Genomic DNA, 60,948 nt, shown 5'->3' on the forward strand with positions numbered 1-60,948 from the left:
TTGACTAATAAATAAATATTAAATCATTGGTTAAATGTACATTTAAAAAGGCAAAATAATTCATGTAACATGTTGTAGATGTCGACACAGTCATGTGTTTTCTTTAACGAAACTATCAGAAACAGTAAATGACATTCTGACGAACTGAATAAGAAAGTTTAATTCTAGTGTTTATATTCTTATAACATTATTATCAATATTTTTGCAGTTATAGTTTCTCTCGTGAATTTTTTGTTGCATTTCGTCAGCCCAATATCTCGAGTCATGAATCATTAAATGTTTCATATTTCGATGCATCAAACCGATAACAAAATCAGAAGTATCGTTTTCGCTTTTTTCACAGCTGATTCTACGTTTGATAATGATTGTTCGATTCAGTGAATCAATATTTGTACAAATGAATTGCAGTTTTATTTGTGTCGTTAATTAAGATTTATTTCACTTACATTTCATAGTTCTATTAAAAAATCAAACTGAAATGGAGTCGGTGAATCAGAATCAAATGCAAAATACTTCCAATAATACTGATGGCACTGAAAATAAGGGAAGGTGATTATATTTTGTGATATGTTTTTTAGTTATATTACCCAATTTTTATAATTTTACAGCATATTGTAAGTATTTGAATTTATGTACTTAATTAATTAAAGTGATGTACTTAATAAATATTAATGAATTTTTATTTTTTGTCTTCATTCATCTGAAATAACGAAACATTATTTTTTTATAGTTGTTTGTTACTTCGATATGCTAGTCAAAATTCATTGGATGAAAGCTCACAAAAACACATACCCCGTGAAGGTGGAAAAGATAAACCACCATATAGAAATCATCATCACACAAACCGAGCGTTTGATGTTATTAATGAAATGCGCAAGTAAGAAATACCTGGTTTTATTTATTTTATTATACATGTCTTATATTAATTAATACTGCATATGTTTTACATTATTTACTATTGTATGTACTGTATTATTTAATATATTATAAGCATTCAAAAAAGAGAGAATAATATCACAGTCTCTTTTTGGATTATTTTTATCGTAAATTTATTAAAATTATCATGTAAGTGATACTAAAACTACAATGTGATGTATACATTTATGATTATTTGCTAGGAAAAACTTATTATGCGACGTAATTTTGGTAGCAGACGGCGGCTTAGAAGTACCTGCTCATAAAATGGTTCTGGCTGCTTGCAGTCCTTATTTTTATGCCATGTTCACAAGTTTTGAGGAACGAGATCAAGAAAGAATAACATTGCAAGGTGTAGATTATTCTGCGCTTGAATTACTGGTGGATTATGTATATTCTGCAGAAGTTCATGTAACTGAAGATAATGTACAAGTATTATTACCAGCTGCAAATCTTCTGCAATTAACCGATGTCCGTGATGCATGTTGTGATTTCTTACAAGCTCAGTTGCATCCATCAAATTGTTTAGGAATACGTGCATTTGCTGATCTGCATGGCTGTTTGGAATTGTTATCACATGCAGATAGTTATATTGAACAACATTTTTCGTAAGCACTAAATTACACTTCCATATAGCTAAAATATCTTTATATTTTAATTGCAAATATTTTGTTCTGTATACAGGGAAGTGGTAGATGGTGATGAATTTTTAACATTAGCACCACAACAAGTAGCTAAATTAATTTGCAGTGACTGTTTAATGGTTCCTTCAGAAGAAAAAGTATTTGAATGTGTAATATCATGGGTACATCATGATTTAGAAAAAAGACAAGCTGATTTAGCACAATTAATGGAACATGTACGTTTACCTTTGTTATCCCAAGAATATTTAGTACAACGTGTAGAGGAAGAACCACTTCTTAAGGCAAATTTACAATGTAAGTAACAAAATGTATACCACAAATAAAAATATAAATAAGATATATTTTATTATTATAATTTAACGTAAAAGGATTAAAAATCATCTAAATTTTTCATTTTATATAGGTAAAGATTTTTTGATCGAAGCTTTGAAATATCATCTACTTAAAGGAGAGCAAAAGTCATTGTTCAAAACACCTCGTACAAAACCTAGACAACCTAGAGGTTTACCAAAAGTATTATTAGTTGTGGGAGGACAAGCTCCAAAAGCAATTAGAAGTGTAGAATGTTATGATTTTAAAGAAGAAAAGTGGTATCAAGTTTCTGAATTACCTACACGTCGTTGTAGAGCTGGTAATTAATATCTATGTCTCAGAAGAAATTGTACAATGTACAATGATTCTCTAAACTGAGCTATTATATAATGTTTGATATATAGGTTTGTCCGTCCTTGGTGGCCGTGTGTATGCTGTTGGAGGATTTAATGGATCTCTTAGAGTACGAACAGTAGATATTTATGATGCAGCTACAGATCAGTGGTCACCTTGTCCAGAAATGGAAGCAAGAAGATCAACACTTGGTGTTGCAGTTCTTGGAAATTGCATATATGCTGTAAATAGTTCATATATTATATGTTTATATAAATATATGTATACATGTTACTTGATGTTTTAATTCTGTTTCAATTTTTTGTTTGTGTTAAAATAATAGGTTGGTGGATTTGATGGATCAACTGGCCTTAATTCTGCTGAAGTATACGATCCAAGAACACATGAATGGAGATTAATTGCACCAATGTCAACACGTAGAAGTAGTGTTGGTGTGGGTGTTGTTAAAGGACTATTGTATGCTGTAAGTTTAATAATGAAGCTAAGTTAATGAAGTAATGATTGAAAATTACTTTTAAATATTTAAAGTCGAAAATTATTGCTACAGGTTGGTGGTTATGATGGAGTATCCAGACAATGTCTATCTAGTGTCGAATGTTATAATCCAGAAAAAGATCAGTGGAAGCCTGTGCCTGATATGTCTGCACGTCGTAGCGGTGCTGGTGTTGGTGTTTTAGATGGAATTTTATATGCTGTAGGAGGACATGATGGACCACTAGTCAGGAAAAGTGTAGAAGCTTTCAACCCTGATACTAATCAATGGACCCCAGTTAGTGATATGGCTCTTTGTCGCAGAAATGCTGGTAAATTTTATTTTTACTTAATTTAATAATAATTGATATATTTTTACAAAGTACAAAATTCTAAAAGTTTTTATTTTTACTTTTCATTAATACTTTTCATTTTTTTTTTTTTTTTCCTAAGTAAAAATAACAGAACTAAAGAGTACATACTTCATACTTTTTTATCAAATTTTGTTCAAGGTGTAGGAAAATAAGGATAAAAACTATTAGGGCCAGTACATGCTAATTTATGACGTACGCTTCAGAATTAATTTATTAAATTAGACATTTCTGTATATTTTACGTCGCGTTTAGAATTTACAACCGAGTTTTTCATAAATTTCAGTCAGAGTATAACGAATTTTTTCTACATAATAGCAATTGTGATAAAGTCATACGCAGCAAAAATATCGCATAGATGACAAGATGGTTGCCAGAAGATGAAGAACTCTTTCACTATTCCTGCAATCCCATATGAAATTCTAGAAATTTTTATATTTTCTGATTGGTTATCTTATCACTACAACTTAATCCTCTATAGAGTCTTTTAGAAGAGAAAATTTATGTTTTCTATAAGAAAACTCGAAAAAGTCAATTTTCAATCAGGGGTCACAGTCACAGTCAATTAGTCAGTATAGTTAATCAGTGAGTCAAACGGAATCAATCCGTTCTTAACTTCAATTTAATTAGTCAGACAAAATCAACTGTTACAAGTTAGAAATAAAAATTAGGCTTCTCAATAATAAACCAATTGACTAAAATCAGACTCGATTATTTCTCACATCAGTGGATGGTCCTTCGCTTAGGCAAGTTAGTTGCAATAATCGAACTCACAAACAACTGAATAAACATAGTTCTTTTATTTTTGTAAAAAAAAATATAAAAATTTTAACTCATAGGCATTTTTATAGTAAATTAAATTTCTTTTTATAAAATTATAATGTAGTGTAAAAAATATTTTTATTTTGTAGGTGTAGTTGCACTAAATGGTCTTTTATATGTGGTGGGTGGTGATGATGGATCATCTAGTCTGGCATCTGTAGAGGTATATTCTCCAAGAACGGATACTTGGACAACTCTTCCAACTTGTATGGGAATTGGTCGTAGTTATGCGGGAGTAGCAATAATCGATAAACCAATGCCATCTACGACATCGATGTGAGGATTACAATCCGCTGGGCATATATTAGAGCAAAATACAGATCCGGGTGCCGAAACGTCGGATCAATCACGGGAAGCCGGGCCCAGCGGTATGCAAGTTCAGAATTCAGACCAGAATGTACTTCAGCAATATCGTGGTACTGGGCATAACTGTCAAGGTTTACGTTGTGTATGTCAACGATATGAAAATGGTGAAGTGGCAGCTGCAATCATGAATCAGAATAGGAATAATCAAGAAAGAGATGATAGCTATCAGAACATAGGTCGTGGTTCACGGGGCTTCCAAAACCGACCTGGTGGCTCGGTTCAATTGCATTCAAATCTCAATCCAAATTATCAAAATCCAGTGGATTTAGTTCATAATTATAATCGCAATCGACAACTACAGGAACCAGAAGAAAATATATACGAAAGATTAGATAATGATGACGATGATGATGAAAATGCTGAAAACAATAATGAAGTTATTCATAATGAGCCCACGGCTCAAAATAATCAAAATAATGCAGATGATCACACATATGAGAGAATAGATGATCGATATTCTTGTGGTAGTAGAACGTATCCTCGTTGTTATAAATATCATATTTTAAATCATTATATCCCAAGTTTTTTTAATGATATGGAATCTAGAAATCAATATGATCAGCCAAGACAATTTTATCTAGATTCTTCTCGATTATCTAATCAATTTTGTCAGAATAGGTTAGGTAGGCTAGGTCGTAATTGTTTTTCGACTGAAAATATTGCTTACGCGTCAACTGGACGTGCCATTTATTCACTTGGTTATAACTGTATGTGTTCATTTTGTAGACATATAGATACAAAATATTTATGCCATCATTGCCATAATTTGCATAATAGATTACGTTATCAAGATGGATTTGCAAATAATTCTAGACATTACATATATCAATTACCAAGGAATTGTAGATGCCCTTTTTGTCGTGGTGAATATTCTTATGTGAAACTGCCTGTTACATCTTGTCGACCTACTGAATCCTTAAGAATGGAATGTCATTGCAGAAATCCTAGTAACTGTTCTTGCAGAGGAAAAGTTCTACCTAATTCTAACTCTGCTGCACAATTTAGTAAATATCTTGATTGGATTAGTAGAGGTAGTCCATCAGTTAATAATCCATTGTATGCTACAGTTCATATAGGTAGACCTTGTGTTTCGGCTCTTGGAAGTACAACTGGAGGAAATTCATCTAATAGTATAGATCCTGGCGCTTCGACGTCAAATATGTCAACATCTAATGCATTATCAAATAATGAACCTAGTACATCATCAAACATTAGATCCATGTTCTCTTCGCATAATCCTTCTACTTCACATCCTTCTGTTTGTTCTGTTAATCGTTCAACAGAACGTCAACATACATGTGATGATTCCTGCATTAGAAATCAAAGTGGTAGCGTTACTGGCATTTGTCAGTTTCTTGGTAGATGTGAAAGAGCAGAATGTAATCATGGTAGATTGTCTGTGCATTGGTGGTTTGTGAATAGATGGTTGCCAGCTTGGAATCCTCATTATTTTGATAGAAATGTGGATAGTGTTCCTCCAATGGAAGAAGAGTCTCGAGAACAGCAAGAAAGTGATAGTGATGATACTTAATTTCAAAATTTCTACTTTGTGTTATTAAGAAACAAAAATTTAGATTTTGTTCAAATTTTGATATATATATATATATAAATTTGTCATGACTTAATCATAAACATTATTATTCTTAAATTATGATTACCAATAATATTGAAACGTAATATCTTCATTATATGTCTCTGTTTATGAAGAAAAGAATGATAAAATTATATTTTGTGATTAAAAAATACGCCTTTCTCAATCAATATTAAAATGATATTGATAATAGATCATGTAATTTTTCATTAAAAATTAGATTAAAAATTATTAGATTATCATTTCATATTGAAACATCTTTCGAAAGATTTAAATATTTAAAAACAATTTATGCATATACTGACAATAAAATCGCTTTATATGTGCATTAATAATTTAACATGTTCATACTTTAATATGTATAAATATCAGTCATATGTTGAGAAATATAAAATAGATTAAGTAATAATTAAAATTTTATCAATACAATTTTATATGAACTTAAAAACTATTTCAGTTTAATAATTTTTTATTCATTTAGAACAATTTTAAACAATGAACGATAGTTAAAACAAATTTTATTATGTCAATCTTAATAAATAATTTTAGATGTTGTGCATTCTATATATATAAAATATATACATAGAACATATATATAGAATTATAAGAATATAAAAATTGTATAAAAATTGTAATTTTTATAATTCAATTTCGTATATATATCTTTTTTGGGCATCATTGTTGAACCAAAGAGAGAATGCTTTTGTCATATTTTTCAATTTTAGTAATTAAGATCTTTCGAAACAAAGCGCAAATGCATTCTTTCAAAAAGTAGAGAAATAAAAAAAATTAAGATTATTCATTATTTTTAGGAAGCGTTTTATATTCGATATTGTAGTAAAATATGTTAAAGATGATAAGCTTTAGTTTAAATTCATAGTTATTGTAAATAAAAATTTGTAGCAATTATCATTACAAAAAATAACCTTAAAAATTCATGAAAATGATTTTTTATATATGCGATTTGTCTTAAAAAGATGAAACATATTAGCTTAGATTCTTTAAATGGACCTATTATTAGACAGTATTAAGTTGTCCTTGTAAAGTTTTATTTTTCCAAATAAATTTTCTATTTCTTTGACTTTATTTCATCTTTTATTATTATTATTGTTCATGAATAATTAGTTGTTCAATTGAATATTGATTGATTTGAATAGTTATAATTTAAAAATCCAGTTGAAAACACACCTAAATATAATATTGAAATATTTAAATAAATATAATAGGTTTATCAAAGTAAAATATAAAATTTGTAAGGACAACTTCACACATATCTTTATAATTAAATATGTTATATTATAGAAACTAATCCTTAGATAGAATTTGTAACATTTTTGCGCCTAACATATTAATTTTGAAGGAAACATGTTGGATTAGTTTCTTGAATTATAATGTAAGAAAATGTATCAGATAGATTCGCCAAATGTATATTTATTTTTTCTATTTAGTGATTAATATCTATATTAAGACAAACGTTCAATTAAATAAAATGTGTTATTATACAAAATTCTCTATGTAAACATTATTTTGATTACCTATTTAATTAATTGAAATTGAATACCTAAATTCGTTGAAAATTATATTAAATACAAAAGTTTTTCATGAAAACTTTTAATCATTTTAGTTGATTTTAAATATTAAATTAATTTGTTTTGATTTGTATTATAAAATTGAAAACTTAATTGTATTCATTAATTTGAATCATCAAAATTGTTGCAAATATTCACAATTATTGTATAAAAGAAATCTGTATTTAAGAAATCAATACTTGTGTGAGATATATTTATTATGAGAAAGATTTGAATGATATTTAATTGACATAATAAAATTATAAGTTAGAGGACGTACATAAGAAAATTTAATACTTGCATAAAATAATTACTTAATACATTTTATACTGTATTATTTGCTGAATATAATTTATGTATTTTATGTATTATGAAATAATAAGGATAAAACAAATAATAAATAAAGTGTAAATATCAATAAATAAATAAAATAATAAAATAATAATATTTATTTGCATACAGAAGAATAAATTATAATTTTGTTAGTTCTGCATTTCATACATTAAATATAATATTAAAATGCGCTGATTGCAAATAACATAATTCAAAATTGTGGTATAATTAATCTATATCATAACGCTTTTGTAAGAGTAAATGTCTTTACAATCGATATACATTTATAACCACTTTAAAAAAAGTTGATCACTCCCCCATAAGTGAAGGCCAACTGCTATCACTTTGGTTTTAGCCCTAATATCAATGTATTGTTACGTATCGCTAAATCTCACTGTTGTAGATATTTTTGTCTAATTTGTCACATGCTGAAAATAAATTAATCACGTGAAATAAGAATTAAAGTAAATAGAAAATTATAAATTATTATAAATTATACAAATTATTTCAAATAGCTATAATAAATTTTAAATTATTTAATTATATAAGAATATTATATAAATGCTATGTATGTGTGCTCTGTTCAAGAGTAAACATACATAATTAAACATTTATAACTAAGTAAAGATTTCTTTAGAGCGTCGAACTCTAAATGTCATTTGGGGTGTGGTCATTGTGACATTTCTATCTTGGAGTTGTCGTGAATTCGCACGTAAAGTCTTCTAAACAAAATTTATGCGACCAGTTCATGGAAATTATTTCAGGAACATCAATTCATAAATAGATAGTCTCCTCTTGAGAAGAGAACCGCCAATGAGTACAACAGAATGATGTGCAAAAACTACGAATATTTCATGTTATCACAGGATTAATATTGTAAATATTCGAATGACGATAACTGCTATTGTATTTCTGACGTTGTGGAGTATAGCGCATAGTTAGAAAAATTTATCTTGGCACCACGAGTATTCAAGTACATATCACGGGTGTGGTTCTCATGGTCAGATACATTCAAATATGACGATATTTTGTTTGGATAATGATTGAACCTTTTCTATATTGAGTATCTGAAATTTTATTTCCATTTTATTTGTTATTATAATACTAACGATTTAAAATTTTCCAAACAATTTTCAAATTATTGTTATTTGTTTCACATTTTGTTATTTGTTTCTTTATTTTATTTATTTTGTTTATATTTTGTATATATTTGTTTATTTTCAAAAATCTATTTGAAAATTATTTGATATAAAATTATAGATTGAATAGAAGCTGCTATAAAAAAAATAAAAAAATTTGAATTAAAATTAAAAATTTCTTAAATAATAAAGTTTATAAATTTTAAAAATTTTCGTTATCAAAAATTATTTTATATCATGTAAAAATTTATAATTTCAATTCTTCCAAATTATATCTAATAAGTAGTTTTCGAAATTAATGTAGTATTGCTTTTTACGAAATAATATTTATGATTTATAAGAACATAAAATAAATTGTCAATAGTTTATAACATCGTTATAATATTTTATAATAATAGTTTTTAACATATTGATTTTTATTTAGTTTTATTCGTAAAATATTGTACTTAACTGCACTTTCATAGTTAGTAACAATGTCAATCATTTATCAAACATTTATTTTAAATGTTTTGATTCAAGCTGTTTTTAACGACGTTATTTAGTATCCACAAATGCACATTGAAGAATGGTTATATATACGTAGCCCGTGTGAAATTAAAACGAGGAGAAAGGCTACGTTCACCTTTCCTTTGATATAAATATTTGTAATCCGGTCAGCAATCAAATTTTATGTTCTGGTTTATATGCATATGATATACATTCTTTGAACATATAGCGATTACTATATGTAAAATTTAATATTTATTTAATGATAGTACTTTATACCTTGCCTGATCGTAAGATCTAAATGCAACATACAGGAAAGTGTAGTACAACCATCATAATCAAATGTATTTCTGAAACGTGGACATATGATATTTGTAGTAAAAAAGAAGCACAAGTTTCTTACGTCAGAATTGTTAATCCATTATGATCGATGATCGGAACGATAGTCGAAGTATGTGGGCGTTGGTCCTATTCTTGTCACCTTCGAATTCCAATCAGTTGAAATGAACCAAAAAAGGTGAATAATTTATTATGAATAAATAAAAAAAAAATAGAAGAATTGCCAATGAAACAATCATACTTGTTTTCTAATAAAACAAGAGTCATTAATCATTTAAACGATATAATATTCTATTATATTTCTTTCTTTTATGTACTAAGAATCGATTATTACTCTATGACAAAGTCAGAAAAACTCCCATGAATTCATTAAAATTAGCTAGTAAACGATGATACAAGATTCCATAGATGTAGAGTAATAATTTATTACTACTGTTACGCGGCATGACCGTATATGAATCACGGAATTGTCGTGCAAGTATAATGTGTAACCGAGAAATTACGAAATCTAGTCTTTGTGCTATATGCACGCGCACTCCCCTTCTTTTTTATTCTCTTTTAATGAGGTTCAAGTTCCGGTTGCATTTATAATGTTTTACGGACTATTTAATTGTAATAAGATAGGACATGTAGTTGGGAAATCATATGATATCGACAAATCGATACTTATCAGATCGAATATTTTTTTTTTTATGGATTTTCTTTAAGTATATATATCTTTATCATTTTTCAGTTTTATTCCTAATTAATTTGATATTTATATATTTTAAATATTATGTATATACTCTATTGTATTGTTTTTAAATATTTATGTTTAAATTTATACTTTAAGTATATACTTCATAATTAATATATGCTTTAGATATATACTTCATAATTCTAAGCATTAATTTTTGCTCTTTCTCTCCCCCCCCCCCCCTTTCTCTCAGTGTTATGTGTGAAATATTGTAACAAAATTTGTAACGTTAATGAAATTACAACTAAGATATTAATTAAACTACAGATATCAAAATTTTAAAGAAATCTTTGAAAAATATATAATTACTTCGACTATTCCCATAAATAACTTTATTATTACTGTTGTATCTTTGTTAAATATAAATAACATTTTATATCCTTACATATGTACGAATATTTTTGCAAATTTAATCGCATATTTAAATCAAAACATTTATCTACAACTATTACAGTACAATGAAATAAAAATGTGTTTCTATTATACATACATACATCACAATGTGAATAAAGTTATCAATCAAATAAAAATGTCTATGTTTCCTATTTTAATGTACGATAACATAATTATATATGTATGCTACATACATAATATATGCTACATACATAATATCAATTCATATAAAATAGTTAATTACGATCTAGGTATTACATCTAGATATCATAATGTAAGATTGAAGGGACATAAACTTATTCGTTAGAATAAAAGTTCATTCGTCGAAAAGTATCAGACATATCGATACACTTTGATCAAAATATACATTGCAATAATCGATCTAAATTATGATATATCAGTATTGTAGTACATTAATAATATAAAATTATTGGAGGAGGAATAGAAAAATGAAAGTAGAAGCAAAAAGAGTTAAAACAAAAACAATAAAGAGCTATACAAGAAGATATAATATTGAAAAATTCAAATAAGTAGAATAGAACTCAGTTGTCAAGAAAGGAAACAAAGGAAAAGAAGTTTTGCAGAAAAATATATTACCATAAACTTCTTGAATAATTTTATAATTATCATAAACTTTTTGACTAATTCTATAAAGTTCAGCTTATTAAGGATCTTAAATGGTAATTTTTTAATATAATATTTTTAATATTTTTTTATAATAATTTTTAATATTTTCAAATGAATCAAAATTTGATACTTTTAAATTAATCAATTTAAAAACAAAATTAATAAAAATTTTATTTTATTTTATATAATTATATATATATACACATATATGGATTAACGGTTTTATGATAGGATTCAGAAATCAGAATTACTTGTGTGGATTCCATTTTGTTTTCTTTATGATTTAAACTCGCAATCATATATAGAAATTGTTAGAGATTACTGTTGGAGGTAGTCGATAGATCATTAGATTTGTGAAGAGCATTATTCTCTATATTAAACTCCAAGTTGTGTTCACTATTGAAAAGGTGAAGAACTTCAATAATTATTAATCTGATAAACATCCATTTTTAAATACACTGGAACAATTAACAAAAAGTTGTAAATGAATTTGAGTTTAGAAATAGTTTTATTTTATACATTATTTTTTAGCAAGATTTTAATTTAAAATATACAGCATATATAATTATTAGTTCTTGCTAGATACATCATATATATTAGAATCCAATTAATAAATACATACAGAAATTCGAAAAACAAATAGCTGAATATTGTGTAAAATAAAAAGAATATTTTAAAACATATAAAATTTTTACTATACTTATTATTAATAAATTACGATTAGTCATTTGCCAACAAAAAGATTCTACATAAAATAATACTAAATATCAATTTTATTTTTATTAAACATTAACTTTCGTTTCATTAACTACGTATGTATATTTAAATATATTGTAATCTACTAGTTATATATATTTATTATAAATTTATATATGTATTTATCTTAATAAGATAAAAAATATGATTTTTTTGGTCTCTAAATATTTACTGCATAAATGTATATTTTTGTTTTTCACTGTAAATATTAATAAAAATTTTTTAATGGAACATATTTAAAAGTTGATTAGTTATACGTATATGCCACAAAATGAGCTATTAGTTAATTTTTAATTAGTTAGTTAAATTAAATTGATTTATTGTATATACATGTTTTATATATATTTTATATATTTATACTTGCATCTATATATGTCTTAAATCGTGGAATAATGACTATAGTGTAACAAATTGTTCCCATAATACTCAAAATTATGTACGGGTAATATTTATGCACGCATTCGTGTTTTCATTTATAGCTTCTTTAATATTCATTTTTTTTAATTTAAAAATGAATAAATATATATTAAATAATCTATAAATTGAAATATGTCGTAAATGTTTTGTTATGTTATATGTTATATGTTAAAATTTCTTTTCAAAAATATCCATGAATAATTTTTGTCTTGTATAGAAATATTATATGTAGGTGTGTTCTTAAATAAATTTTATTGTAAATTAAATTTTATTGAGATGTAAAACATATTAGAAACAATGCAATAACATGATTATTTTATATCTAAATTATTTACAATACCTCCATTTTTGTAAAAATTATCGTTAAATCGTTAAAAATTATATTTGTGACAATTAAAATAAAATACATTATAATTATGATTATAATGATATAATAATTTGTCTAAAGATAATAAATATCTATTTGAACGAAGTAATGAGAGTATTTATTTAAAAATGTTCAATCTTGTTGTAAAAGCGGCTTTAATTAAATTATTATTCTATTAATGAAATATTATTAATTTGAATCTTTTTTTTAATATACACATTTTGATTTTAATTTATTCGTTATCGTTTTAATATAAAAAAGTGAAATGTGTAAAAATTGTTCAGTATATTTCATATTAAAGGAAAAGTAATTATTTTCGCAAAATATTAGAATTAAAATACACAATTAGAGAAAGAACTCCATTTTTGACACTATTTTACTCCAAAAATGTCAAAATGTCAAAATATATTGTTAATAAAAATACTGTTTCTCGTTTATTTTTTTAGTTTAAGGGTTTTTAAATAATAAAATTAATGCGTATGATTAAAAAATTATTTTATTCCCTCAAACAATTTCTTGTAGAGTATTGAAAAAAGACATATGCAATTGTCTTTATAATATTTATACTTATCAATTTATAATAACGAAGTAATTTTATATTTTATATACCTAAAATATTCTTATAATGGAAAAATTAAAATTGTATTTCAAAAGTTTTTGTTTAAAATACCTATGAAATTCATTTTTTCTTGCTTTGGCCTTCAGGAGAAATAAAAGAAGATAGTTGAATATTTTATAATATAATATATTTTGAAAGATATAATAGCTACAACTTCTGATAAAAATAAAATATTGAAACACAACCTATGTTTCAAAATCACAAACAATTTTATATTTCCGATGACATATTTTTATACAGACAAATCTTTTTAATACGTATTGCACATTTATATTTCTTTACTTTCTTCAGATAATGCATCTGTAGGAACGAAAATTCTCAAATATGCTGTTGAATAATTTATTTTGCTTATTTATATTTACAGATTAATTTTTTTATTTCTGACTTTTTTATTTCTCGTAATCGATCACAGAAATCTACATATGTACACCTGTCAAATTTTAAATAAAATCATTTTATGGATCCCAATTATTCCATTTATCAGTTAAAATTAGACTACTTCTAAAATATTGACAATTTTTCACATTTACTTAAAAGAAGAAGAAAGTCCAAAATAGGATTTTACAAAAATCTACAAGTATATACAATTATTATACATAGTATTATTATAAGTAATTTATACTAATTGAATTTAGACTTATTTTGATTATAATTACAATAATAATAAGAATAAATTTTATATATATGTCCATCATAATTGCACAGCATATTTCGTGATTTTTTACTTAAATTTTGTTTATATTTTCCAATTATTTTTGTTTCCAAAACATATTACTTTTCAGAATTTGTATAACTATAATTAAAAAATAAATTAGTGTTTATAAAATGCCTCAAATACTTATATTTCTTTAGATGTAGACTTTTGTGATTGATTGTATGTACATATGTATATCACGTATACTGAAAGTTCAATAGATAAAGTAAACAATTATTTAAAGTGTATATTTGTAAGTTTTTAATAGAAAAAAGTAAGTTTTTAATAGATAAAGTAAACAATTATTTAAAGTGTATATTTGTAAGTTTTTAATAGAAAAAATATTACTTAAAAGTATAAACTAAATTGTTTAATTAGAGCAAATTTTGTTCACTTTTAAAATTTCAAAGAATATTTCGTAACATCCAAACATGTCAAGTATTTTAATACAAATGTGTATCAACGCAATTTATATAATGTTGTATTTTAATTGTATGAGTTATATAACATTGATAAAGGTAAAAGTAACTCAAAGGAAGAAGTAATATCTTGTTTCAACCTCAGTTTTTATAATGTTACTTATATATTAAACTTAAATTTCACTTGTCTCGGGTTATTTCATCTGTATTTCGAATAAATTCTTTTAAGAAATGAGAAATACAAATTTTTATATTCTTCACGCTCATCCTTTGAAATATATGTGTGTATATATATATATAAATAAATGTAACATTCAGGAATCTGAATTTATTTTTAATTTTTATTTTTAATTATATTACATCCATCCGTATGTACTATATCAATATATGATATCTATGTAATTTGTGTATATATATATATATATATATATATCGAAATTTATATTGATTTATTGTACTTATTTTTAATAAAACGTTTTTTGAAAATAATTAACAAATGAAATGAAACATAATGCTGAGAAAAATTTATTTAATATTGAAATTGAAATTAACAATTTAACTCATTAAGGATGTTGTTTATAATAGAATTAACGAGGATCTGATGGAATACAAAATTTCAAATTAGTGTTTAGAAATTTGAGAAATAAACGAAAAAAATTAAAATTCAACTTGTTTTCCATGATTTTAGTATGGTTTTAGGATGGTTTCATATTTTGTAATCATTTTAAATACATAACAATATAGATAAAATTTAAAAAGAAATCTAAATTCAAATAGACAAAAAAATAATATAGTATGTGTATATAGATATAAAATCACATAAAGTGATTGCATAAACAAAGAAAAGTATTAAATTAATATATAATAATGGTGTAGAAACTATAGCTACAGATAAATATTAAATTGTATCGTTTTGTTATATATTATTTGAAATGTAATAAATACCAATTCAATGATGAAATATTTCCTTAACGTTATAAACGACATTAACTTTCATTCTTGCTAAAAAAAATCTAAATAAATTCGTTTTTTCAACTTTTTATTTTTGCTCTAATATTTATAAAATATATAAGTTTCCAGAATTTTATCCATCACTGCTTCTCTGTGTTATACACGATGGAAAGTGGTCACAATAATTCTTGATCTCGTTCAGAGGCTTCCTTCTTCCAAGGGTAAGGAAAGGTGTTTGCACGTGTCCCTCGTACTACGTTATATTGCAACCGTTTGCAAGTCGTTCATTGTTGATTGCACAAGGAACCGAGCGAGGTATACCTATCACGGGCCTTTGCACAGCAGGCATCTGGTCCGCTTTCAGGCTTTTCTACAGTGTTACCACCGTGTGTAACGATATCACGTTTCTTCCTCTAGCAATTTGCTCTTGACGTTCACATTGGGTCACCGATTAATTTCTTATCAGACATAAAATAATGTGGAAGTTGTACAATCTCTAGAAACTTACTTGGATCTTGTTGACCATAGAGTATTCTTTTACACGGATTCACAGTTACATTGTTTTCTTTGTACACATTTTATTCACAGTTACGCGGTTCTTTTTGTACGTTTTGTTTACAGACTGTAAAATTAAAAATTAAATCTTGTGTAAAAATTATAGTAAAAATATAGCTGAAAATATTGTATATATGTATCATCTTTTATTAACTTTTGACCATATTGAGGAATTAATGAGTGACGTGATTGATGAAGAAAAGTTAATGAAGGTAGCCTTAATTAAGATAATTTGACTGTACAAAAAATAATATTAATGAAGATATTTCATTTTGTACTAATCGAAGAAAGACTACAATCAGCTGATAAACCAGAACATCATTGCAAATGCCTAATGTTGAATGATCTACACGATCTCAAAGTTTTAAAAAATTGTAGCACTTGCTATAAAGAGCTACCTTGCTATAAAGAAAAAATAAAAGTGTTATCATCGCAATTGTCACGAAACAATAACAAAGAAGACATTTCAAGTGATAATGATGATGTTATTCCAGCAAAAAGAAAAAGAAAAACGATGATTAACAATGAAAAAAATTCGAATTTCTTCATTTTCCTTATCATTAATTTTTTTTTATACCATTTCGTTTTATACAATATGGATTGGTGGCTCAACGAGATTCAGATGTACATAAAAGTTAAGCGTTATTAATGTACATTGAAAGGTATCCAAGATGTATTGAATTTAATACAGTATTTGTTACAGTATATTCAAGGATATATATCGTATATGTCTAAAAGCTCATATATACAAAACTGTAATCGAATTTCTTGTTGAATAACCACATTTATGTCAATGCAGACTTGTGGTTTACTTACGTGATTCAATTTCAAACATTTTACACAAAAGATAATTGAAACCTTGATTGTAATATTAAATTAATTTCACGAGAAAATAAATGATTGATATCGATTGATTTTAATATTTTCTCAAATGATCATGGCAATACTTTAATCTGATAAATAGAATATTGATGTTCAGAATGATTTAAAGAAATCGAACATATCAAATTTATACATATAGTTTCTAAAAATTGATAATTATATATTAACTTAAAGATCAACTTGGTTAATTTTGTGTAATGTTAACACTAAAATCATTATAATTTAAATGGTAACAATTAAAATAAATAGATTAATACGATTATATTTCTCTCCAAACAGAAATCAATAATAATTTTGACAAAAATAAGTGTATTTTTTCAGCAATTGTAAAAAAGAAAAAATCTAAAATCCATCATATTGACGAATTTTGTTATTTTAGTGTAAAAAGCAATTATTTTTTTAATAAATTTATTTTTAGTAAATGTAGGAAATGGCATATTTAAAATAAATTCTTTTGAAAGTCCTCATTTTTTGGCTATTAATAATTTCATTAAAATGACTTTAAAATAAAATACTAATTATAGATGTATTAATTAATATATTGTAAGTATATTAATAATACACTCAATAAATACGTAATAAATTACGTAAATATATGTAAGAATACGTAGATAAATTAGGCTTTATTAATTGTAAATGTTTAAAAGTTGTATGTAAATTTTATATATTTAAATTGATTAATAACTATTAATAACTATTGATTATTAACTATTAAGAACTATAAATCACTTTTAACAATATTACATATGTTCTTCTTTAGGCGTTAATTTATATATTAATTATATTTTCAATATAGTTTGAACAATGTTAGTCAATTATATAATATACACTAAATTATATGTACTAATTATATAATATATACTTTATTATATTAGTATATATATATAATAATATATACTAATTATATAATATATGTAATATTGTATGTATAATATTCCTACTTTTTTACAAAATTGTAGGAGCATAGTTTATAAGTGAAAAAAAGAAAAAAAATGTTATATGAAATTTGTTTAAAGTGTTGTTATAAGTATTTTCTTACAAACTTTTAGACAAATATTATACGTAGTCCAATATATATACGTAACAGCAGATTCGAAATTTGATTACTTTTTATTTATGGGGATCTCTGAAATAAAGAGTGTACAGTACACAAATAAATACACATGACGAATTAATAATTTAATTATTGAGATACAATAAAATTTAAGATGTCGAATTTGTATTAACATAAAAGATGGTCATTTTGAAATGAGTATTTTAGAATTTTCAACGATCCTCGTGCATTAAAAAATATCTTGTTAAAAAATATTGAATATTTCGCTACAATTTTGTAACAAAGCACTTAAAAACCAACATTATGTTTTTTCTTGTTTTCTTGTTGTAAATTGTGCTTTCATAATTTTGTCAGAAAAGTAAGAAACTGCCTGTTCAAATGTTGAAATGTAGAAATATGTCACAATATTTTGATAAAATATTGTATTGAATTACACTTATACTGTATAATAATATTCCATTTTTTTCATTTTCCTTCGACATTATTTTAAACACGTTCGAAATTTTTTAAAATTTTACGCGCGATTCATTTAAATCGGTAGTAGGAAGTTAAAGAAGAAATAGTGCAAAATTATTCCATATTGCACGTGCACCATACATCTGACCCCCTTTCATTGTCAGTCTTTTCTTCGGGTTCACTGGCGTGTGTCGATTCACGCGGCATGCACATTCCTGGTTCTGACGTTTTCGATGCACTTGATGCATACCGCATTTACAACCCTGTTTTATTATAGTATTGTTACATTTTCTGAAATGTAATGTCAGAATAATTAAAATAAATTATTTATTTTAATATTTTAAATAAGATAATTACAGTTTAAAATTCCATTGAATCATTAATTTATAGTACTTGCGGTAATCGATGATTATCGTACCATTATTTAATTTGTATTTTTTAAAAGATAAATTACCACACCTTGTAATTACTTAGAAAAATGATATTTATCTGATAGATACCTTGTATCTAAGATCAAAGTTAGAGGTAAACGATTGTAATTTGAATGGTGCAGAATTGCTAATCTTAATCTTAATCGTTAAAAATGATTACCACAATTATATCAGGTCTTTATGTTGAAATAAAGCTTTCACATAGTTTCAAAAATTTTGAAATAAAAAGTCAAATAAAATTTGAATAAAAAACCTTGAACTGTGAAATTTATTAGATTGCGTTTAGAATATTTTTTAAAGTCTTTGAAAATCAATTTTATATTCTATGTTAATTATCATTTTGAAACATTTAAGAAGAATAGTCACGTTGATCGAAAAAAATAAGATTCAAATATATATTTTGAACTAGAATAAATTTTCACAAAACTTATTAAATTGCTGTAATTTTCTTTCAAAAGTACTGTCCATAACTAAAAAAAACTTTTATTCTATTTGATATTCTAATCGAAAATCCAAAATTTTATTAATTCAATATAATAAATCTCACTTGAGACATTCATAAAAATCATGTCGGTTTAAAAATGTCTACATATGATATAATAATATTCATAACCAATATTTTTTTTATATGCATAACTTCCTGCAATCAAATACGCCTGAGGCAAATAAAGTCCTTGTAGAGTGGGTGGAGCACAAATTGACAGTTGTTTGGTCATCAATTGGTATCGATGTTTATCAGTCTTTCTTTGGTATCGTACGCAACGATGAAATCTATTATTCGATAAAACAGGTCATTACATATCTTGAAACAAAACCAGAGGTAGCTAGTTAATATTGGTTTATCAATATGTGATTCAAAAATCAATTTATAGAATTCATTAATTTTACTGATTTATTCTATATCGTATCTATATATTCTATATCTTTCTGATCTTTTTGTATTTTTATGATTTTACATAATTTTGTTATTTCATATAAGTTAACATACAATCTATAATTTTTCACAAACATATCTGAATTATTATTGCATACTGATATATAATAGAAAAAAAATGTATGTAGAGTAAAAGATTTTCATTATTTAGGAATATAATGTTAAAAATAATATTTAAGTATAACATAAAAATGTATACAATATGAAGCTTAAAATATAGAGAAAATTTTGTTCAGATTTATATAATGTGGATTTTCATGTATTTATAGAAAATTTTAAAATACAAAATTACACATAATATGGAAAATTATATTATATGGTTCATGTAACATGGAATATAATGCTTTTTATAACATTTAGTACATCCACCAAAGTTCTGATTTTTTTAACTTATATTTCCAAGAACATGGATTTACATAAAGTAAATGTAGTTCACTTTGTGAACTGCGTTCAGTTTGTAGTTTACTTATTAATGTTTATATATGTTCTTTACTTATTAATTTTTATATATTGTAATGCATAAAAACAAACATTAACAATTTTTTTGGAATGAAATATTACGGTTATTGAATTCTTCGAATAAACAATTAAAGTGTTCGTCTGAAAATAATTTCTAATGCGAGAAAGACTGTTGCAAATCATTAACTTTTAAAGTCGTCAAGATTACTATTGCATCATGATGAAGACGAAAGAGAAACCAAGGAAATCTATCGTCTATGATTCTTCAGTTTTCTATTTACTTACGAAGTAGCTTCAGTCAAGCGCCAGCAACAAATCTGTGTGTCAAGGCAGAAATTATGATCAAAGTGATAATCGCACGATTTGTATAAATAATAAAACATTTATGTTGCTTCAAATAATAAACTCATATATTCCAACAGAAACGAGACACGAATTTCATAGAAATTATAGGTTCTGAAAAACTTTAACTTAAGCTTCTTTACGTAATTAATATGATATTAATATTTCTTAATATTTAATATTAACATATTAATACAAGTGTATATGTATTCTGTAAAATCTATCGTATGAAAAATGATAAAAGGCAAGGATATAAACTACAAATATTTAGTAATATTACTAAGAAATGTAAAATATATATATATATATATATATATATATATGTAGTAGTATATAAAATATATATTATATACTCGATGTCATTAAACTTTTATAAAATTATGATTAAAAAATTTTTTTAAAACAAATTTAATTCTCTAGAGTGAAAAGAAAATGAGAAATAAACTTGTTTTTTTGCATAATTTATAAGTTATTTACTTTTCACGTTTCACGTTCTTATATCTAACAATTATAAAACGTTGTGTCGATATCGTTAATATTCAATATATCAAATCTTCATTAATTCTTTACCCAGGCTCCGTAACATAAAAAAGCGACAGAGTTATTCATTTCTATAAATATTCATTCATTTCTATAAATATTATTAGTTATTAATTCATTTCTATAAATACTCATTAACTACATTAATTCAAGTATCTTCACTTTGAATGTGTTGTGTAATGATTTTATATAGTTGCTTCAGTTTAAAAATGATTTGTACAAGTGACACTATCCAAAATAATTATAGATAAAAAATTCGAACATACATTTATTATATCTATTGCAAATAGCATCCAAATTAGCAATCTGGATTTGCTTCTTATAGGAAATTTACATCTATTAAAATTAATATTATAATTTAGATAGACTAATTATAAGAAAAGTATATACATGATCAAATACATGACAATGTCACATCGCATTCGAGGATTTACTGGAAAAATTCAAATAGGCACCTGTCGTATAATTTAAATTCTTTTCCTTGTGATTTTTGTATTTCTGGATCAATAAAAAAATCTTAAGAAGCAGCGAATACTCCGACGAAGAAATCTAAAATGAAATGCGAGAATGGTTATCACAAGTTTTCAACAATGAGATAAGAAAGCTGTAAAACGATACAATAAATATCTTTATAAATAATAAAGATAATATATAATAGAAAAGCAGTTCTTACATTGCATTTTAAAATGAAAAATAATTTTAAAACAAAAAATAACTTCAGGTGCTGAATACTTTATTCATTTTTACTATGAATATAACTAACTTTATCATCCCTCATATGTTGTACTAGTTGAAGGAATACTTATTGTAATAGTTTTTCGAGTTTCCATTAAAATAATAGATTTCAGATTTCTTGTTTCAAATTAGAAGAACTATTAAGGTGCTTTTGTCAGAATTTACGTTGATTTTTGTCAAAGTAAAAGAATGAATATACGGGATGTATCACTTAATGATATTGCAGGCATTTTCGATCATTCTAGAAAAAAATGTTTCAGAATCAAAATTAGTCAATTTTAGTCGAATACAAATTGCAAAATTCTCAAAAAATTGCTTTATCGAAGAAATCTCAGACATTGAACTTTTTAAATAGCACTACACACTTTTGATTTCATATTGTTGTAACGGATCACTCAAGATGAATCATTTTGACTCTAGACATTTCGTTTTAATCGAGAGATAATTCCATCTCAAAATTCCACCAACCATTTTTATTTCGAAATTCTGTATATGAGTTACGTAAATACATCAAAATCCATCAATATTACGAGTTTATCTCATAGTTCATTCCATTTATAAAAAATATATAACAACACAAAATCTTTCGTCAGAATTTTCTTATATTTTTCTGAAATATATTTTTATGTCATAAATTGTTATATATTTTTGAATTTTATGTTGCATTTCTTTGAAACTTTCCACTTTATTACATAAAATATTCGTTTTACATTTGCGTTTCATCTCATCATTTAATTAATTCCAAAGTATGGTATTTCGATAACAGCTTATTAGTAAATTACATTTTTTATTTAAATTTAAGTTCATACGTTAATCACCTGCTGCGTTAATAAAAGTTATTTTTGTTCGTTAATTATTTAAATATCAAAAAGATTAAAAATGTTGACAATGTAAAATCTCTATAAAACGTTTTGTTAAATTAGTCAAGCCGTTAATTCGACAGATATAATAGAAAATATATGAAATAGGTTCAATGTTTAGTGTTAACGATGTATCATGTTTTATTAAATAATATCTTTCTGGAATTCGCACAATGTTTTTCATTTTAGAGTTTCTTGAACGAAAGAGTTCTCAGTATTTCATTTGAAAGCAGTTTTTATATTAATTCCCGTGATATGAATAATAATAGAAATGATTTCAAAAGGCCTTCATCACGATGATGGCGTGACTATATTTTCACCCTTCAACAGTATTACTTTCTTTTTTCACATTTTTTTTCTATGTTCAACAGAATTAACAGAATAACAGAAATATTTAGGTGTTCCGTGTTCTACCTGACCCTAGATATAAGTGTCACGAAAATGATATGTAATTTACAAAGATTAATAGAAAAAAAATTAAATATTGTGTGCAAAATAGTTATACTTCGGGTGTATTTCGTTTCATTTAGAGATTTGTAATTAAATGTATATGTGATGTACACTTTTACGTCTTTAATTCCTGGATGCTACTATTCTTGCTGATTGTATTATCCAAGAAAGTATTTTTTGTTGTTTCTTCGTTCATTTATTTGTCACAGATATTTTTGAATTCTAATGTGAAAATTTGAATCTTTCTTTCTTAAAATTGCACGATTCCATGAAAATAAAACAGTATAGTTGATATCAAACTTAAATATTATTATTTAAATAATATATATATGTATTTCAAAAATTTGATATTGATGAATAGATTGCGGATTGTTATACATTCATGGAAAATTTGAATGTGCAAAAATGTACAGAATGTAAACATGTATAAAATATTGAAAATATTTTAGTATATTTAAATATACAAAAAATAATTTCGGTATATTTTTGTTTTATAAAATATTGAAAATATTTTGCACGTTTTCTAATATTTTTATACTCTTATAAAATGAATGTTCTCTATAAAACAATTTTTATATTGTATTATATAAAATAAATATTATATTGTAATTTTACATTACATTTTCAGAAATAGGGATTTGTATAAAAACCCAGAGTCTAACGTGAATCAAATATATTATCTTATTTAACTAAATATTTTATCTCAGATGAATATATATTTTACTAGATTAAAAAAACATGTGTCGATCATTGGAATCATTGAACGTGTGCTGATCATTGGAATCATTGAACATGTGCTGATCATTGGAATGTCGAAAGAAAATATTTAGTATTAATTAAATAGAAATCTCGAATTACATTTGCCACATTCCAAGATAACGCGCAACACACTGTGCTCCTGCATAGTTACAAAATGTTACAAAGTATGTACTTCTTTCTTTCTATTTCACATCGACTTCGATGAAATTTACAGAGGTCGTTAATTCAATTTTCAAATTTCGATTATTGATTATTCTTTCTCGAACGATCTCGTTGTCAAATCGATCTTCCAAGTATTATCTGCCGAGCGAAAATACCACAGAATGAGTCTTGAAGTTATTAAAGATTAAACATCTCCTCGAATGTGTATTCGCATTACGCGTTTAAATTTAAAAAATGCCTGAGACGTGAATAAATGTTGGAATATGCGGTTCCTTGAAACTAGGGACAAGCATTTAGCATCAGTGAATTGACGCGCGTGCAGAAGGTGAACGTAGGTGGGCCTCTCAGAGATCCCGATACAGTTATATCGTTCCACGTGTAAAGAAATGAAAGGTTCTGGAGCACGGCGCATCTAAGCGGGTACTTGAGCGGAGAAGGTACTCGAGAATCTCTCATAAAAATGTCTCTCGAAAGAGAAGAGACACGTGGATGAAAGAAGACGGTCGAGACGATGGTAGGCACGTGATATGGTTGTAATAATTGCTCGTTGCGATACGGTTCAATCTTGTAGCACGTAGCACGTATCTTCCTTCTCCACCAGCTTTCTTTCTGCTGTTTCGTCTCTTCATCTAGCCACCGCGAATCTTTCCTCGCGTTGCGTAGTTACAACACACCCCGTGAGATTGAATTGCGAGATTAGATGCAAGTAAGAGAGTGTATGTATTGTACGTAGTGGGAAAGGGAGCAAGTTTGAAACAGACCGATTACGATACTTTTAACCATCGTTAGCGGGCGTGATTCGAACGCTTTACACGTATATATTTACTGTAATTATATAGAGTGGTCGACGATAGCTTTTGTTTTTCTGTATGTGTTTCCGAAAACTTCATCATTTTACTCTTATGAATTATTCATTGAATTTTCATAAGATTTCTTTTAATTCAGCATTCTACATTTACACGTATATTTTTGAACAATTAAAATTGTTTAATAGCAATTATTTTTAATGTGTTATAGATAATGGACAGTCCTTATAAAATTGTATTCTAATAACAGATTTATCAACCTATGTGTATTTAAATATATCATACTTATACAGATCGTTACAATTATAATAATATCAGTGACTTTCTCTATTTTTCAGTAAAGTCAACATTAATTTTCTTGTCAAATGTATTATCTTGCGTATTTATAATAATAATTTTTATGTACATTAATATTACGAAAACAATATGCTTTATTACAGGTATATACTTTTAACTTTCGTTTTAAATTTATATTAATATTATTTGGACCATGGACCATGCATAATTGTAAAAATATTGTAAAAACAATGTACATAGTATTTAATAAAATTTTAAATAATTGGTAAATAATTAATAATTCAATGGGAATTAGAATTATTAAAAGGGAAATAATTAACGAATGTATAGTATTATAAAATTAAATTAAAATAAAATAGGCAGAAATGCATTGATTTTTTAATTTACCATGTGATATATTTGTACGTGTAGTTCAATCAATATGAGTTATGAATTAAATTTTAGTATCAAATTGACATGCATATGAAATATGACATTTTAAATTGAAGTTTGAGAAGTCAGTTTATTAAATTTTATAGTCAGCTACTAATCATATTAAGAAACAGGAAAATTGCTACAAACCACATACAGTGTTAACAAAATTTATGCCTAGCAGGAATTTCATTATTGGTCATCATGAACATTCATTTAATTTTCTGATATAACTCCAACTGTCACAAAAATTGAAAACTTAAATTTATATTTATAGCCAGAAAATCTTTCCTGATACGCAAATGATTAAAAAGTCAACAGTTTTGTTCCAAAATTTCTTAAATTCTAAAATCGATAATTCTTATAAATCCAGAATAATAGAAGATTAGTTAATTTTAGGAAAAGTAGACTAAATCGTATGAAAATTGTTGATTATTAATTTAATATATATATAGTAATACAGATGTCATTGGAATGAGGATTTTTCTTTTTCTTTTCTTTTAGGATACAAGAATAATTAAGATGTCGATTTTCTGTAGTTAATTCAAAATCTTCAATCATCGATGATAAAAAGTATGATTGTTTCGATAGAGGTTGTTTTGATTAACACTTTGTATTACGTTTCTCAATTCTGGGAGACGCATAACTTACCTGCATAACTTACTTCTATTTCAGGCAGACTATCTTATTTACACAAATAGGAACGATTTGGAGAAACTCGCATTTGCTTATAAATATATTAAGTTTAACTAATGAAGTGTTATTTTGTAGATAATATATAAACATATAGATAATATGTATATATATATTTATATTTATATTTATATTTATATTTATATTTATATTTATATTTATATTTATATTTATATTTATATTTATATTTATATACTTTAGTTTACTCAACAAAATATGTTTACAAATACAAACATTTGGCACCTGAAGTATTAAACACGCAATATTATAACATGGACCTTTATTTCGCACATTCTTTTGGGATAAAAGGATAATTAAAATGCTGGCTTTCTTTAGTTAACGCTAGAATTCTCGTCAAAGTGGACATAATGATCAATTTATAATTTTCTAAATTTACAATGTTGCATTTTTAGAGATTCGAATGATTTCTTATAAAAAAATATATGAATAAAAGTTTCCATTTCTTATTATAAACTTCTTCTTTATTCGTCGCGCTCTAATGTCTCTGATACACTTTTTATACTTTAATCATCGATAGTTCCAGCGTTAATCCAAATCTGTGAACCAACAGATGATAAGGAATCGTGACGAAACTTCATGCGCACCAAAGTTTAAAAGTTGTAACAAAAGTGCGTGGTTGAGGCATTAAACTTTGCTTGTTCCATTTCTTTAATCGCAACGTAATACAATTAGAAATTTGAAAATGCACAAATATTCGCAGTCTGGTAACTGACAATCGAAAACGATCATTTTTGAAATGTCAGCGTGTGTGTAATATTTCTAGAAAACGGCAGGAATGAAAACAAATAAATGCTCCATTAAAAACGATCTTCGTGCGAGAAGAAGGTGAAGCAACGATCGGGATCGAAGGTAGGGAGGACAGAAGAGAGGGACTGTCAAGGAGCGGAAAGTGAGAGAGAACTTGCAGGCTGTGCTACTCTTCATGATCGAGGGACACCTCTCTTTATCCCCATTCTGTGTAGAGTTGGTTAAAACGCTTCTCTTTCAGTTGTCGCTCGCCAACGTAGCGTTTCGCGCGGTGTCACGCATGCCTCTCGGCGATTTTCGACGAGCTGCTCGTGTTTCGCGCACGAGCAAGCACGTGTCTCGTTCTCAGCGAATGCATCTCGCGGAATAGTATTTCATTTTCGTCGATGTCCCGTTTCATTTTCCTGTTGTGAATTAATCGTGCTTGCATCTCGCCTCTTGTTCTGCTTTCAGCTTCTGCTTTTCGTTGGAAAATCGTTTCGATTATCGAAAGTGAAAGCAACCGACGGAGATTTTTTTGTTTCGGTGCGTGTCTCGATCGTGTCTCCGTTTTAAATTCATCAAGCTACTCGAAAGCTTTGAAACGGATTGAATTGGGTAAGTTTTCTGTCAAATTCTTCTTGGCGAAATATCTTAAGGGATAAGGACGAATAATTTAATTTATAATTAACCCCGTCGCGCTGGCAACTGGCAACGCGGACCATAACGAGTGACCGAACCGCGTACAATAATTCGTCGCTAATTCTTTTTCTTTCGAACTAGTCGGTATATCACTGGATAGAAATCATTGAGAAGTAACAAACTTATCACTTGTTTTGCCTGGGTTACATTTAAATATATTTAAAACTGAGACAATATTGCAATTTGGGACAAAAGATTCTCGACGTGCGTGGCAAGAGATTAATACCAATACTGGTCGAAATGATCAATTCTTAATTTTTCATAGATATTTGGTAGATATATAAACGGAGCATTCTTGAAGATCTGAATGATTTTTATATATCTAAATAAAAACTTATCTATTGTATTTTTTTATAATAAACTAATCTATTGTATTTTGTTATTGCTTGTACTTTGTTTGTTTGTTTCGCTGGTACGAGTTTCGCACTTTAATAAAATTCTAGGATTTGAAAAATTTATTTCAAGATGCCGAATAATATGATTAGTAGTTTTATGGAAGCTATAACTTTCAAATAGTATTATTGAATTGTATGTATGTCAGATTAATAACAAGAGCATTTGATTTTATTTCGTACTTTAAATTCTCTAATAATGATTTTAATAAAGATTAGTGACGAAATTAAATAAAATTGAAAATTCTAAAATTAAGTTGTCGGTCTTTAAATTATCATCCTTCTGGTGAAATTCGATAATGGTACCAGTCGACTATTGTGTAGTGGCATTTTTTATTTGGCATACAAAAAATAAATTCATGAGACGACGCGTATTTATTTAGAAAAATCTATTATATACTCTCATTACGATCATAGCAATATTATATATTTTAACTCTTATTTGATATTATTAGACTGCTAACAAACATAAAAATTTGAAACTTAAATTAGTTCAACAATTTTAATTTAATTTAATCCAATTTCATTACTAATCTTTTATTATTATACACAATCTTAATTACGGAGAATGTAAAATACAGAGTAAGATAAATTTTAGTAATCTGCTATAAATTACTTTAGTCGTCTGTGACCTAATGATGCTTTTTGAGAATTAATGTATAAAAGCATACATGTACTTCAACTTTATCCACAGTCTTCTCGAGTAGCGTTTGTCTTTTCAATCAACGAATCTTTCGAATGTGGAAAAAATTAATGAGAACATTTACAAACATCGTGAACAAATGCGCCAATCCACGTGCCAACTTAACTCGAATATACTCTTGAATCGTCGAACATTTCAAATTGGCAACAGCCTGAAAACATTTTGCTTTCGGGGAAACCAGCTTTTTTGCAATCACGTCAGAACTATAATTAATAGAAAATATTTAATTAATCGCTGACGTAGCGGAAGAGTCATTATACGTTGCTGGCTAATGTAATTATTACAGCGTTTAATACTTAATCACTGACATGGCTCGAAAATAATAGTGAAGCTACGTAGCGAAAAAATGGAAAGCAAAGCTATTCGTTAAAAAAGGAAGAAGAAAAGAAAAAAAAGAAGCGGGATAGGAATATCGACATACATTTATTTTTGGTGAAAGCACAGTTTGCATACCTGATTTCGAAGAAAGTGATCCGATGGGCGAAAGTGACGAAAGAACAAACTTGTTCGACGAATTTTATCAGTTCGCCGGTAAATCAACAGAGCCGTTATCGCTTTCGCGTTTCGTAGCATCTTCGGAAGGCACGTGATACACGCGCGCAAATGCTATTCTCGCGTGAATAATTGTGTGGCCACGCATACGCCGACGCGTTCGCATAATTTTCTTTCGTAAAGAAACAATTCGACAGCCGTTTCGTTAGCCGACACTGTACATTTGAAATAAACATATTTTTAAACAGGTATGCAACTATCTGCTACATTTTTTTTTTTTTTTTTTTTTTTCATGACAGAGATAATTTCGAATAGAAACTGTATTTTGAAAACGCATTTCTAATTTATCCGTTGTGCTTTCATTACACTTTGCACTTCATTCGACAATTTGTTTAATGCTTTGTCTAATAATATTTGCCAATTGTAGATACACATTTTGTAATTGATATAGATGATACAAAAAAGTATTCCCATACAAGGAAAATATCAATGTTTTAAACTCTTATAACTTTGTGGAAAAAGATTGTGCAAGAAATTTTAAGAAATTGCTGTAGAATAGAAATTTTAATCTTTATTGTGGTGGATTTAGTTGTGAAGAGAAATTTTTCCGCATCCACGAGGACGTTTGAATTTGTAAAATTTTCTAGAAAAAAGTGTTTTCATTTATCCTTTTTATAATGTAAATGTATCTTTGAAAAAAGGAACTCAACACTATGAAAATAAAGATTTCATGCCTTTGAGTCGAGGCAGATTATTATTTAAAAATATGAGAATCTCCAATATTGATATTTTTTGTCGAGTATATGAATATTTTCTGTATTCATTCTTTTAATCATTTTTTAAATCTGTTAATAATATTTATTTAAATTGTGAATATAATTTACAATTTTTTTTAAAAATAATATTAAACGAGTTTATCGAAAATTATTTAATTGTATAAATTTTCTATCTATAATGTTGTACTTTTGTAATTCATCACTGCGTGATACATGTTTTGCGTACTATTTATTTATAATATATTAAAAAGAACAATATGAATGTTAAAATTCTTTGCATAAATTAAATGAATGGAATATTTTGTGAAGAAATTGTATCTATTTTTTATATAAATAAAATACATTTTTACATATCGTAACATCGAACACATTGTATATTTATATATAAATATACAATATACGAAGATTTATGTACGTTTTGATATATAGATATCAAAAGTACAATAAAAATACGTTTCCTAAATTAATAAATAAATGTAACTTATAATTTATATTTTATGACAATATTATAATTAAAAAGTTTACAATATTCAAATATTATTGACAAATATAATAAAATGTAGTATTTAATTATAACAAAAAATAGCATTTAAGTATCTTTGGTATTAAAATTTTTTATAATCGACAAACATAATTTATAATGTAGAATTTATAAATGAAATTTAAAATTTTAATTCGAATTTAAATGAAAAGCTTTAATTAGAAGTTAAATAAAATTAGATTTATGTAAGAAATCTATAGAAAAATATAATTTGCAATAGTACGATTGAATAATATAATTTTAGTGAATATTATTTCATTTACATATTGAGTCTCAGAAGTAAACACATAATCATAGTTTTGTAAAGAAATCAGTGAACGTGTTTTCAAGTTTTCATGAACATGGGTAGAATTGCTTAAAATCTTATGGTCTTGTTTATGAAATTATATCTTGTTTTACAAATTATTTAAAGAATGTAGTACAGATATTATGTAAATAAATAAATTTTTATGCTGTTATATCATCATTTTAACTTTAAATGTTATTATATTGTAATAATTAATAATAATTATAATTATGTTGTATCGATATTTATAATATAATTATTATGTTAGTTATAATTGTATTAAATTAATATTTACATAATTTGTAAAAATCTGACTGTATTTTTATTGCTTAATTTGAAAATTTAAATACTGTATATTCTAAATGATAATTAATGATCAATTTTTTGTTTTTCGACACGTTCACGTTTCTTTTTAAAAAATTTGAAATAAAAGTTTATATATTTTCTTTATTTCTAGTGACTTTTCACTACTTTACATACAAGTTAATGGAACATTAAAAATTGTTCGAAAAAACGTTTTTATAAATGTTCGAAAAAACGTTTTTAATTTATAGAGAACTTAATATAAAGTTATTTTAAGTGTATAATAAGTGTTAAACATGGTCTTACTGAATATTCATACATATTTATTGATGCACACAATGGATTGTTTAATTTTTCTATTCTTACATATTTCTATATTTTATTATTTATATTTTTCTAATATTTTTAAATTTGTTTCTTTATCAGTACAAGGCGTTTCAGGATAAGTGGTATAACCGAATAAAGAGTGATATTACATGAAAAAATGAGTTGAAAAGAAAGAATAAAATTTTTTCATTAAAGCTCTTGTTATCGAGAAAATCGAGTTTAAAAATTTATCAAATATTATACTGAACAAACGCGATAATCGGTACAAAGAAATTCTATGATGAAATAAATGAAAAATGTTGTAAAGAATAAAATTTTGTTGTTTAAGGCGTCATTTTTAAGAAAATAAATTTTGAACAGATTTTGAATTGCTTTACAGGTGTATTTGATAAATTTTAAATTTCAGTTTCTCTAGAACGAAAAAATTTTATTCTATATTTACTTATCTTTACAGGTAGAATGATTTCTTGTTAATTATTCTTTTCTGTCACATTTTCGTCTAGTAAACTAAATATTATCACTAAATTCAAGTCTAATAAACTAAATTCACTCTGTCACTAAATTCAAGTATACCTGAAACTCGATTTTTTCGAATACAGAGACTTTAATGAAAAAATTTTATTCTTTCTTTTCGACTCACTTTCTTACTTATATTATTCGTTTTGAGACACCCTGTATAATCGTAACAATCATGTCTCACTGCAGCGTTAATGAACTTTCAAAATATTTTTTTAGAAATTAAAAATCATTTATCGGTACATTTAATGAAAACGTATTTATTATCAATAATCAATTGTAATTGATTGAAAACAATTTTTTAATATATCTAAACATATTATTGCTTGAAATAAATTTCTTGAAGCTACTTGTAAGAACACAAATTTTTACAACAGTCATTAAAATTGCATATCTTTGTGGGCAAACCGACATAGGCAAGGCAAATAATTAATTCTTTATGATATTGAGTTGCTCTATAATATTTTTGTAATTAATGCAAATTAATATGATATTCTCTTATGAAACAGTTATACTTCTTAATAGCATTTAATTTCGACAATTATTCTATTACTTCTGCCCCATTATTATTAAATTATGTATTAATTTTTCATATGCTGTAAAATGATTAAAGCAATGTTTTATCATTGTACATTTCCCTTAAAAAAAAAATAAAGAGATCAAATAAATAAAAATTAATCACTTAGTAGTGCATAAATCTCATAGTACTTAAATCTCATTAAATTTAATGTCATAGACTTATATTTTTAATAATGATTAATGCCTCGGTCAGCGACATATCCGTGAGATATTTACTTTTCTTTATCATTTCAGGTCGATCTCATGTCTACGAAAGCATTACGCGAGAAGAATAGGGGAAGATAGAAGTCATTAATCTTCGACGAGTAATCTTAGTCGTGCTATCTGGAAAACTTTGAATAATCGAAATTCCAAACAATTAGCGGACGTTTCGAATATCGAGTATGTTGCTACAGTTTATAAAACGGAAACAGTACTTCGGTGAAAATACGTCAGTGAAATTTAAACGTGTTTGAAAAAGATTTATGTTGAAAAAACACTTGTGAAAAAAGTTGAAATTGCTCGAATAATTAACGTAGTTCTAAAATAGTTCTTCAATTTTTCTTTACTGACTAATCATGAAGTTTATGGCAATAAAATGTGATTTTCTACACGATCAAAATCACGGTCGTCGGAGCTGAGAGTTTGAAAAAGAAAATTGACAACCGGAGGACGTGCTTCTCTATTTCCTTCTGAAGTGACGTTCTTATTTCACGGTAAGTCGAAATTACGTATATATTTAGTATTATTATTTTAATAAAAAATAATGATATTATTATAATATTATTGTTTAATATTATTTTTTGCTCTCAATTCCTTTTAACATATAATATCAACAGAATTATTCAATAATTATTTTTCTCAAATATCATTTACAAGAATTTTACTAAAATAAATAAAATAAATAACGTGTTATTTCTCGTGTGTAATGTTATAGGGATAATACTTATTCTTCATAAATAAATATTGTATTGAATGCATATCAATAAAGTAACAATGTGATTTTTTGACTCGAAATTTTAGTTGCTTATACACTTTTTTTTTTCTTTGTTTTAAAGTATTTTACATATAGTATTGAAAATGTTAGAAACAATCATTTTCCTTGAATTTCATTTACAAAATATATTAATTTTAGTATAATGAACAAAATGCATGTGTGTGCCTTATTTTTCACGTGTATGTTTCTACATTATAGAAATAATACTTTTTGTAAATAAATATTGCAGTGACTACGTACCAATAGAATAATAATACGGTTTTTTTGTATCGAAACTTCAGTCGTTTCATGCATGCTCATGTGCTTTTCGTACATAGAATGTTAAAAATTGGAAAAAAAAAATTATTTTTTCCAATTTTTATTCACGAAAAGTATTAATTTAACATTGAAAGTAAATAAAATACACGTGTTAAATAGGCGTGATGATTTTTAATATTGTAGAAATATTATTTCATTATTTATTTATCATTACCATTTTTTTTTCCACAAATAAATATTATAGCAACTAGATATGTATGCGCATACCAATAAAGTAGCAATGACAGATTCAAATTTCCAATTTGCGTGTTGTACAAAAAAAAAGAAAAAAAGAAAAAAGTGTCAGAGCAATCTGGCGACTTGAAACAAGAGCAAAATATTCTTCGAAACCGATCGAAAGAATTTCTTCGTGTCTGTTTGCAGAAGAAAAATAAAAATGTCACTGGTCAACTTCACCTTGCCGTATCAGTCGGCAACGCCTACACCATTCTTCTACGGTGGACAAAACGGAGGACAATCGACAGCGAACAACCTTCGCCTCAACGCTGTACTTCCGCCTGCGCCCGCTCCAAATTTTAACGATCAGGAATCTTTCCTGAACGAACCGTATATACCACCTGCTGCCTACCAACAACAGCAACAACAAAGGCAACGTCAATCGACCTTCAACCGACAGAGAAACTCAAACGCGTTCGCCGAGCAATCGTCCTTCTCGTCTACGCAGGACAATCGATACGCGAATTACAATCAAGATTTTAGAAGAACGCAACCACGGCAACAGCAACAAATGAGATTCCCGCCGTCGTTGCCGCAACAACGACAACGAGTACCGACAGAGGGGGATCAAGATAATTTTAGAACATCGAGAATGCCAGAACAGGAGAGCTATCCTGATAGACCGAACGGGTAACTTTATAAGATTTATAACGTTTCATTTAGTTTTTATACAATGGGGTAGTACTAATATTTATTATATGCTTATTACATATAATAAATACTACTTTTGGTAGTAGAGCAGCATTTCTCAATCTTCATGCCACACGGAGAAATCACTTTTCTATAATGGTATCACGGCCCAGGTATTTATAGTATAGTGAAATAAAATCAATTTTATAATATAATTTTGATAATGAAATAAAGTGAAATAAATTTTTAAATGTAATAAAGTTTGATAACGTAATAAAATAAAATAAGTTTTAATGACTTTTATGAATTTGACAGACTGAAGTCACTGTATATTATATAAATAAATAAAAATAAGTGTGTATTTTGCAATAACTTTTACATGTGGAAAGTGAAATACAAGCAATATATATTTCTACTGACAACGATTCGGGTAAATCTCATTTTATAAAAAATATTTGAATTTCAATTTTTATTATTTACATTTAATAACTACGAGAAAGTGTGAAATTAATAATTTTAATCTTATTGCGTTCTTTCAGTCATTTTCGACCCATTTACATTTCCCTAATATTAAGAAACGTCTCTGGTATAAATGAAAGAATTTCTTATTATCTAGTACGCATAATTTCTTAGTTAAGTCGTGTGTTACATCATTTCTGTTTGCTAAAATAAATGTAAGATTGAAATATAAAAACTCGAGAGATAAATAAGCAGTTTCAAAATTATAAAAAGTTATTATAATAGTCTGAATTATATTTATTAAAAGCTTTTAGAACAAAATGATATTCAATATTTAATGACTTGTTTGTTTTATGATAAGTCGATCTCTGAATTTGTGTTTTGGTAACAACTATTATTGAAATTCATGTCTTATTAAAAATTTAATGAAAATTTAAAGACTTAGATTAAATGATGGCTCATAGATTGAGAAACACTGCAAAGCCTCCTATATCTTAACGAATATAAGAGGTATAAAAATAATAGAACAACCACTTTTTTGACGTTAAATTGCATGTAAGTATTTAATGGTTTACCTAACTCTCTCAACAAAAATAATTCTACTAGAGTTGCATTCTTCTTGTATTTCAAACCATCGAAATTCTTTTCTAAATGCCTTGAATTACTTGAATGCTTCGGCGTAAGAAGACACATCCTCATTATTTTCGTTTGCTGTCTTAGTTTATGGAGAAATGAAAAATTTATAATATTTTCGTTGATATATCGTGGAATTAAACACAATTTTTTATATTTTATTGCTTTTTAGTGAAATGTTTCATGTTCTGTTTCAAATTCTTTATGCAATTATTATGAAAAACACATCAAAATATATAATAACATATATATAATATAAATATAATATGTGTAATAAACATATAATAAATATGATAAAAATATAATAGAAATATAAATATGAATGTGAATATAAACATACATACATATGTAGTAAACTATAAAAATATGTATAACAAATATGTATAAATATGATAAATTGTTTAATACGAGCAAGGACATTTCTTAATTAGGACATTTCTTAGTTAACAAGTCGATTAAGTCCCGTTTCTTAATGTTATTAAAATTGGAATTAGTTGCAACTGTTTATTGCAAGGGAATAAAATAAAAGAGTAGTAATTGTGATAACATAACTTGAAAGAAATCTACAATGGTAAGGTAACAAGTATATAATCAAGTGCCATTATTTATTTACAATTTAAAAATAGACTCTTATTTTTTATCAATATAAAACAATATATACGCAAATTAAATTGGTAAATGAAATAAGTACTTTTTAACTATTCCTATGGTAAATTCATTTTTTTTTTCAATTTTGGACTTGTGCCGCCTGTCAATTTATTATTAATAAATATTCTGTTCAGATGATAGAACGTTGATAGATAGTACAACTTTCGAATAATGGAGACTCTACTACGTGTCATTAAATTTTTATCTTACATTTTCCATATGGCTTATTAAATGATTTGTTAAATTTCCGAAGTAAAAAAGAAACAAAAAATTACGTAGTTAATAAATTTTTAATTTAACGAGAAAACGTATAAATTTCTATGATAATTAATTAGATCGTGCGAGTAATTGACTGAACGGTTTTCAGTTGCGTATCGTGCATTCTTAATGAGTTTCTGATGAACAGCTGACGTGTGTGCTCTCCCGTCACTGTCATTCCATCGTCTGGCCAATTATGTCACTCATCCATACGATACTTCTTCTTTCATCCTTTACCTCGGATATGTATTATTAATATGTATGTGTTGGCCATATAGGGAATACTATTTTTTGTCAACCTCGCGGATCATTATCGTAAAAGGATGTCATTTACCGGTGCTTTCAACTCGATGAACGTGGAAAAGACGAATTCATATTATCTCCTTGATTTCTTTACCGCCATTAAACTCGCATTCTTTTGCAGTTTCCTCACTTATTTTATTTTGAATTACGTGGGATTCAATTACTTTTCCTGTCTTGCGTAATAAACTTTAACGTTCAAACTTCATCGTTCCTAGTGTGTTCCATACGTTAAAAGAAAACTAAAATATTATATAACGAAACAATTCATAGATAGCTTCATTAAAAAGTTATAAGTGTAACAAATACGATCGATACGATCGAATTTCAATGATGAATTACACGAGAAGGACCAATCTTTCGATCTTCCAGCTCTTAAATTCTAGATTTTAACTTAAAAAAAAAATATATTAATTATCTTTGAAACTGAAAATGTACGATACAGAAGCATTTACACGAAACGAGTTGATTACAAAAATCAAAAATAATATTTCGATATCAATTTTGTATTGTTAGAGAGGTGATACTTCAAAATGCTTTGTTTTATATTTTAAATTGTATATTATGAAATGAAAAAATATGATTGAAAGTTAACTGAAAATTTTAGTCAAACTTGTTAATGTGAGAAAATTATTTAAAATTCACTTCTTTTATTCTAATTTATTAATTATATTGGCCATGTTATAGGGAAAAAATATGAATTGACAGTTAATTGAAAATTTATTAATTAGAAGAATTTCTAAAACAATTATCAAACATGCTAACGTATTAAAATCATTTCAAAATGCTAATTTGCTTTCTATGTTAGAGGCATCAGATATCAACTTTTATATATTATGAGAAAAATATAATTGAAAATTAAAATGATTTCTAAAAACTTTTTCAAGATTGCTATTACCGTGAAATTACTTAAAATTCCTATATCTCATAAACAATCGATCGTTTGTATTTGTATACTAGATAAAAATAAATTGACTATAATAATATACTAGATAAAAATAAATGAACATTTGATGAATCTCCCTGTATTTTTACACTTCGTTATCTTCTTTTTCAACTTTTCAATGATAGCAGCTCGCATTGTTGATTCTCAGAAGTAACATATTAATTACGAGATGATTGAATTATAATTTGATGAAAATATAAGGTAGTTTGTTATTCAATTTATTTCATTTTGTTAAAGGTATACGAGAGTTAACGGTGAAAGTGGACCTGGTACAAAAACTTCAATTCACGCTGTTTTAGACTATGATGACGACTTCGATGATTACTACGACGACAAAGATCCAGAAATACCAAGGGACGCTCACGTAACGCCAATTCAAGGTCCAATCTTTTTGAAAAATGGCTCAGTCCCCGTAGTGCCACTGTATTCTTATCCGCAATTAAATAATGGCACATTTGTACAGATACCGGTAAGTTTATGAACAAAATTATGATATATAAATATGATATACGATCATTTTTGCATGCAATGTTTGAAGAATGTCTTCATTTTCTAGGTACAACAATTATAATAAATTTTAACAATTCTGTAAACTTCTTTTAATTTCTGTGACCTCTGTTAAATTATTCATAATATTTTACGTTATTAGTTTTATAGTATTTTATGCTTCAATTTGAAAGGTATCCTACTACTTACACTTACAAAATTTCGTTGCAAAAAATTTCTGACGTTTCAGACATGACGTTAATGAGGTCATGTGTAATTTGGCTTTCTCTTCTTTAATTATTGTGTAAATTCTTCAAACCTCTCTGCAAATTTTTTTCAATTGATCAAGTGACATAACTTCGTAGTTTAAATAAAGCTTTTAAACATATCATACAGGTTTTAATAAGAAATTCAAATACAAATTAAGATATAAGCAAACATATGAATTACAGTAGCTAAACAATGGTACTTTACATATCACTTTATACTGCAATTAAAATATTAAAGTTATATATTTTGTAACAGCTACACTATTAAAGTCCATTAATTATTTATAATTATTTGTACTTACATTATTTATGGTAATTTAGCAAAGAAAAAGAATATTTCAAATAAACTAACATGAACAGAAAATCTATTATTGACTGATAAACAAATGATAATTTGGAGAAATTTCTATTTCTAAACAAATAATGTAAGCTATATATTTAATTCTCTAAATATAATACTACGTTATCAGTTGTATATTTTTTATATAATTATCTATAATAATTAGTAACGAATATGACGGTGCTTCATTTTATCTTGGATGAAATATATTTTTTAATCAACAGTTATTTTAACCTTATATTAATTATTTGGCCTTCAATTTGTTGTCATCAAACTTCCATTTATAATAAAAAATTTTACATACTAAAGGATTAAAATAAAAAATTTAAATAAAATAAAAGATTAAGTTTTAAATACATACATATAATGTATGCACTTTTAATAATGTGACACACATTAAGATTACTAAAAAAGTATTTAATAAATTCAGCAGTATATTGCATAATGATGTTTTCTTTTTTCTATATACATATCATTTTCACACTTAATGTTCAAAGTTCAATAAAATGACGAAAAAAATCGTACATCAAGTTGTAGGGAGTCATTATAAAGTGGAGGATTCAGATAAAAAAGTTTTTTGTGTTTTCATAACTATTTATAACATTTTTGAAAGAAAAACCTGCTACATGATGTAAAAACATCTTAAAATAAAATGAATAGTACGTTTTGAAAGAGGCTTTAAAACAAATCCAAGTTTATAGGATTTTTTTAACGAAATTGTAACAGTTTAAATATTTAGTTCGAATATTAATAAAAGTTACTGTATGTAATAATATATATAAGTAATCACGAAAGTCTATATATTTATCAATATATTTTTAATAAATTTCTCATCATTTTTAGAGAAAGTTTTGTTCCTAAGAAGGAACATTTTTGAACGTTCGGTATGACTATTTCATTTCCAGGCTGAAAATAACTATCTTTTAACATTTTTTCAAATATTAAAGAACAAAGATTTTAAACTAAACGATGATGAAATTTTTTATGAGTAAACAAATATAAATAAACAAAGAATAACAAAATCTATCATCAATACAATTATCATAAATATATTAATATAAAAGGTATTTTTGTTATTATTATAATTATAATCAGAATAAAAATTTTGTTCATTTTACTACATCATATAGTAATATTATTACATATAGTAATTTTATCATATAGTAATTGTGTTATTACATGTATTAGTAGTTGCATAAATATGATCGTACTTTGAATTTATTTATTTATGGATTCTTTTAAATAAATATAAGAAACATTGTGATATTTCTGAAATGATCTATCTGTTGTAACTAACGAATTAATTAAGATTCATGAAATGTCCAAAATCATTCCTTTTCTAAATATTAGATATTAAATATTTGAAACTATCTGTGACTATATGTAATATAATTTTATACAAGCTGAAATCGTATGAGATATAATTACATGGTTGAACGTTGTGACAAGTTGACTTTTTCATATTGTTTCGTTCATACGACTCTTATGAATGCTGAGCAATAATGGCGTGACTCATAAGCTGCTAGAGCGGAAGAATTCATCGTGAATAGAAAGTGTACTGAGTCGTTCACGCACGAATTACGAGCATGGAATATATAAGTAGATTTCGAAAAAAACCTAAAGGCAACTTTCAACAAATTTGTTGGACAGATTGTAATCTGAAAATTAGGTCGCACGTTTTGAATCAACCTCCATGACTAACGTACCTTTTGTACTTAATATCAATAAAGGTCAAGCTTCAGCATCTATTACCTATTTGAAACATTTTAAAAGAAACTGAAAGTTTGATCATATCTAAGCGAAACAATTTGATCGATTGTTCATAGTTGGAATTTAATTATTTGTAATAAAAAATTATTAAATAACAAGAAACGTTGTATATTTAGATCATGCATTTATTAAATAACGACAGGTGTTTTCAGTTTCTCAATTGGGAAATCTAAATGAAACAATTTGATCAATTAATCATTTAGTAAAAATTTAACATTATTGCTTGAACTTTTATAACTTTCATTTACTATATGAAGATGATGATTTTAAAAAAAGATTGTACATTTATTAAATGGATTATATTTAAATAGGTAAATATATTACTATCCATGTAGGTATATAACATGCAAAAGTATATGAATTATCAAAGCAGAGTATCATAATTTTTAGTTTTATTTATAATTGGTATTGCAATTATTATTATTAACATTCTTTATCGGGCATAACGATGTACATATTTCGTTGCCTTATAACAAATCTTGAGTAATTTTCGTATGAACAAAAATTAATTTCCCTGTTAGTAATGTAGTATTATTTGTAAATACCAATAATATTAATATTTAACGTCTATTATAGTTTGCTACATATTGAAGTATTAATAATTTTAATAAATAAAATAATAAACGTTTATTATAGTAAAATAAGATATTAAAAATATATTAAAGAGTATTACAATATATAATTATTAGTATTGGTTATTCTATTATAATACTATTATTTAATTCCATTTTTTTTAGTCATGTTCATAAAAAAATAAAAATGAATAAATAAGTGTTCACAGTCTAATAACAACAAACGTTCTCATTTATCAGTTTAGAAATAATATACTATCGTGCATAAATAATTGGATAAAAGGTTGAAATTTTTGTTTCGTTTCCATAACTATGATTGACAAATATTCTCCTACTATTAATTCTCTATATATTTATGATACTATAACCGAGATTAAATGTTCTGCTAAATTTAATTTGAAACGAAGACTATACCTGTATTATTTAAATTCTGTTTCATTTCTAACGAGTAGCTGATACTTTATAAAATTTGTATAAACTCTTTAAATGTAACAAAAACACATATTCCAATTCTTCTAATATTTCAACAAATATAATTGACGCCACTTAATTGAAATGTCTATACAAAATTAATCTTCAGCCGTTTTCTACTATTACTTTCTTATTGATAATAAATAAACTAAATTTCTATTTATAGATTTATACGTATAGAGATGTTTTTAATTTTGAATTTTACGTCATGATCTTACATACTATTTTATACATTTTATAAGAAATCTGTATTAAATTGATAAAGAACGGACGAAGATTAGAGTCATTTAATTAAAATTCCTCTGCAAAATTAATCTTTGTCTGTTTTCAGTTATATGAGCCATTATTTTGAAAATAACATAAGTCATTAGAGTTAGTGATTGAATTAATTACCATTCTTTACGCGATCTTTTCATTTTGCAGTCAATATGTTAGAAACCACTGAGATTTTGTTGGTAGAAGATTAGATAAGTAACGGAATGACGAGCTCGTTAAAACGCAGATCTTTAAATATCTCGATTTAAAAACACTGTGACTTATGATACTTTCAAAATAAACCGCATATATAATAGTCTAAATTAGCTATTTTACTAATAGTAACTTTAAATCAGGGAGATTCATTTGAATTCTATTTTGCAATAATTTAGAACTCTCTAAATACACCAACTCTCCAAACACTCCAAACGCACGATAATGTATTTATCGTAATCCCTGGTGAAAGAGTACTCCGTAGATTTTGATTTAAAAGTGACAATCGTCTCGAAAAACCGGTGGTTCGTGTTTGGAGATCGTTTGAAAGGTGATCGAACGCGACCGTGGACTACAGGAACATTCAAAGTCTGTATCACTGACGTGACATTTTCTTGAAGCACCCATGACCCCAACTATCTTCCTTAGAATCTCTCAAATGAACGATCATCGGGTGCATGCACCTCGCTTGCACCTGCTTCGCCGTTTTGCTTGTGTCTTTCCTTTTACCTGTGTGGTTGTAAAATCTTCTGTAAAATCGCGCATCGCGCGAAGAATTCCTCGGTGCGATATTGTCTTTGAAATCGATCGATGGCATTGAAACGGTAATTCTGACCCGACGCGACGTTCCATGACTTGTTCATTTCTTTGCATATATTGTAGTGGAGATATGATTATGTTTTTACGAAAGACAAATACTTTCCGTTTGTTGTTAAATTTTTGTTAAATTTATTTTTCTTGCGATATACTTTTTGTTAAACTTTAAAAACTTACTAAAAACTAAACTTTTTGTTAAATTTATTTTTCTTACGATGTAAACTTGTTATAATATTAATATAAAATTACTAATACATGATAAATTAATTGATAATAATGAAATTACATTTAATTATTGAAACAGATAACTAAAATATTCGAATACTGGTGTGTGTACATGTTATATAAAATATTTCGAAATATTAGTAATGAGAGACAAGTATTATAATTATATTGGTAAAATTTGAAACCAATCTGAAAATATATTTATGTAATATATATGTAATGTAGAAGTTATAAGTAATATATTATAAACAATATATCTAGTATAAAATTAGTAACGTGAATGGCTAATTTTTTAACATATAACGAATATTATAGATGGTCATACTGAATAATTAAGTTTATTCATGCAATGCATGGTTATTATTATTGCTATTTACTATTACTATTTAAATATTTTTGTAAAATATATACTTGTAATAAATATCTTGTAATTTCTATATTTTCAGATTTCTTTCAAATATAATCAGTATAATCTTGATAGATGAGAGTCACTACAGTGCTAATAAAATTTTAAAATGTTTTATGTAACACTATAATGTATTCATAGAAAGTTTTTGTAAGTGTTACTATGTCTTATTATACATTATAATGTACAAATTTTTATGTATTTAAATGCAAATTTTAAAATATAAAATTGTACAAAATGTTCCATATTATGAAACATATAATATAATAAATATATAAAATATCGAAAATATTGTCTAAAAAATTTTCTAGAATATTTAATATCTCTATTTAAAGCAATTTTCCATCACACTTCTATTTTTTAAATTATATTCTTAAAAATACAATTTTGTATTCATCAAGTTTCGCAATTTGAAGATAAATAAAAAAATATAAATCAAATGTAACATTAAATTTTTGATTATCATATTTAACGTTATGAATATAAACTATAAATTTTGATAAATTAATTAAAATTTTATTAATAAATTGGCAAATGGTGTGAATATAAAAATGATGTGAAAATTTCAATCTGAAGAGAAGAGTTACATTATTCTTTTTAACAATAATTACATAGATAATTATACTGCAGAAATAGCTGAACAGAATGCATGTAATATGCAAATACGTGAAAAATAAAGCATATCTAAATAGAAATTTATTTAGAGAATGAAATTTCTTTAACTGAGTTTGTAAAAGTATAACATTGCATGAAGATTCAAATGTTATTAGATTCACAATCTAATAATAACTGTAAGCAATTTAAACTTTTGCTTTTAGATCAGTAAAAATCATCGAATTTAATTTTGGTCCGTATTATATTAATCAAAATATGGTACAATATTATACTAATGAAAGTGGCAATTAAATATGTAGATTAAATTTTCTAAGCTACATTTTTTAAACAAACATCTACCAATATCAGACAAAATAGAAGAATCTAATCATAAATCACAGTTCTCCGTGGTTGAACATTGGGAAAAAATGTCAAGTTGGCAATCCGGTTTTTCTAGTCTATTCAAAATTAAAATCAAACATTAACCTTTAATCAAACATGACGGAAGATACAAATATTTCTATTCTAATTATGTCTTCTCAAATATTTACATCAGCTTTGCTTTAGTATGTAGATTATAATTAGTTTCCTTGATGTTATTCAACATATAATAAATACAGACGTAATTATCAACACGTGTATAATCTAATATTATCATTATCATATTTTTACTACTTATATAATTATATTTATATTACTTATATACTTATATTACTACTTATATAAAGTAGTTTAATAATGAATATTAATCAATATTAAATGATATATCATCTTGTTTAACTCCAAATAATTTATGTGTTAACTAATTTGAACAAGTCGATGATTTCTCTCTGAGTTACTGCAATATTTAACCATCAAATAACATAATTTTTTATTCTTTATTCGAAGAATTATTTTTTGAAATAGTTTCTCAAATATTTGCGTCGTACATACATATAAAGTAGTTTACAACGCCTACTGAACACAGGTCTATACTTATATTTATAATTCAAGGGTAATTGAAATGAGAGTAAATGTTACGTCACATTGTAAGCTGTCGATTCTGTTCAAATATATACAAAATACAATATTTACATACAATTATATGAATTATATAAATTATTATTGAATTATATAAATATATATACAATTGAAAATGAATTAATATTTTGTTTGAAAGTGTGAATTGAAATGAAAAGGTGTTTGAAAATTTATAATATAATTTAATATAATATAAATTAATAATTTAATTATACGAAAGTATAATTGTTGATTGCATTATTCTATATTGTTATTTTTTATTAGTGTTTCAAATGAAATTTGTCCAGATCTGATATAATATCCTTATAGGATAGCATCGTGGAACAATAAAAAATTGAAAGACGGAAAATCTATTTTCTTTGAGTTTTCTGATATAATAATTTCTGAAAATTTTTGTCTCATTTTTTACTTATGTATATATTAAAATATCAGAAATCGATTGAATTTCAATGTCTACAATGGTTAACAGTATATACTATATAATATCGTATATGTATAATATATCCCAAAAAATGAAATAATATATATATAATACAGATTAATACAAGTGATAAATATATTTACCAGGCATTCTATAAAAGAATAAACTAATATGATTTTTCTTTGCATTAAGTTTATATTTACTATATGTTATTCACTATTGCATTTTTACCTCGTAGATCTATTTACTAACATTTAATCATAAACAATGCATGAGATCATTTTCTAAATCAATATTTAGAAAATAATATACAATAACATGTGTCGACCACTTATTACGCTCGAACATCTTAAATAATCAGGCGTGATAACAGGTAATAAGTATCAATACCATAGCTCTTTTCTGCTTCACGTGAACATGTTAAAATCGATTCGTGACGATCGATTGTAAAATGTAGCAATATAACCACCTAACGACTTACAGAATCGTATTTATACGTAATTATACATTTCGGAAGCAGACCTGGTCCTCGATCCGATCACTGAAAGTTAAAAAGGAATATAGTTAACCTTCTACGGTTCCACGTTGTTTTTCATCAGTTGACTGTTTAGTATAATTCTTTCTTTGTAAAATTTTATTGGAGAATTTAGTTCAGAAACAAGCTTCGTTGAGATGTTTAATTATTAAAGTCACACTGCTTAACGATATTATGTTTCTCATTAGCAACAACGCAAGTTCGCTAACACATATAAATATTTTTCAGATTTAATTTATAGGTAAATGTTTTTTTTTATACAATTTTGGGAGCAGCGTTTATCTTAATGTATTCTTTTAGTAAACGTAGGACAATAATTTATTCGCAACTCGAGAGATCGATTACGAATTTTTTAATTAGACAAATCTTTTACATGCAATTTTTAGATGGACATATTATGAATTAATCAGACATTTATTTATTTTATTATAATTATTTTATTTATTTATCAACCATTTCGACTACGACTAGAATTATATTCTATATGTTTATTTTATCAGAAATGATACGCTCTTACATATAAATGATACATATGTATATATGAAAAAAAATGACAATAATATGCAAAGTAAGAAAGAAACATATATTTATACTGTAAAAAGAAACAAAGAAACACTGTTAACAAGAAGCATTGGTGTTAAGAACTTTAAAAGATTTAATATCTCAAATGAAAGCGTCTGACACGTAGCGTTTTTCCTTACAACCATAGATATCTGGCGTGGTTATTACTTAACTACGTTACATAATTCAACTTTAAAATCTTTTTATGCCTTTTACTTTACATTACTTTATGTGGTTTTCAAACTTCTTAATTTTTTTACATTTTCTGGAACACAGCTAAATCTAAAAATTATTTCTAAGAACTAAGACTACGAACAATAAAATTTTTATGTTTCTATAAAGTAAATCGTTTTTCAAATTATTGGTTTTGTAATATATATATTATGTCTGAACAATGACATTTAATGTAATATCACCGAGGAAGTGGAAAATCGTATTAAAAAATATCTGAAAGATATCTAACCGTATGTGATTATCGATTTTTATCTTGTTATGTCAAACTACTAAATATATATATATATATATATATATATATATATTAAATGCTATGAAATTTCGTCAAACAAAGCCTCAAGAAATCGATACAAAACCGAAAAATCAAAAATCGAAAAATACATCGATTATTTGAATCTGATGAATTCAAAACTACGATATTCATAAATATTTATAAGACTAAACTCATAAAAATAAATAAATTTTATTTCATAATGAGCGTAAGTAATCACCAAGAGCTTAATTATTAAATTATTAGAAGATTATAACAATTCAAGGCTTTAAACTGAATTTTGAAATTTTTAATTTCATTACGAATATTGTTCGCAGAGAATGTTTTAGTCAGTTATGTTTAAAAGTATTAGCAATCAAACAGATGTTAAATGAACTTGCTGCTCAAAAAAAAAGAAGAAACATTCATATCTTAAAAACATCGTTTTTATTAAAGAGGATTTGAGCTGATTGGCTTAATAATAGTTTAGAATTGTACATATTGCATATATTTGCTCATAGATTATACAGAAGATTATACAGATTTAAGAATGTGCTATAATATTTGTACGAATTTTTCTTTTCGATTCATTCGTTTACATTAAAATCCAATGTTACTGCTTAAAAATAGCTATCTTACACATGCAGTACATTTTGACACAATGGCGAATAAATGAATATGTATCACAAATACCATTTGATCTGTTTGTTGATCACGTATAATAATTTAATTTCGAAATTCAATTCACGCAAGTGATTGCAACTCACTCGCGTGGAGACGCGGCATGATTCATTTCTTACGGGCAACGTACCACGTTGCTCATACTTTTCTCGTCCTAGAGAGACGTCGAGAAACACTGAATGACGCCTACCGATTCTTGAATGGAGACTCACGAGTGTAGGATGACGATTATTAACGGACCCGACTTCCGGTACGAATCAGCAATTATATAATTACATTCATTCATGGTGCTGACCTCAAAGATACGTGCGCTCGTGCAAAATTTGTAACAGTTAAAATCAAGTAATGAATTGAAATAATTCGTCCAAGACATTGAAATAGTTTGTAATTTAGAATTCACTTCAGAATGTAATTATGAAAGGTGGAAAAAATATTTTGGACTAAATTTGAGATGAGGAAAATTGTCACGTCTATAATACTTGGATGAAACTATGATTTTTACGATTGGAAATTAAAATATTTTTGAAATAAATGGAATAAATAAATTCGAAAAATGTTTCAAAGGAGACTTGTTCTATTTCGAAGGCAATAGTATTATAAATGTATAAAATATAAAGGATGTACGAAGGTCAATTTTGTTTCATTGTATAATATAATATTAATTTAATTTTTTTATAATATAATTTATTATTTTGTAATATAATTATAATTATAACTTATAATTTTATGATGTAATTATAATTTATAACTTTATAATTTTATATATAATTATACTTTATAATTTTATAATATAATTATAATTATAATTTATAATTTTATAATATAATTATAATTATAATTTATAATTTTATAATATAATTATAATTATAATTTATAATTTTATAATATAATTATAATTATAATTTATAATTTTATAATATAATTATAATTATAATTTATAATTTTATAATATAATTATAATTATAATTTATAATTTTATAATATAATATTATTTATAATAGAATCATATTTTTTTATGCATTAACCGCCTCAATAATATTCCAACTTCCAGTTTTAAAGAGTATAGTTGTGTCTGTAGCATACATGATGGAACATGTCTCATAACGTATGTATGGTTTACGTATCCTGATGACAGGGTCACATAATCATCATTATCGTCGCTATTGAACGTATACTTTTATCTCCATTTGTCACAAGGTAAAAGAATCAGTAAGCAACTATTAAAGTACGCTCACATTTGTTATTTGTTACGTACGTACATTTTACGTACGTATTTAGCAGGATCTATTTTTAAATTTTTTTATTTTTATTTTTTTATTAACCTATACACATAATTCTTCAACGTTAATTTACTGAATTTTGTTAATAATCAAAACTTGATTTGCGAAAATGTCGAAAGATGTTCAAGAGATCGCGTTAAAAGACTTTCAAAGATTTGACTTAAAACCTGGTTGCATTGATGTAATAAAAATTTCATTAACCCATTAAGAACCAACATTTCATTTGCAATTCGTTTCAGTTAATTCAAAAATTTTATTCTTCCATATTGTGGCTATAAAAGAAGATACGCTTAATGTTTTTTCATTATCTTCGAGACAAATCCTACAGTTTTTACAGTTTTTACAGTTATAAAATCTAAAAAAATTGAAATTTTTAGTATTATAAGAAATTTTGGCTTAATTCTTAATGTATTAAATACCCGAAATTTAGATGTTCTAAAAATCTAGAATAATAAAAGAATTAGTCGTGAACATGAACAACTCAGTTTCCCTACACATAATGCAACAATACGCTTGCCTACGAAGGATTAGAGCTTCGATTAGAAAACCTAGAACTTCGATTGAAAATAGTTTTACATATCAAATATTATTAAAAAAACTCTACATACATGGCGACTCTTAAGTGGATATATAGGATATTTTGTGTATTTTAATTCACTTAAAAAATGAATATGCATTTGAGAATCATTCTACATTTTTTCATATTATATGTATTCTGTGTAATTTTAGATTTGAAAATTTTAAATGTAAATACGTAAAAATTTACGATCTAATTAATAAACAAATTTATACGAACATGCATTATAAAATATGAATATGCATTTATTGATCACTCTATATTTTTTCATATTATTTATCCTGGGTAATATTATGAAAATTTTTTAAAAATATATAAAAATTTGTAATCTAATTATTGTAAATTTTTAGAAAAATTTAATTTGCTTCCATGTAACACTTTGAAAGAGAAAGATTGATTTACTGAAATTCTACTTTTTCTGATTCCTTATTAAATAGTTATTGAACATTTCAAATGAAATTATGGAAAAAATTTATTTTGAGAATTTCTCTCTTTTTGCCAAAGAGAGCGAAAGAAATGAAAAAATCTAATTATAAAAAATTTAATTGTAGAGCGAATTCTCAGTGTACGTTGAGAACTGCGTAGCCTAGCATTATAAGTACATGCGCTGAAAGGAACACGAAGAGCTCTTAACCTTTTCGGTACGAATTTTTTTTTATATCACGTATCAAAGTCAACGAAGTGTTTTAAATGGCAAGGCATTTTTGTGGCCTAAATTTCGTTTTGGTGTTTTTACATACCTATTTACAAACAGCTCGTAGTAGATAATTTACTGAAAAAAAAAAATTAATTTATTTTTGTGTAAAAAGATGCAGTGTAGCCAATTGGGATCAAGATAATTTGGAAAATCAAATTTTTCAGAATAATCGAATAATTTGGGTAATTAAACATGTATGTATTTCATGTATAAACATACTTAGTTAATAAGAATTAGTTATCGAATGCAAGATACTACTGTAACTTGAAATGTAGTGCATATCATGAAAAATATTAATTTTTAAAGTAATATTTTCCAATAATAATGTATGTATTTCATGCAGTATGTTCTCATTTCGAGGTCCTATTTCCAAAAATTGACAAGAATAAAACTGGTTTGGATAATAGAGATTCGAATAGTTTACTCTCTGTTGTATATATAATATTATCACTCAAGTATTTCAATATTTTCACACATACACACACACACAAATTTGTATATCTATTATATTAAATATATAAAATTTTAATATTTAATATATAAAATTATAAATAATATATAAAATATATAAAATATAAAATTATAAATAATATATATAATATATATTATTATATATATTATTTATAATATATATAATAATAAATAATAATAAATATCTTAAAATTATAAATAATATATATAATATATAAAAATATAAAATTATAAATATTATATATAATATATATAATATATATAATATATAAAAATATAAAATTATAAATAATATATAAAATATATAAAATTTTAATATTTAATATATTTTATATTTTAATATATAAAATTTTAATATTTAATATATTTTATATTTTAATATATAAAATTTTAATATTTAATATGTCTATTATATTAAATATATAAAATTTTAATATTTAATGTATTTTGAATAAAACTCTGAAATCGAATGCTAGTTTTCTCAAGCTTATCTCAAACAATAACACACGGTTAATTGATAAACATTGATAAAGGAAGATGTAATAATCGGTGACGCTACTGTGGTGTCATGTTTTAGTTGTTAACTTTTAGTTGTTAATATACATCGAAAAGTGTAGTATAAAATATTCAGACAATTCATAGTCAAAATTTAAACTTGGACGTATTTTATTTGAGATAAAATAAAAAATATCTTAAGTAGAATATCACAGAAAATCATTATTTCATGATACTTTGATCTAATAAAAATAGAAAAATAAACGAAAATTCGTGAAATTGAACAATTTCTCCGAATACTACAAAATACTACAAACGGGAGACAATTTTCGAATGTTCATGACTTATATTGAATAGAATTGGGTATATTATGGCAACAAAAAATAATCATGTCATGAATGAAAGTATTGTAAAATAAAAAAAAAACTCGAAAAATATAAATAATTGTATATATCGTATTATAAAATTGTATATTATTTTTCAAAATGAAAATGCTCTGTGTAATTAGATTTCGAAAAATGATAGTTGACTCAAACGACTTGTCTGGTGATCAAAGGTAAGAGTGTCTACGTTCTCGTGTACAGTTCTCCATGATTACAGAAAAAATTTCGTGTGAGTCACCTCTCACGAGTGAAAGCTATCTTATCTCAGAAGAATCATGTGATCAATTTAAAACGTGTTTTTTGGTAACTGTTATTATATCCCAACTATAATTTTTTAAAACAAATATCTATAGATTTGTATTTGCACGACGTATTTACTTTGTTTTCTTAAACGAAATATATTGATTAATTTTTCATTCGTGAGAGTTCTTAGAGAAAATGACAAAAATTAATTCTAGATAAATGTTAGATTAATTATAGAAATGTTAGAATAATAGAAATGTTACAAATCGCTACTACTGATAAATTCTTTTACATAACGGTAAGAGATCTAGTAATGAATAATTATAACTAATAAATATAAAATAAACTACTATAATAAATGTACTATAATAAAAATGTAAAATGAAACAATAAGTAACGTTCAATTCTTAAATTAACTTAACATCTAATTGTCCTGTTTGAATAATTGCGCCAAGCAGTAAAATTGTGTAACAAAAATATATAAATATATATTTTTCAACATTGTCAGTTCAGTAGTATTATTGCTGGAATATTTATTTATTTGTGTTCATATCACAAAATATGAAAATACATAAATACATAGAAAATATAATAAATCATCACAAAAGATATGTGAAATCCAAACTACAGTACTTATAATATCTGGCAAGACTTTAATAGTCAATTACTGCCAAATTTTTATTCAAATTCTTTTATAAGTACGATACGTGCAAAAATTTCTTAGAATTTTTCCAAAAAATATTGTGTATACAAGGAAATTTATTTCCTTCAATTTTTCTGAATAAATTTCAATCGAAAATTAAATTAAATTAATAATTCCATGTACCGTGTGTGTACATATGTATACCGTGTGTTCTTATTGCTAATTTTATAATTTATGTTTCTACACTTACTTATTTGATATACAGTTACTTATTTAGAAGAATAAAATTTTTATCTATGTTATCTCTTCTTATTTAGTTAAATATTTTATAAAACAACCAAACGTAACATTTCACAATTTGTTCATGAAAACATTTAATAAATTCATTAATTTTCATTTAAATTGTTCATTTAAACATTTGATAAAAACGCACTATGTTTCTGTTGGAGTTCTTTCTCCGGGTATGAATATGAGTACTTCAGCATTCGAATTTTCTTCGATAATTATTTAAAAAAGGGAATGCCTCGACAATTGCAATGATCTTGAAATATGTTGTCGCGGTCATGATCTTGAGTCAACTTTTCCTTAAATATGACATCGCTCGGTCTCGGTTTCCGAGACACATGCAAAAGCTTTCGACAAAATTTCCAGAAACGTGTCACTTCTGATTGGCTGAAGTTTTGAAGGTAGCTTCACTCATCTCTACATAGAGACAATGTATACAAAGACTTTTGGTGACTTGAGAGTTAAAACTCGAAATTTTGCGAACTTTCGAAAAGTGATTATATTTGAAACAAGCCGAATAGGAACAGATTGAGACTGGTGGTTATCTTCCTGCTGCCAAAACGTAGTATTGAAAATATTTTAATTGATGTAATAAAAGACGTAAATACAATTGATAAACTATTAGAAATATTTTTATGTACATTTGCATCCCATCCGTATTTCGATCAATTTAAGTAGTCTAACTGAAATATTCATTTAAAAAAATTATTTTAATAATTCATTAAAAATATATAAAAAAAAATTTCAAAAGGAACAATATTAGTTGGATATGTTTATTGGGTAAAGGAATAGTCGGTATTAATTAAATAAATCCATCATTTGAAAATAATTCACAAAAATAAATGATTCTTAATGGATAAGTTATCTGTGGAAATATTATATGTACTGAAGTATATATAATAAGATACATATAAACTCTCGAATATCCTATTACATACCCAAAAGTCATTGAAATCGATGAAATTTGCCCATTAAGAAGTAATATATTTAATTTATTAAATATAATTAGAAGTAAAGTACCCTTTAAGAAGTAATATATTATATATTATAATAAAGTAATATATTTTTATAAATAACTCAGAAATTAGGTGTATATAGGAAAAAATATAGTCAGAATGATGACTGATGACATATTTCAAGGTTGTCAAAATCAGCGAGCAATTTTATTTTCTTGATAATTTCTTCTTCTTCATTTGAATTCAAATGATACTTCCAATAATAAATAAAATGAATGCTTTTATTTTCTATTTCAAATACTATCTTACTCAGAACATAGTTATTATTTAAGTAATGTCCAAACCTCTTACGATTATTGAACATTTTACCAATTTATAAATGCTATGTGCTTATATGTCCACTCTTTGAACCTTGAATAGGTATAAAGGATCATTTGCTCAGCTCGCGTGTAAAATGTAAATATATGACGATCGAGATGGTCAAATACGCCCTCGACGTACACGAAGCGTGGCCAATGTCAATCGTTTTATCGGCGATCATTTTCCGTGTATCTCCAACAATTCTGTGAGTGAGTTTCCATTTAAGATAACACACCTTTTTGGAACGTCTATTTTGGTGCTACAAGGATTTTCATATCGCAGTATTTCGCACATTTTATTTGAAGATCTTTGGTATCGTAGTAAATTTCTCTATAACGTATAACATAGAGTTATTACGTTGATACCAAAATCTTATATTATATTCCATGCTGCTGTAATTTTTTGCAACTATTTCTCTCGAATCGTGTATTTATTTACTATAATCAATAAGTAAATATATATATATATATATATATACATAGATTTAATCGATATTAAATAAATCAAATCATGGTCGTGTACAATATAAAATATCTGCATTATACATTTCAAAAATGAAAAAATTTTAAAAATGCAAATTTTTCTGTTTTAATTAATCCTAAGAATTTTAAGATGTTAGATTAAAGTATGCCTGGGCTCATTATCCACGTAAAAAAATATCTTTTTGTTACATAATTTATGATATACAATTATTACATATTATAATATATTTTTTATATCGTGTACCTCATAATTTATAAAAAATTTAAATATAAAATATGATAATTTTATATTTAAATAATAAAATAACATATAAAAATAAACATTAATTTTGCAATAAAACAAAATTATTATTAGAAAATACTTGTCGCAAAACATAATAATTGTTTCTGAATGTTCATTATTATTTATTGCTAGATTTTTACGCATTTATGGAAAATTTGGAAGTGTAAAAATATACAAAAATATATAAAATATCCAAAATATAATATTCTTTATATTTAACAAGTGAAATAATTTTCTACAGATTTCATTTTTTTAATTATCTTTGCATAAACACCCACAATTTATTCATTACAAATAAAACAAATATTTGTACTTGTCACAAGTAAAATTAACAAACATATTTGTTAACATATATCTTATAATATTTTTGTACATACACAAGTATTATATTTCAAGAAAAAAAAGAGTTAAAGTCCTGAACAAATAGCATCATTAATTTTAACACAAAACTACTAATCATCATTACTTTTAATACATAAATAACTACTAATCATCATTACTTTTAATACAGAACTAGATTATTAACCTTCTATAAAACTTCTTTTTTGAGAGAAGCTAATATTTAAAACTTGGTGGACATTTTAAACAATTTCTAGAACCCTCCCTGAGTCTCTTAGGGTTTGAGCGAATCAATTTTTATTTTTGATCTTGAAACTCAACTCTTGAGATACTGATATTTGATATTACTATAATCTTGAAGTATTTAAATTTAAAAACTTAATTATTTTTGTACAAAAGAGTAATTAATAGGAAAAGATAATCGAGACAAAATATTTGATATAATATATTTTTGTTATAGATTCTTTGGACTGCTCTCTCTGTTGCTCTGGGCGTTGAATTGCGAGGAGATTTAGTACGTGGTGTACCATGCATTAAAAAATATCATCAGCTGTTTTGTCCAACTGCCGGAAATACATATCCAATGTAATATTTTATTATATTTTGAATAATATTTTATGTTATATCATAATATGTATTTAATATATATAACGACATATATTTATTTATATATATAATATACGTTTAGCATATAACAGATATTTATTTGACATAAAGGATAAAATATATTAAAAATATTTGAACGTTAACATTATTTGTAAGTTAAAAAGATGCAGAAACTTTGTTCAATAATTATCTATTTCTTTGTGATAAGATGTAAATTTTTTATAAATCTTTACGAAAATTTTAAATTTTTAAAAATGCAAATAAAAGTGGAATAATGAAGAGCAAAAGTAGAATAATCTCAATATTCAGTAAATTAATTGATTTGTTATTTAAAATCAATATAAATAGAAAATATTTAATGCAACAATTGCTTTCGTTGTATTTATATACTTAGTTTTAATTTGGAAAAATTGAATTTTTTCATTTTTGTATAATTGCACCTCTCATTATTATGTTATATTTACGTTTTGTTGTGTTTCCTAATATTTTTCTTTTTATTTTGTTATATCTTAAATATCTTTTAGGAAATTACAGTGGTTCACGAAAGTATACTGAAAGAACTTTTACGTGTGTGTTATATAAAAGATTTAAATTATAATTAAATTATAATTAATATAATTAATAAACTTAGATTATAATTAATAGAATGAAATGTCATGATTATATTAGTAAAATTTAAAGTCACTCGGACAGTTTAAGATTAAACTATAAGAGTTACAGTTTATTGCAAATATATATTTGGTAGAAAATTAATATATACATATCATGAGTAACTTTCTTAAACGTATGATATATTAAAAATAAAATATTTTGTATATGAATATTTTTTTATATATGTATATTCATAAAAAAAATTCCTATACGTGTTTAAAATATTTAAATATCTTCGTCACCAGCTGTATATTAGATTTTCTATGCAATAATGTTCCTTTTATTGCAGCATATATATTCGTATTAAAAATTTTAGTTTAAGTTTAGTATTCGTAGGATAATAAAACTGAGACAATAAATTATTTTTAGAGAACGGATAGAACGTTTTATTGATGAAAATAAGGCATTAATGAAGAGAATGTACGGTGACTTCGAAATGAGTTCAGGATACGGCTCCCCGACGAGAGAACCCGGTCATCGAACACGTAGAAGAAGAAAAAGCAGGGAAGCTACAGAACACGATATTCCTGATGGTGGTCCTAGTTTTCGTGACGAATTGCATCCGGAAATGGTAGCTGATGGTGATTCATTCTTCGCTAATGTCAGAAGGATCAGAAATCCCCGACAATCTCCTGGAAAAAATCGGAACGATAGTGGCAGGTACTTCCTTTGAGAACTCGAATTTATAGCGTCGTTAAAAATCACTAATGACTGAATATCGCTTTTCAGTAGCGTAATAATTCAACTTGATTTCACCTTTATCTGTTGATGCATTTTTCTACAGTTTTCATTTTTTTTTTTCCTGACTATGTATACAAGTAATGTCGTTCGAAACTACATTAAGAAATTATAACATACTTAATGGAAGACATTTCGCGTAAAACAAGTCGCCGAAATACCTCGACTGTCATTAGTGGTAGAAAAAAATGCATCAGACTAAACTTGCTTTGTTGATCTTTTCTTAATTTGATTTTGATAATTAGCTTTGCGGATTTTATGCATTTCTTAAATGCGAATTTTTTTTATGCATTTGAAAATTGTTGTGAACATCGTTAAAGAAATAGAAACTAAAAAAAATTTATTTTAGATATTGTATGTTTTTGCAACTCCAAATTTTTTATAAATGCATATAAATTCGCATTCTAGTAATTAGTTTTTTATTTTGTAAATAAATGTATAGAGATGATATACCTTCAAAGATAGAGAAAAAAACAAAACAGTTATATTGGACATTATTTGAATAAAATATTTAAAAAATGATTATTTAAATAATCTTATTCGATTTGATGTTATCTTGAAATAATCTCATGTTAATTAATTTTATCATTCTTTAAATTATTTCATTATTTTATTATCAAATAAAATAATTTTTTAAATTATTATTAGATACCAAAGTAATTTCTTAAACAATTTCTAAGTTTATTGAGTAAAACTTCACCTTGTGCTATAATTATTTTATTTCAACGAATTGCTATTTAATTTAATGCACTCTCTGCTATTTTAATATTCTTAAACTTAATCTTATTTTTTAAATCTATTTCACTAAATAAAATATAAAAGCATAAAAATAATTGACAGTTGGTAATCATTAATAACCAAAGATAAAAAGAAAAGATTATTTGTAAATGATTTTTTTGATTTGAACTCATCAGAGATAAAGTACTTTTCCTACGCTATTTTTAAAATTATATTTCGAATTACACATTACCTTTTATTTTCATTTCAAACAGTCCAACCCTGAAGAATAAACATTAATTTTTATTTTTCACAACAAATACAAATATTAAGTATCATATTAAGTGATACAATATATTTCAGAGTTGATGCATGTGAATCTAAAGTGGAAATTGTAACTCCTTATTGGGCCAGCAATAGTGCTGGCAAAATTCGTGCCATTGTGAACACACAACATTTTGAGCAGGCCATTCACCAGGAAGTTTGCTCGTAAGTGCCTTTTTTTTTTCGTAATTTTATACAGAACCAAGACATTCTTTAAAAAGTTTTCTCTTTTAGGAAAACTCAGACAAACCGTTGTACTGGAGATTGTGGTTGCGAACAGAAATACAAATGGCACAGATTGCTTGCGTACGATCCTGACAATGATTGCAAAGGTATCTTTATGGACTGGTTCCTTTTCCCGTCTTGCTGCGTCTGCAGATGCGACCCGATTACCAATAAATTTTCCTCCTCGAACAATCGAAATTAAACTTTATTTACCTTTTTTACAAATAAGAGCTTCTTAAGAAATTAGGAATAGATGTGGATTTTTATGCATTTATGAAACATTTAACTTTTAACTGTTACCATCTATTAAATGCCATCGAGGCCATAAAAATTAATTTTGGAATTTTTGAGTTGATTTAATTTTATTTTTATCTCCATCCAGGAAAAATATAAAATCAAATAACTTAAATTTTAGTAAATATACATTGTTGTACTTACCTATGACCCCATGATTTAAAACCTACAGGATTAAAACTGTAAAAGTATATGGAACACATCTAACTTACACTTTATACTTATCGTAGTTTATTTTTATTGTCTACTAGCCTCTATATTGCTGTTGAATTTTGATTATGCTCTTTAATATTTTTTTCTCTCCTTTTTTTTGTTCCGCATGTTGTATATTTTTTAAAAAAGAACGGATTTTATTCCGTAGAAATAAATGAATTAAATAATATAAAAAAATATCTAAAATATCCAAAATATGATATTTATTATGATATTTGGTTATATTGATAAAAATTGTTGATCTACATAAACATTCATAGTCTATTAAATTATAATTACATAAAAAGCTGAAATATTGTACCAAACGAAATTTCCTTTGAAAGAAAATTGAATTTTATATAGAGAAACTATCAACAATGCTGTCGTTTCAGTAAAATATGTTTTTAGAATTTTATTAATTAAACATAATAAATATATAATTAAGTATATTCTGTCGTTAAGAAAAATCTCCTTATCTATAAATGTAGTACATATTATTATGGAATAGAAAGAATTTGGAAGAATTTCTGTTATTCCCTTCCTACTCAGGAGCATTTCTCCTTTATCTTAGATTATTAGGAATTAAATGAACAAATAAAATAGCTTAGAATATTTATTATTAATATTTACAATATTTCTTTCTAGCGCAACTTGAAAAATAAATCTGTTACATCATTGGTAATCTATTGTTCCATTGTTTATAAAAGAGTACTTATCGATGATACTTGATATGTAAGCTACGAATATTTATGCATTTATAAATAACATAATACACGTGTAAAATTGCCAAGCGCTAGTAATAATATTTAATACGTAAAAAATACATACTTAAGTTTGGTATCTTCAGTGAGTACATAAAAATTTGTACTTACATAAATATTTACAGTCTAATCATATCATACATTATATCGATGATTAAGTACAATTTTTTATTATTTTTTATTTAACGATTTATTAAGTATCGATTAGTAGTATAAAATTGATAGAAATAATTAACAAAGGGCAGCAAAAACTAGAGTGCAGATATAATATCTGCATATTATTTACAATATTAGTTTAAAATTATAAACAAGTCAAAAATAAATATAAATGAAGGGTTTCACGTGATTATTTGAATTATAAAAAATCTTTTGTAAACATTATTTTATTCTTATTTGACAATATGTGTAAATTAATATACACATAATATGTTCAGTTTAAACGTATACTATTGAAAATATTTAAAAATATTTGATTTTCTAAAAGAAACCTAAAGAAGTATCTGTATACTTTTTTTTACTTATTATTTAGAAAAATTGATGCAATATACAATAAGTATATTGAAATAATAATTTACGATAAACACATTTTTAAATTTTATTTATAACGTATCATGTTTGAGGTATAAAACATTTCTGTTTTCATGACTTTTTTTAAATGGTATAATTTTAGCGTCTTATACAGTTTATATTTTGTATAATTTATTAAACGTTATGTTTTTGATAATCTTTTTATAAATTTTTGCAATAAATCAAATATCCATTATCTCAAAGAAACATAAAGT

General features: G+C 25.4%; 3 protein-coding genes across 4 annotated transcripts in view; all 3 read left to right on the plus strand.

The window, feature by feature from the left end:
- Window positions 1-4,170, plus strand: part of LOC122531851 (ring canal kelch homolog) — a 15,932-nt gene extending 11,762 nt beyond the window's left edge. For both annotated transcript variants that reach the window (XM_043660116.1, XM_043660115.1), the window contains exons 2-10: window positions 456-549; window positions 731-877; window positions 1,119-1,523; window positions 1,600-1,853; window positions 1,963-2,190; window positions 2,276-2,448; window positions 2,548-2,688; window positions 2,773-3,028; window positions 3,979-4,170. In XM_043660116.1, the coding sequence (XP_043516051.1) occupies window positions 479-549; window positions 731-877; window positions 1,119-1,523; window positions 1,600-1,853; window positions 1,963-2,190; window positions 2,276-2,448; window positions 2,548-2,688; window positions 2,773-3,028; window positions 3,979-4,169 (1,866 nt within the window). In that variant the 5' untranslated portion in view covers window positions 456-478 and the 3' untranslated portion in view covers window position 4,170. The remainder of the gene's footprint in view (window positions 1-455; window positions 550-730; window positions 878-1,118; window positions 1,524-1,599; window positions 1,854-1,962; window positions 2,191-2,275; window positions 2,449-2,547; window positions 2,689-2,772; window positions 3,029-3,978) is intronic.
- Window positions 4,171-4,259: 89 nt separating this feature from the next.
- LOC122531853 (probable serine/threonine-protein kinase clkA) lies at window positions 4,260-6,023 on the plus strand. The gene has a single exon (XM_043660117.1). The coding sequence runs from the start codon at window positions 4,260-4,262 to the stop codon at window positions 5,784-5,786; it is 1,527 nt and encodes a 508-aa protein (XP_043516052.1). The 3' UTR covers window positions 5,787-6,023.
- A 21,480-nt stretch (window positions 6,024-27,503) lies between these two features.
- Window positions 27,504-59,556, plus strand: LOC122531865 (protein spaetzle 3). Its single transcript, XM_043660136.1, has 8 exons — window positions 27,504-27,881; window positions 33,115-33,575; window positions 34,538-35,020; window positions 38,502-38,733; window positions 56,119-56,243; window positions 57,285-57,575; window positions 58,734-58,859; window positions 58,929-59,556. Exons 3-8 carry the CDS (start codon window positions 34,551-34,553, stop codon window positions 59,119-59,121), a joined length of 1,437 nt encoding a protein of 478 aa, XP_043516071.1. The 5' UTR covers window positions 27,504-27,881; window positions 33,115-33,575; window positions 34,538-34,550; the 3' UTR covers window positions 59,122-59,556.
- Window positions 59,557-60,948: the final 1,392 nt, after the last annotated feature.

This window comes from Frieseomelitta varia, unplaced genomic scaffold (genome assembly GCF_011392965.1).
Source record: "Frieseomelitta varia isolate USP_RPSP 00005682 unplaced genomic scaffold, Fvar_1.2 scaffold_418, whole genome shotgun sequence".
NCBI lineage: Eukaryota > Metazoa > Arthropoda > Insecta > Hymenoptera > Apidae > Frieseomelitta > Frieseomelitta varia.

What these genes read in the sequence shown, in the direction of transcription:
- LOC122531853 (XM_043660117.1), top strand. Translation starts at nt 4,260, where the DNA reads ATGCAAGTTCAGAATTCAGACCAGAATGTACTTCAGCAATATCGTGGT.
- LOC122531865 (XM_043660136.1), top strand. Translation starts at nt 34,551, where the DNA reads ATGTCACTGGTCAACTTCACCTTGCCGTATCAGTCGGCAACGCCTACA. An exon ending in AATCGGAACGATAGTGGCAG is followed by an intron (nt 57,576 to 58,733) that starts GTACTTCCTTTG and finishes AATATATTTCAG; the next exon opens with AGTTGATGCATGTGAATCTA. An exon ending in ATTCACCAGGAAGTTTGCTC is followed by an intron (nt 58,860 to 58,928) that starts GTAAGTGCCTTT and finishes TTTCTCTTTTAG; the next exon opens with GAAAACTCAGACAAACCGTT.